Source organism: Medicago truncatula, chromosome 2, assembly GCF_003473485.1.
Source record: "Medicago truncatula cultivar Jemalong A17 chromosome 2, MtrunA17r5.0-ANR, whole genome shotgun sequence".
In the NCBI taxonomy this organism is placed as follows: domain Eukaryota; kingdom Viridiplantae; phylum Streptophyta; class Magnoliopsida; order Fabales; family Fabaceae; genus Medicago; species Medicago truncatula.
In genome coordinates this window covers 49464352-49525299 of record NC_053043.1, presented here as the reverse complement: position 1 = coordinate 49525299, position 60948 = coordinate 49464352, and the positions used below count along the sequence as shown (strand labels likewise).

The 60948-nt window shown below is 32.5% G+C and overlaps 6 protein-coding genes across 8 annotated transcripts; 5 read left to right on the top strand and 1 right to left on the bottom strand.

Annotated features, from left to right (window-relative positions):
• The first annotated feature begins 1980 nt into the window (after window positions 1-1980).
• On the top strand, window positions 1981-3487 carry LOC11441994 (histidine-containing phosphotransfer protein 4). The gene is made up of 5 exons (XM_003597629.2): window positions 1981-2142; window positions 2339-2469; window positions 2565-2633; window positions 2786-2857; window positions 3087-3487. Exons 1-5 carry the CDS (start codon window positions 2083-2085, stop codon window positions 3205-3207), a joined length of 453 nt encoding a protein of 150 aa, XP_003597677.1. The 5' UTR covers window positions 1981-2082; the 3' UTR covers window positions 3208-3487.
• A 10733-nt stretch (window positions 3488-14220) lies between these two features.
• On the top strand, window positions 14221-15617 carry LOC11420968 (histidine-containing phosphotransfer protein 4). The gene is made up of 5 exons (XM_003597627.3): window positions 14221-14370; window positions 14557-14687; window positions 14783-14851; window positions 15004-15075; window positions 15213-15617. The coding sequence occupies exons 1-5, from the start codon at window positions 14311-14313 to the stop codon at window positions 15331-15333; spliced, it is 453 nt and encodes a 150-aa protein (XP_003597675.1). The 5' UTR covers window positions 14221-14310; the 3' UTR covers window positions 15334-15617.
• A 989-nt stretch (window positions 15618-16606) lies between these two features.
• Window positions 16607-28782, bottom strand: LOC11432373 (MMS19 nucleotide excision repair protein homolog). Of its 2 annotated transcripts, XM_003597626.4 has the most exons (20): window positions 28564-28782; window positions 28413-28475; window positions 28230-28284; window positions 27321-27418; window positions 26645-26803; window positions 26256-26315; window positions 25165-25353; window positions 24794-24847; window positions 23504-23590; window positions 22676-23369; window positions 20547-20920; window positions 20249-20322; window positions 19950-20055; window positions 18935-19809; window positions 18576-18651; window positions 18365-18476; window positions 17860-17936; window positions 17395-17475; window positions 17126-17205; window positions 16607-17025 (listed from the first exon to the last, which is right to left on the bottom strand). In XM_003597626.4, the coding sequence occupies exons 1-20, from the start codon at window positions 28633-28635 to the stop codon at window positions 16989-16991; spliced, it is 3423 nt and encodes a 1140-aa protein (XP_003597674.1). In that variant the 5' UTR covers window positions 28636-28782; the 3' UTR covers window positions 16607-16988. The 2 variants fall into 2 exon arrangements, with proteins under 2 accessions (XP_003597674.1, XP_024632615.1); XM_024776847.2 differs by lacking the exons at window positions 28230-28284; window positions 28413-28475; window positions 28564-28782 and having other exon boundaries at window positions 26645-26799.
• A 4701-nt stretch (window positions 28783-33483) lies between these two features.
• On the top strand, window positions 33484-35256 carry LOC11420967 (clavaminate synthase-like protein At3g21360). Its single transcript, XM_003597625.4, has 2 exons — window positions 33484-34186; window positions 34631-35256. Exons 1-2 carry the CDS (start codon window positions 33570-33572, stop codon window positions 34989-34991), a joined length of 978 nt encoding a protein of 325 aa, XP_003597673.1. The 5' UTR covers window positions 33484-33569; the 3' UTR covers window positions 34992-35256.
• Window positions 35257-40545: 5289 nt separating this feature from the next.
• LOC11429906 (SKP1-like protein 20) lies at window positions 40546-41660 on the top strand. The gene has a single exon (XM_003597623.3). The coding sequence runs from the start codon at window positions 40576-40578 to the stop codon at window positions 41521-41523; it is 948 nt and encodes a 315-aa protein (XP_003597671.2). The 5' UTR covers window positions 40546-40575; the 3' UTR covers window positions 41524-41660.
• Window positions 41661-43196: 1536 nt separating this feature from the next.
• Window positions 43197-45927, top strand: LOC25487921 (SKP1-like protein 21). Of its 2 annotated transcripts, none has more exons than XM_013610055.3 (2): window positions 43197-43506; window positions 44710-45927. In XM_013610055.3, exon 2 carries the CDS (start codon window positions 44727-44729, stop codon window positions 45657-45659), a length of 933 nt encoding a protein of 310 aa, XP_013465509.1. In that variant the 5' UTR covers window positions 43197-43506; window positions 44710-44726; the 3' UTR covers window positions 45660-45927. The 2 variants fall into 2 exon arrangements, with proteins under 2 accessions (XP_013465509.1, XP_024632614.1); XM_024776846.2 differs by having other exon boundaries at window positions 43197-43521.
• The last annotated feature ends 15021 nt before the right edge of the window (window positions 45928-60948 follow it).

The window sequence follows — 60948 nt, the reverse complement described above, 5'->3', positions numbered from 1 at the left end:
TCCTTATAAGTTATAAGTATTAAACATTTTTTCCTGCTTAATTGATTGCACACACATGGTTATCTATTTAATTATTTACATATATACAGTACTTTAGTGGAAAGGAACTTTCTGTTTGAATGTGACACTAAATTCCTTTCTACAATAAAATATCTATGTGCATGAGACATATGATAATATTTAGGTTTCTTTAACAATTTGTTGATCCCTAATGCATAAGCATAAAAAATATATTTTTAAGATGTAATCTCCTTAAATGAATCTTAGTTATTTTAAGAGGTAAAAATTATTTTATGTAGTTGAGCACAAAAGTACCTTGATATAACATTAAAAAAAAAGTTCCTTGATCTTTTTTCTTTTTATATGTATCTAAACCATTCAAGTTAGTTTTTATATATATATATATATATATATGTCAAAAAGATTATATTTTAATAAAATTTTAGTGAATAAAACTTTACATACGATTTAACATGAATTTTAACCTTGTTTATATTTTTAAATAAATAAAAAATTTATTTGTAAATTTTGTGAATATATTAGATGACCTATTTGAAAATGTGTATTATTGACCTGATATACTTTGACCATATTTTTCTATTAATATACAAAGATAAATAATATCATAAAAGATATTGTTGGATTCGTCTCGATAAATATTTTTATAATTTTTTAATAGATAATATTAAAGAAAAACAGACAGCTCCTCAAGCACAAGGTGTGCTTATGAAAAGCTGTTAAAAAGAAATTACACCAACGTTAAGCCAGAACCAACAAAACAGGAAAAAATTACAGTAAAGCTTGAATACAACATAAAGGGTTTAGCCTCCAATTGGAATACTCAAAATCAAACAAGGCATAGTGCGATTTCAGCCACCAGAACGTTTGGAGTTTCACCTTTTCTGCTAGATTCTCAATATGTTCTGACTTGTTTTGGAAAATCCTATTATTACGGTCTTTCCAAACAACAAAAATCACCGAAATCCATAAAATAGTAAACACTATCTTTGAATTCTTGGAAAAACCTCCAAGACCACAAAACTGATGAGAATGAGTACAAATGGTACCATTAAAAACCGAATCAATTCCTAACCATTTTGAAACCAAAAGCCAAATGCGTCCGTACACATCACACTGAAAGAACAAATGATCTTTGTCTTCTAAATCACCGCACAGGGCCGCGCATGATAATTGAGCAGCATCAAGAGCACCACGCCTAAACAGATTATCCTTGGTAGGTAATCTGTTCAAAAAGAGTCGCCAAACAAAAAGATTCACCTTCAAAGGAACTGATTTAAGCCACAAGAAACTATCGAAACCTTCATTTAGATTGACATCAGACACCGTCAAAAACGAGTATGCTGATTTCACAGTATAACACTGCGATGTATGGAGTTTCCACACCCACCTATCACTACTAAAAAACAAAAATTAGTGAGGGAAAACGTAAAATCCCTCTCTAATTCCGTCACTAAATTTTGCGACCAAGAAATTTGTGAGGAATTTCATTTTTTCCGTCACTAATTTCCCTCACTAATTTTGCTTTTTCTAGTAGTGTATCGACCGTGCCAACCTGCAATATATAAGAAGACACCCGCTCCACACACTCCAAGACCAGCCCCTCCTCCCACGCAAATAACCTCCTACGCCACTCCACGCTTCACCTTCAACCCCCCACCCTAACTCAAACATCTCTGACACCGTAGCTAGTTTATTGTTCGCAAGAGAGTAAAGACGACAAAAAATTCTTGCTAATATGGAACAGATGGATGTACTAACTCGATGGAGTGTTTGGTTATTCCTTTCTAAATCATGGTCTCACATTTCACTCCCCCTAGTACTAGTAGTGCCGTATGAAGTGACAAATTTTACATGATTGAATCACATTCACTAGATTCTCTTACACATGTATAGCATAAAAAGCATAGGACAGAACATTTTTTGAGTGCTATAAAAACCCTGCCACACCCTCACTTCAAAATCATGTATTTTAATTCCAACTACAACAACTAGTTACACAACATTGTTCATTCCCTTATTTTATTCTTTCTGTGTCCATTCAGCTTCTTCTAATCATCAATCATGGACAGAAACAATTCTCGCAGGCAACTTGCTGCAATGAAACAGTCCCTCTTTGATCAGGTAGGTTCCTTAATTGTCACTTGCTCTCATTTTTCTTTTCTTCTTCTTTTCATTGCCAATCATTAGAAATACCACATCAACTCATAATCACTAATTCAAATATGCACTTTCCTAAGTTACCAAATAATAATATCATACGTGAATGTGTCTTCATTGATGGCTATCTAACTAATCAAATACTTTTGGCCATATGCAGGGACATCTTGATGAACAGTTTATTCAACTTGAAGAATTGCAAGATGATGCTAATCCTAATTTTGTTGAGGAAATTGTCACTCTTTACTACCGTGATTCATCTAGGCTTATCTCTAGCTTGGAACAAACACTGTAAGTTAATAATTATATTAATTTCATTATATTTTGTGTTTTCTATACATTAATATTTAAAAATTAATTTGGTGTCATTTTTGTGCTTATGATAGGGAGAGGAGTCCACTGGATTTCAACAAGCTGGACACAATCATGCACCAGTTTAAAGGAAGCAGCTCAAGGTATATAGTCAGTCAATAGTCAAAAAATAATAATAATAATAATAACAGTAATTAGGATTGAGTAAATTATTATATATTATAATTCATCAGGTGCACACTATATATGTTGCTTTACATATTTTAATATATTTTTGTTTTATTATGGTTTGCAGCATTGGGGCCAAAAAGGTGAAAGCAGAATCAACTCTAATTAGGGAATATTGCAGGACAGGAAATGCAGAAGGGTAATTTAGCTTGCATTAAATCTATGTTCATTAACAAACCATGTGGCATTTATTCAAAGAATAGGAATTATATGATTTTTCTTCTTTTTTTTTTTCTAAAAAAAATCTTTTAAGCTAATTTATCTATGAAAAGGATAAATATGAGAGTTTTGAAAATTTGTGATATTTATTTTTCTATGCATCCTAAATAAATAATGATGGAAGTGGTGTTATTTTGTGTTATATGCAGATGTAGGAAGAGCTTTCAACAAATGAAGAGAGAGTATGCAGCATTGAGAAAGAGACTTGAAACTTATTTTCAGCTGGCTAGGCAAGCTGGTCCATTGGATAGAGCATGTCGCCCTAAGTAAACACCTTATAGAGATATATATGAATTTAATGAAGCCATGCAAAATGTAATTGGTGAATTTTGTAACCTAAAGAAAAGAAAGAAAATGTAAAGTATTCACCACTAGAATTGGAAAGGAAAAATTGCCTGTTTGGTTTGGTAGGCCACATGAGGTCAATTTGTTGGCATAGTCAAATGACTAGTTTTGCAGTTTGTGTATTACAAGCCTCATGATTCCATGAATCAGTGATTGGCTTTTGTCCAAAGAAAATAATATAATTGAATGGCATATGTGTTTGCAATACCCTTTCCCCCCTATTTTTAATTATTATATTTCTTAATATGTGTAAAATCTGTAGACGACATTTAGATAAAATTTTGGCGGCCATAACAAAAGTTGGGATTAGTGGGCAATCATAGCTAGCTGCTTTCAATAAAATCAGTGGATTCTATGTGAAGATGATGATGAGTAGAAGAATTGATGCTGCCAATGCCCGAAAAGAAGAATAACACATAAATGTCACTTGTGAATGAGAAAACAACCTCGACTAACCCCAATTCGGATTAAAAACTCATACTAATATACTTAAATGTGTGGAATAAAAGGAAGGTAGTAACCAATATTAAAGTAGAGTTAAGCAACAACAACAATAACATACCTAAATTTAATCTAATAACCTAGTGTAAAACACAAACCACAAGCAACATATAAAGAGAAAAGAGAAACAAACACATCAAATTTGTTCATCAAGTTTGGCCCAACAATGACTTATGTATGGAGGAGAAAGATCTCTCCATTTTACAATCAACGAGTTTTTATTTACAAAGAGATACACAAGGGTTACAAGATATTAACTTCAAAAAGTTCTTCGATTAGAACAAATCTAAATTTTACCATTTTTTCGAATCTCTATCCGTGATCAAGAGAGACTCAATGATTTCACTCTTACAAAGTGTTTACAATTGTTTCTCAACCCAAGAATCTCACCAAAAGACACTCAACTCATAGTTTCTAAGTTCCTTAAAAGTTTCCTACTTTGGCTACATGAGATTACCCAAAATATGATGAATGAAGACCTTTTATAGTGTTCGGCTTCAGGCAAAATTGGATCACTATTTGCCCAGATCTCATCACGATTTGGAGCTCGTACAACACAGTACTAAAAACCTGATCCAAAATTGTATCATGATTTCAAAATTGTGCCATGATTTTTTTACAAAACCAAACTCCAAATTGCGAACCAAAATCGTGCCACGATTTTCTTCCATAATCACAACAAAATTTTGAGTCAATTTTCTAACTCTTAATATTAGAGTATTTTACTTGATGAGGAAATGCAAAGGAAAGAATAGAGATACTTTTTTTAGCAGCTAGGCACTTTGCATTTCAATCATGTCCCTTTCAATGTTATTAGATCTTCCGCTCACTTTTTAAAATAGTATAAAATTGAACATGAAATCACTTCAACAACATGTAAAGATTCTAATTTTGTGCTATGCTTTTTAGTTACTATGCACGAACGGTGTAAGAATGTTCTGCACATACGCTTAATCTTCTATTAAGTAGATATTATAGGAAGTACTAATATTGAAATGTAACTAGTTTTTATATATATAAATTATAACCATGTTATAGATTCGAAGTATCCACCGTTTGTTAACAATAACTAATCTCGAGAAATTTAATGGATAGTTGGCACACACGATAAGTAGTTCTTCCCTTTTAACTAGTTTTTCTTTATACATAAAAGCGAGTGATTGAACCACCGACCACATCCTCAATGTGTCCGTATCCTTTACCACTTGAATCAACTATTATTGGTATGGAAAAAATTAGAGTAAAAATTGTACATGGATTCGCTAGGTGGAATTCTTATCACATACCACGGTGGAATTCTTATCAACATAGGAGATATTGATACGAGAGGTAGAAAAAAAAAATATCTTAGTCAAGAAAAAGGCAGAGAAACCAGATTCTGACCCTCTTCCAAATTTCTAGGTGTGACCACGTAGATATTAAAGAAATTATAGCATTGGAAGAAGGAGTGAGTATGGTCTATTGTCTTGACACTTCACTGTGGCATAAGCATTAGGAATAAATGACGAGGACCATTCAAAATTTTCCTTCATATTTTCCCCCCTCTTACGGTTACATGATTGATGATTCTCGTTGTTATTGTATGTGCACCATATCTTAATACAGTTTCTACAGTTAAAAATTGTCAAGAATGGAGTACTTCATGTAGGACTTGAGGAAGTGTTGCATGTAGTTGAAGTTCTACTAAATTATGAGGTTAACTTACATGCAATTCCATGCAAATGTTGATAAACTATATAGGATCAAGTTTGGTGTGTGTGGTGTTCGATACCCATTAGAGTCTATCTTTTCAATAGAGCAATGTTAGCGACACTTATTTCTACACACTCTCTTTAACACTCACTTTTTTGTTGGATAAAATCAATGTATGTTCTATCACTTTGATAGTTGATAACTATGAAGTTAGAATGTGCAGTACGTGTGTAATACAATGTGGATATATGAATATTTTGAAATTCAAGATACGATATGACATAAATACATTAAAATGTTTATAAAAAAAATACTAGTAGAATACTTGTAAAGAACGAGACATTATTCATTCTTTGTTTATTTATACATAATTATAATGATAAAATTACAACAAATAAAAACGTATATTTTAACCCCCGCCATAATTAAAATAATGAAAACAAATATTGTCTCTATGCAATAACACACAATTCAAAAGCATTTTAATAATCACTCATAAAGAAACACCGTTTTTAAACTTGATTCATCAAGAGACAACTCTTTTAACTTTAAGATTTTAAGTATCATATTTCTTCAAGTGAACCATGTATATTTACATTGATGTCTCAGTCTTCTAATCTTCTCTCATATTTTTTATACCCGTAATCTTTCTTATAATATGTATTCGCATGTACTTATGAAGTATTTTCATATGTAACCAGAAAAAATATTTAAAAAATAAATAAATTCTAATATTTTTGAAACATATATCCATAAAGTATCGGTATCCGATATAATTTTGATAAGGACACTACCCCAATTTTAAAATATCTAGCCTTCATAGTTGATAACTAAATGGATAAGTAGTAATATCAAAGTAGTATATTTAAGTAGAAAAAGACACTAACATTCATGGTTGCCATCATACAATTCTTGGCTAACAAGTCACTGTTGTTCCATTCCATGTAAATCATTGACAGATCGACACATGTCCAGTAGAAAGCAGCATCAACTAACCCCTCTATGCATCAATTCCTACAGGGCTTCGTGTCGGAGCATATTACTTGATGAGGAAAGGAAAAGGAAAGAATAGAGATACTTTTTTTCTGGTAGGCAAACGTTTTCTGGTACAAAATTAAACATGCAATCACTTCAACATTGTCAAGAATCAAATTTGTGTTATGCTTTATTTAGCGGTGTTATCAAATTCTTGTGTTAACTCATAAATTCGTTGAGTTTACGGTTTTAGGTGTAAGTTTAGTGTTAACTCGTGGTAAACTCGTCTTTTGTAAAATCGAAGCTTGCTTCGAATTTGAGTGATTTAACTTGCATATCAAAATCAATAGTCGTATATTAAGAAGGATTGTCCAATTCCTCCGACATCTCGACTATGGGAACAACGTTGTCAAGATGATAACATGGTTAGCTATAATGAACTAATTTGTTCTTAGGATTATGTATTCTTGAAGATGATGATGGGATAGTTGAAAACCGTTTGAAGGATGAAATTCAAGATTTTAAGAAGGTTGTATATGTTGTCAAAGTTGAAGATGATATCGTTGAGACCGTTCACGATGATGTTAGACCTTGTCAAAGATCAATTCAAATGTATCTGATTAGGAAACTATACACGATAAACTCGTTCGATTTTAAGTGAGTTTGCGTTTTTACTTTTAAAAATGCTTTTTTTTTGCCCAATTTTTTTCAATCTTTTTTTTTTTTTACTACTATACACTAAAAGTGTAAATGTCTATAACCACATAATTGTATGAAGTAATATTAAGATGCAACATTATTGTTTAAAAAAAATTAAGATGTAACAGTAATTTTGGTGCTATGATTTTAAATTTATTGTCTTTGAAATAAATTTATAGTTCAAAGATATTTAAACACCAAATGTCATTTTAGGCTGCCATGTGTTATACTTGTTTCGTAAATTTGTCAATTTTATATTGGGTCTAATTCATTCTTACAAAATCGATTTATAATGTGAGAAGTGTCTACTCTTTATAAACCTCTTATCAAGAGTTTTATATATCCAATAACCTTAATTAAGGTAATAGGTATGTCGCTCACCTCTCTAATAACACTCAAATAGTTCATTCCAGTTGACACAAGACTAACCAGTCGCACTTGAATTCCATTCCAACAGGTAACACTTGGGTGACATAGAATTGGTGACATTGATCAACCACAATGTCACAAGTCGATTTTTTCTCTCTTTTTCACAAGGATTATGACATTGCAATTTATCAATGCCAGCAATATCACCAAATATTATGTCACCCAAGTGTTACCCCTTATCATAGTCCAGGGTGGAATTCTTAGCAACATAAGATAGGAGTTATCGATAAGAGGGGGAGAAAAAAATCTGAGTCTAGAAAAAAAAGACAGAAAAACAAGGTTCTGAGCCTCTTCCACCACCTAAAACATAACATTCCACTTCTTTAATTTGTTACAAAGGAGTAGATGTGAGCACATAGATAGATATTAAAGAAATTAATTATATCATTGGAGGAATGAGAGGGTTTGTTAAATTGTGCTGGAGATTAGAATACTCTCTGGTCTTGTCACTTCCATGTTGTAGCATAAGTATTAGGATAAAAAGGAAAGAATTAATGCATAAAGAATCTTTATGCATTAGAATACTTCTTTCTCCTATGATAGGAGCCAAATACACTTATTTTTGTGATTGCATAGAAAGAAATGACGAGGACCACCAAGATGCAGTGCAAAATTCTTATGTCAATCATTGAAAATTTTCCCTCTTATATTTTTTTTCCCTCTTTTGGTTACATGATTGATTATTCCCCTCTTTGTTATTCTATGTGCACCATATCTTACTATAGTTTATAGAGTTAAAATAATAAAAAATGAGCGCAGTTGAATTACTTCATGTAGCACCGGAGAAAGTGCTACATGTAATTTGAGTTGGCTAAATTATGAGATTTTTTAAATTTTTTCAATTTCAAGAGTTTTAACATTGGTTCGTTCACTCATTTAATTTTTTTACCTCTTAATACAAATAAGTTCTATTATAACTTATAAGATTAACTTATATACAATTGACCATGCAATTAGGAAGCTCAGAACTAGTATTTTTACTCCACTAAAGTTTCTATTAAGTAAAGGCATGTTCGATGATCAACAAATGTGTGTCCTTTTTTAAATATTGTTAACGTCGTCGTGTCAGTGTTAGTATCGTCTATATGGTGACAATGCGTCATAGTTGATTACTAAATGGGCAAGTAATATCAAAGTAATTTATCTAAGAACAAAGTTGAAATGGACACTGATATTCATGGTTGCCATCAACATGGCCATTGTACAACTTGGCTAAGGAGCCATTATATTGTTCCATTGCATGTAAATCATAAAGTGAAACACATGTCCAATGAAAAGTTGAGGGGTTGACTTTGTTATTAAAAAATAGATAAGAGGGAACCGTTCTGTTTAAATTCAAAATCAGTTGTGACCACTCTCTCTTTTTTGTTACTACTTCCCTTGGCCTTCCTCTTTTTAAGCTTCATCCTTATTTCATTCCCACTCAATTTCATTTCATTTCTTCCTACCAATCAATGACATAGGTTCCTTATTTTTAAAAGAAGTGAGTGTCCACAAGATTCAAAAGTGCAGTGGTACCTTAGAAAATTATACATTTTCCTTTGTATTGAATTTCTAGAAATTTGTAGCAATGATTTTTTTTAGATAGATCATTTAGGGGAGGGAGAGAGGGAGAGATTTCCACATGCAATGATGTAGTACACCCAGGGAGGCCAAGGGTAAAGCCACCAACAGGATATGCCTTTATAGACCTCCAAAAATATTATGTCTTATTTAATAAAAAATAAAAATACCTCATATTTTCTTATTTTCAAAATTAAAATTAATAAAATCTTATCTAAAATTAATATTTATCTCAACAAAGATCAAATCAAATCCAATTTATTATGAATTAAAAAAGAAACGAGAAACTAATTACATAAATTTAATAAATCAAACCAAAATTGACTCACTTAGGTTGGTCTAGTGATTTTAACAACAATAGTCTAACACACAAAATGCAAAGAAAAATAGTATTATGGGTTATTTTAATATAATAAAAATTAGAATGCATTTTTTCTCTACTATTGATTCACAATATAATTAATATGTATTTTTAAATCCTATTAAAATATGAAGAAAAAAACACAATAAAATTAAAATATATGAAAAGTTACTAAAGCCGATAAAATATGGTTGTTTAAAAATGGATTTTATATTCTAAATTTTAAATTTATAATCAAAAATTTAAGAGTAATGCTAGCAACACTCTCTTTTCAACACTCTCCTAAACACTCATTTTATTATTGGTTTAAATCAAGGTGGGTTTCACACATTGATAATAGGTTCCACTTAAAGTGGTGGGACATACACTAGTTTCATCCAATAAGAAAGTGAGTGTTAGAGAGAGTGTTGAAAAGAGAGTATCCATAGCATTACTCAAAATTTAAATTTGATTATCATTGACATTTAAGTTACAAATAAATGGATTTTTTAAGATATATTATTAAAATGTTTATGTTTTTTTTTTAGGGAATATAAAAATGTTTATGTTAAAATGAACTAAAGTGTACGTGTATTTAATTATTAAGAGAGGGTGTGTAATTCAAACATCTTATAAGAGAGAAAAATATAATTTATTCAAGATTTTTACTTCTCAATGAAAGAGAGTATATATTTTAATATAAGATGAGAAATGAGTGTAATCAAAACATCTATCAAGACGGAAAAATGCAATTTACTCTAACATAAAAGAGAAGGGTGTATTAATTCAACTATCTTTCAAGAAAGTAATGATTCTCTTGACATTTATTGCATATGAAATGAGGAAAATGTATACTTTGAACTCAGAAGAGAATGATCTATAGTGGAGGAAGTGATTCTCTTAACATCAAACAATCGACTAACATATTTTACGCATGGATTCAAGTTATGATGAATGAAAAATATGATTCTTTGATTTACTTAAAATAAAGAATGATGGATTTAAAATAAAAATAAAAAATGAGAATACATACGTAATAATGATGATATATATTCTAATTATCTAATATGGAATCGATCGTTTGATTTGTAGGTGAATATAATCTTACAATATATCAATGAGAAAAGTCTGAAAACGCAGGAAAAAACAATTATTTTGTGTTTGTTTGTACAGCAACATTCATTCTGGTTCTAGAATTGATGAAAAGAAAAATATATCAACTAAGTATCCCACTTTAATCATGGCAAATGTCTTTTCATGGAATCAACAACATTCTCAACTTTTCATTACTAGTAAGTTCCTCCAGCCATAAACCTTAATTACCTTTTTTTATGAAACATAAACCTTATTCTTGAAAACACATCAAGTATGCAATATGTATCATGATATTTTGTGTTAACCTTTTAGTTTTTAGGGAAGGGTCCTAATAATCTGATGTTCAGTCGGAAAGTAAGTAAAGTTTGATTAAAAACGGCTCTACTTAAAAATTGAATTTGAATTCTCCCGGATAAATTGTCTTTACTGAAATTCATTAACCACTTGAGTCTAATCACTTGATTTGATGTGTATCATGATTGAAGGTATAGATTAACATTCTATACATGATTGCCCGTGTAAAATTTATTTAGATACCCCTTCAGTCCCAAAATCTAAACAAAAATTTGTTAACAAAAGTTAATGTATTTGGTTCAAAATTTGTACCAAATACATCAACTTATATTGACCCATTTTTACTTACATTTTAGAACAGAGGGAGGTATGCATTTAATTAAATGACAATCATAATGTTACTTTCTTAGATTAGTTTTTAAAATATTTTACTATGCGGGGTGTGATTTGATGTACGTGTAAAATGATTTACATTATCATTTCATAAAGATCAAATTCTTCATTTTTTTTATTGAGCTTTTTTTTCCGAGTTTTATTGAGTTTAATTACCATAGATTAACAATTTAAAGTTATTTTACACAAGCATTTAATGATGTATTTCACATTAATCAATGAATTTAATAGCTCATATCCTTTCATATTCATTAAGTGCACGTGTAAAATAACTTTAGACTATCAATTTAAATTCTTTTTTATTTTTAGTTTGTAGAAGAAATGACATGCATCACTAAAAACCATTCCTTTGAAAATGTTTTTTTTTTCTTTATCAAGTAGTCTAGTGGTTAGAGCTCACACAATTTAATTGTTGAGAAGTGGAGTGTCCTGAGTTTAAACTGTGACCCCTATATATAATATACAAAATTCATACCAACTGAGTTAAATTGACGAGAATTTTTTCTTTCTTTCTTTGGATATGACAACATTACGGTGTAAATTATAAAGATCAGGCGCCGGAAACATTATTGTAAAGATTACTTTTAGTTTTGAGTCCCTTTTGAGGATAAATTCATTGTCTCATGAGATGCCCAATAATAATGTTTTTGGAATTTCTTTAAGTTAATTTATCTCTTGAGTTGAGACTAGAGAGCGCAGGGCATATGCTATATTTGGTTATGTTTGTCTCCTTTTATTTATTCATTTTACATATAAAAAAGGGAATGAATTTCTCACTTAACTATTCATACTTTTATTTTTATGCATCCGTATAGCAGCAGAGATGGAATATGTTAATGCATGCATCTTCATCTGCCGTCAATAACCTTTTTTAATCTCATTTATAGACAAGATAGATATAGTTTGCATTTGAGTGGTGTCACGCACTGTGACCTAACATGATATTTGAGTTTACAAAAGAGTGATATGTTAAATGATTATTTAAAGGTGAATTTTTAATTATTAGATTATTTGATAAAAAAAATTGAATCTACGATTTTTATCTAAAAAATAGAATCTATTTTAGAACTAAAAAAATCTAAGGAGACGCGTCATTACATTATTCTATAGATATTATTGGATGTCATACGAGAAGATCATGTGACCTTCCATTAAACATATAATATATGAAACATGACTAGAACAATCTTTAACAAGACTTAACGTACCTCTTAGCCTAACGATAAATTACTTGTACTCCTTTCTCCTATAAATCGGATGGTTAAGACCAAAAACATAGATTTTAGAGGGATAACAATAAAATTGTTTTGGTACAAAAGAAATAACTTTTTTATAGAAACAAAGACTAAATTTCATAAAAAAAATAGCCGGCCCTAGTTTTCTAGTGAGAGAAACTCCAACTTCTCTTTAAACTTTCTTTTTTCTTCGTTCATCGAGAAGGGGTGGTTTTAGGTCATTTTTTGACCTAGAATCACCTCTCTACATCTTTTTCCCTTTTCTTTCAATCTAAATAAGTGGTTTTCACATATATCAAGTTTTTTCTTTTGTGTTTTTTCGTGATTTCGTCGTCTAAGTGTGGCGTTGTGTTGTTCGTCGTCTTGTGTGGCGTTTGATTTCGCGTCTTGTCGCGGTGTTCGTTTATTTCATATTGAAAGATCGGCATTAGCCAACTACGAATTCAACCAATGATTTGGGCGTCAACGTTTGAAGATCCGGAAGCATGTGAATTTCAGTGACTTAGGTTTTATCATATTATTTGTACGCATTTTGCCGTTTTATGCTATTAACTTGGGTGTTGTTAGTTTGTTCCAGATTCACCCTTTACGTTTTTAGCGTATATCGATTTAAATGTATAAATATCGTTTTGTTTTTGTCAAAAAAAAAAAAAAAAAAACTAAGTTTCATCTTTGCAGGTCAAAAGAAAACTAAATTTGACGATTTATAGGTATAAAAAACACTGAAGTAAGGCTGCCTTAGTATTTCTCTTGTATTCCAATATTTTACAGCTAAATTTTTCCAAGTATATTAAGAAATGGTTTAAACGAAGATTTGACATTATCTTAAAGTAAAAACCAATTTTTTTATCAAAAAATAAATTAAAATAAAAACCAATCTGAAAATAATATTTTATCCAATATTCACAAATTATTAATGTAGTGGTCATCTTTTTGGTTAGCAAATGTATTTGTCATTTTAAATGCTAAAAGATGCCAAAAAAATGTTTGATTTGAAAGAAGTCATTCATCTTCTTTACATACAAGAAGCAGGAAGCTCAAAGGATGTCCCCAATGATCCGTACAAGTACTGTGTCCACGGCTAATGGTGTTAATTAAAGTATTAAACCTTTTTCCCCTGTTTAATTGATTGCACATGGTTATATATTTACACATAATACTTAGGTGGAATGAGACTTTTTGTTTGAATGTGACACTAAATTCCTTTCTATAATAAAATATCAATCTTGACACAAGAGACGTATACTTTTCTCTTTAAAAAAAAAAAAATGATGCATACTTTTGGTTGAAGGTTCAATTTTTTATTGATGTTTATTTATCATATATGTTGAATGATGTCAACCTCTTAAAAAAATCTCAATAATCTTGATATATTAATCTCCACGACCATATGTGGGTATACTACAAATCAAATTAGTGTTTTAATAAAAGTTTAGCAGGTGAAACTTCTTTACTTAGGATTTGACATATGTGGAATTTGAATCTTGTTAATATTTTTTAATTAATAAAAAAATCTGTAAATTTTATGAATAAATTAAGGATGTTATTAATTTACAATTCATGGTTTCACTCCCCTACTATTAGTACCATATGAAGTGATCCATTTTACATGATTGAGTCACAATCACTAGATTCTCTGCACATATACAGCATAAATAATAAGCATAGGACAGGACATCTTTTGGGTGCTATAAAAACCCTCCCACCCCAGCTTCAAAAATCATGCATTCCAATTCCAACTACAATTACATTGTTCATTTGTTTCCTATGTTCTTTCTGTGTCCCTTCAGCTTCTTCTTCTAATCATCAATCATGGACAGAAACAATTCTCGCAGACAACTTGCTGCAATGAAACAGTCCCTCTTTGATCAAGTAGGTTCCTTAATTTTCACCTTATAACTTTCTTTTTTCATTGCCAATCATTAGAATACAACATGTTACATCTTGGGATCACATTGTCTTTTCAAACATTATTGTTGGTTATTTATGTATGTTACTCGACATTATATTCTTCATTGATGGCTATCTAACTAATCAAATACTTTTGGCCATATGCAGGGACATCTTGATGAACAGTTTATTCAACTTGAAGAATTGCAAGATGATGCTAATCCTAATTTTGTTGAGGAAATTGTCACTCTTTACTACCGTGATTCATCTAGGCTTATCTCTAGCTTGGAACAAACACTGTAAGTTAATAATTATATTAATTTCATTATATTTTGTGTTTTCTATACATTAATATTTAAAAATTAATTTGGTGTCATTTTTGTGCTTATGATAGGGAGAGGAGTCCACTGGATTTCAACAAGCTGGACACAATCATGCACCAGTTTAAAGGAAGCAGCTCAAGGTATATAGTCAGTCAATAGTCAAAAAATAATAATAATAATAATAACAGTAATTAGGATTGAGTAAATTATTATATATTATAATTCATCAGGTGCACACTATATATGTTGCTTTACATATTTTAATATATTTTTGTTTTATTATGGTTTGCAGCATTGGGGCCAAAAAGGTGAAAGCAGAATCAACTCTAATTAGGGAATATTGCAGGACAGGAAATGCAGAAGGGTAATTTAGCTTGCATTAAATCTATGTTATTAGTACACTGTCATTTCATCAAGGAATATTATTCTTCTTTTAATATATATTTTTCTATGTATCTTGAGGATTAATAGAATTGTTGGTGTTTTTGTGTGAAAATGCAGATGCAGGAAGAGCTTTCAACAAATGAAGAAAGAATATGTAGCATTGAGAAAGAGACTTGAAACTTATTTTCAATTGGCTAGGCAAGCTGGGCCAATGGATAGAGCATGTCGCCCTAAGTAAAGACCTTAGAAAAATATATATATATATGCATTTAATGAAGGCATGCAAAATGTAATTGGTGATTTTTGTAACTACGAAGGAAAAAAGAAAAATGTTAAGTATTCACCACTAGAATTGGAAAGGCAATATGGCCTGTTTGAGAGCATTGTGCTGCCAAATATATATCAGGTCTATCCTATGTTCTTTTTAATCAAAAAGGGCTATAGGAATCCTGCTATGAAGCATTATAGTTTGTACTATCATCACTATAAAGGAAATTATGTTACACCTTGTTACAAATACCATCATTGTGACTCTCTCTTATTGTCCCAGCTATAAAAACTTGGGTAATATATTGTCTGTTGCGGTCTAATGTAGGTGTTGTTTGTTTCCACTATGTTGTGGTGTTGCGATAAGTGTTTTGTTGTGATTTATAATCATAGCACAATTGCGGGTTGATGTCGTTGCAGACACTACTACAGCAATAATATTGCAGCCGCATCATGTGATACAGTCCAGAAATTAAAACTTTTATACCAATTTTCAAACTCTGTGATGGCCACACTTTTTAAGAAAAGAATAAGCTATTTTGTATGTTTGTCATAATGAACCCTAAAAAATATTATCTTTGGAGAAAAACTATAAACAACTTGATAAAGTCTTTTTTCAAAAAAACTTGATAAAGTCTGTTTCAAAAACAAACAAAAAAACTTGATATTTTAAATGGTTTTTAGATTTTTTTTTATATAGGAGAATGTTAACGATAAGTATGTTTTGTAGCTTGTCCTTATAAAGTGAATTCTGTTATTTGATAGCAGTTAATTTCCTCTAACTAGAATTGAATGATATTTTTGTGGGATATTCATTACTGATAAATACTTTTGGTAAGAGACATAGACCGTCATACATTTCAATCATGAAAAGCTATGTTTCATCCTCAAAATCTCAAGAAATTTTCGGCATACATGTTATGATGAAACACAATTAATTGCAACTTATTCCATAGTTAACTACTATTTTATTTATCTAAACTTTCGTCATGTAGCTGTCAATATATGATGAAAATGACTAAAGTCTCGTATTCATCGGTTGGCGAGTATCATTTGGGTGTCTGTAGCAAAAATTTAAAAATGTTTTACTAACCGCAAAATGATTTTGTTTATAAATTATCCCTTGTAACATTATTCTGACCAACTTTGTTTTCAAACTGAACACAACTTTATAGCATAATAACTTCAAATTTAAATGAGCACAATTTTGTTTGTCACGAGAAAAGGTAATTTACATTTAAACGGGCGATGATCAAACATGATTCAATTATAAGTATGTAAAGCAGCACATTTATCTCTATATTTTCACTCATTTCCACGCTTTCATCCACCTCAGTCATACAAATTGTTTCAACAGACAGTTACATTAATCTCAACACTTGATCTTCATAGTTATGAATGGTCAATTGTTTCAATGGACTTTAACTTAACATCTAGAATCATGTATAATCGACTCAACTAATTGCTATAAATACAAACCAATAAGAGTTACAACCTTAGATATTTACAAGCAATATTATCAATAATCGACTCGACCAGTGCAAAATTTTTGAAAAATTTCTTTGGGTGAAAACAACGCTCAGAATCTTTTCCAATAGCTTGGAACCGGGTAGCTGGTGTTAAACTTCAGAAACGAAGACTCCTAGATGAGGCAATCGATGCCCTGTCAGATAGTCGTGCAAATATGAGTAAAAGAAGCAAACATAACAGTTCACTGCAACAGATAGAAAAATAAAGGTTCCTGGAAATTCTGAAGTACTGACCATGCTTGCCGGCATTTGACAGCTTCATTTCGAACAGATCTCTTTGTATCATCAAGACACTTAAATATTGCTTGCAGAACCTAATATAATCAGAGTGAATAGCATTAAGAATAAAAAAATAGGCACTCAAATGTTTCCAAAAATGAAAATACAAAGGTTAACAATATGCAAAATTATGAAACTGTTTATTCATAGCATTGAGCAATCAACACATATTGGAAATCAACGAATCAAGTATTTGAACGAATGCAACTAAAAGCTTGACAAACCTGTGTTCTCAACGGATAGATACGCACATGAGGAAGCTCAGACAATGCAACAAGACATTGAATAGCTGTCTCCCGAACAAGCTGCACAGGGGGAGAAAAAGAAATCCACCATCAATATCATTATTAATTTTGATTGCTTTAAACAATTAAGATTGCAACAAAGTTATGATGGATGTAAAGGTTTTGGCAGGAATTCTTGAGCACAAAATCATCACTGAATAAGTTTGAGAAACCTAAGCTCTTTTGAAGCAGCTTGTTTTTTAACTGAGACAAGATTTTGTACTAAGTTACTGCCAAAAATAACCAGGAGTTCAGCCATGTTTTTCTGGCCCTAATGTAGCTCAGAACAGCAAATATGTCTAGATTATTCAAACTGCCAAAATGTTAGGCAATGAAGTTCCTTTATAATACAACTAAAGTCAGCATGTTTTAGCAGTAAATAAATTACACAAGGAAGTCTGATACCGTCTTATGAGGGTAGTCGACAAGCTTAATTAGACCATTGATGATAATATGTGCATTCTCGATGACTGCTTCTTGTCCTGCATGCATGAACATGGTTTACGTAAGACAACATTTACATGTCATTCTTTCTTGCCAAAAGTTACATGATTGTCATCATCTTCATCCCGACACAATTATGACTAGCATGCTAATACTTTGTTGAAACACAAGTAGAACCTACATAAAGTATCAAGTGTTGCCAGCAAGGAACACACACTAGTATTTGCAAATAACAAAAAATTGCACCATAATAATCTAGCAACAGATGCAATGACAAATGATTGTGAAAATCCGTACTAACATTGAAACTGATCCTTCTAGTGGGGCTCAGTTTCTTCACACAAGGAAATAATAAGAAGAAACTAAGAAGAAAAATAAGTAGAATCGCAGTGCGACAACGTCAAATTCACAGCAAACTACAACCTTAAAAAACAGGTAAGTTAAATACTACAGCCATCGCAATTACCATTTTTCTCTGTCAACATCCCAGATAAAACTAGCAACAGACCATACAAGATATCTTTATCTTGGATATCTTCTGTCAACATAAACAAGCAATCCAGAAGAACTGGTATGAGCTGCAAATTTTACAAGTGAACTTTTAATAGAAAAACAAAATTAATAGTCAGATAATTGAGACAAGTAATTACTGATAGTTCAAAATTTCTCAAACTAACCTTTTTAGCTTCATTCAGTATAACAATCAGTGGAGTGTCAGACATGACATGTGCAAAGGCTCGTAACAATAATGATCTGAAATTGTAGAAATAAAAGTTTAGATATTTGTGAGGCGAAAGGAGACAATATAGCACAACTCCAAGTCAAAATAGCTGCTACAGCTCATTGTCAATTTAGTAATACTGCATTCTTTGAGTGTACAGAGACTTGACAGCGGACACAGACTAGTTATAGTTGAAAAGGTATCAATCAAAGTTATAATATATATATATATATATATATATATACACATAAAGCTACTCACAAATGCCACTACGAGGGAAAATAGTTTTTGTTTGAGAGAGCACATTACATCTACCTGGACAACAAAGAATCAGATCTTGAGATCAATTGCAGAAAGATGGGCATCATGGAAGAGAAAAACCTCTGCTTATATAGAGGCCGTACTGTGGCATGAAATTTTCGGTTCAAACAATCTTCAGCATCACTCATAAGAACATGAAAAGCTTCCGTGGCACATTTCCTTGCCAGAGGATCACATTTCTGCTTTTCAGTATTTTCAAGTGAGCCTTCAACTAAAGGCACGGAAGTCTTTCTTCTGTCTGATATTAAGCACTCTGTAAATATCATTGTGATATCTTTAATCTTTTCATGACCACGCAACAGCAAACCTTTTCCAATCCATGAGAGCCCACAAATGGCATTGCTTTGAAGCAATCTATCATTTGTGATGCCGAGACATAAATCAGTAAGAACAATGTCGCTCCCATTACTTGATCCATTATATATCTGTAACATATTATTAGAAGAAAACCATATTTTTGTGTTGAATATAATATCAAGAGCTTCTTCCAAGGTAAGTTCATCAGACTTCTCTGCTCCATTGGATTTCGAAGTGAGTTTGTTGAGCATAGAGCCCAAAGCCTGTGCAACTGGAACAACACCCTTGAGGAGGGTTATTATAAAAAGATGCAGAAGCCCTCTTATATTTGGAATGTGTGTTTTGGGGCGAAGTGCAATAATTACTGATGCAAATAATAAAAGTATCCCTTCATCCCTAGGGGAAATGTCATATTTTCCAGAAGTTAATGGCAATCTTCCTACATCATTAAGCTGAAACTTGGTATGTGACGACAGTGTACTGTAAGCTTTTTGAATTGTAACATTTTGACTCTCTACAGAGCAACACCCAACAGAAACTTTCATCGCTTTCATCATTGCATCAAGTAGACCCTGCAGAACAAGCAGGAAAAATCACTTACTACCGGGATTATCTACTTAGTTGCATTGCATTTATAATAAGTACAGGATTTTAACAATGTTCTTAAAATAAATAGGGAAGATTAATACTTAAGTGTGACTGTTAGATTTACCTTGTCCTCAAATGGAGAATTAAAATCCATGCAATTTCCTGCTTGGTTCCAAATATCCACAGCAAATTGCACCACGAACTCCTCTGCACCTCCATTTTTAAGGATCCTGCCCATATTCAATTCAAAAATATCAGATACATCAGAAATTGTCAGTTTTTGAATAGCATAATGTTGCGAACAGTTCATTAACTGAAAGCACGATTAGTCTATATGTTACTTCTAATCCAAAACATCAGCTATAAAGTTCATATAGTCACAATAAAGTGAAAATAATATGTAAGCTCTGAAAAGCTGAATACCATGGAAGTAGCTTGCAAGAATAGCACTCCAAAAGCTGAACAGCAGTTTCATGAGATGTTAAATTGCTATGGACCTAGATAAACAAAAACCAGAAAGTTAAAATAATATCCAAATAAGTAAAAACACAACATTATTCACCAACCAAGCCTTATCCCACTAAGTGGGGTCGACTTCACAATGTTATAGTAAAAATAAAAGGCAGGCAGTGACAAAATAAGCCCAACTACTTTCTAAAAGTGAGATGATGCCTTGAACGACAGATAAGATGATGAAGTTGTTATATAAACATACACAGACCTCGGATAAATTGGTAAATATAGCTCCTTCCATCGCTTGAAGAATTGTCAGCATATTTTTCATACCGGTCATGCCAATATCATATAATGCTTCTACTTTGAGTGAAAAAGGCAGAGCAATATCATCCAGAGACAGCATTTCCATAATTTTGTCTACAACAAAACTCCTGTAGCTCATAGCTTTTTCAGACTCGCTGAATTTTTGAACAAATGAGCCAATATGAAATAATGCTTTCAATGTGGCATTCCATAGTACTGTTTGGCCAAAATCCTCTATGATAATTGACATGAATTTCTTCAAAATATTCTCAAATGTTGATTTTGGTATTGGAAAAACATCTAAATGAAACATTGCTAGAATCTGCAAGCCCTTCACTGTATATCAGCACCAAAACCAAAACAGAAATCAGCACTATAATAATAATAATAATAATAATAATAATAATAATAACAACAACAACAATAATAATAATAATAAAAATAATAATAGTAATAATAGTAATAGTAATAGTAATAGTAATAGTAGTAGTAGTAGTAGTAGTAGTAGTAGTAGTAGTAGAAATTTTATTAAAAGGGTTTGTCTAATATGTGCAATATTGCACATCTTAAAGCAACTAAAAGTAGAAATTTTTTATTGAAAATCAACAATTATTTATTAAAAAGATACTCCCTCCGTTTCAAAATGAGTGTCATTTTAGCCAAAAAAATTTGTTTCAAAATGAATGTCGCTTTACATTTTCAATGCAACTTTAATTTTTTTCTTCCAACTTTACCCTCAATAAATACTCAAACTTTTCTCTCACATAATTTTCAATACAACTTTAAGTTTGTATTTTTCTTATAAAGTAAGGTTATTTTAGTAAAATTGTTATGACATTTGACTACTTTATTCAATTTCTTAATCTGTGTGCAATTGGCTAAAGCGACACTCATTTTGAAACGGAGGGAGTACATTTTTTATATTAAATGCACAAGTTCCAATGCAAACATACCTTTTTGAACTTCTTAACATGTGCAAATTTGCACATGATAGAAAAACCCTTATTAAAAAATGAGATGCTAGAAAGGATAAGAACATTCGTTAAATGTTTGATGTTTAAGATCATAGGCAAAATGATCCTATAAATGAGATACGGGACAAATTCTAAATTTTGTCACTCAACAAACCATGGGGAGACTATTTGTCTCAAAATCAACACTACGAGATAAAAATACTAATTTTCTTTTTACTCAACAAGTATGCTCCCCGTCTCTATCTCTTTCCTCCCTCCCCCAGTCCCCCTGTCTCCCTCCCTCAAAAGGCTATTGCAAAAGACCCACATTATTTTTGCTTGTGTGTCGTGTATTGACCACCAAACAATATACATGATATAATTTGTGATGTGACTCATAGTATGTGTCTTGGTGTGCATCAAACACACTTGTAGTATCATTAAAAAATTAGCGACTGCAGAAATGTATAAGATAGTTCTAATTTGGTGGTTCCCTCTGGAACCAGCAATGACTATATACTCTTAAACCAAAGTAACAATTTGGCATCAAAATTACAAAGATTTCTAAAGTATTATCAATACAATCTAATTGTAACTTATTCGTTCTGACTGCAGTATGTCAACAGTATACACCAATTAAACTAGTGACAAGAAATCTCGGTCTCACCACAAGTATTTGAGAGCTTGGATTGAAAAAAAGGAATTATACGAAAACACGCCAAAAGAATCCGAACGCCTGATTGATTTGAGGAAAAAAAAATATTTGCATTACATGTTTTAACTTTTACTTACAAAATTGTCGCCTTGTTTTCATCATTTCAAGAACAAATCATTCAAAACAAGAAATAGAGAGCAAATAAGGTGGCAGTTTTGTAATTAAAGGGGAAAACTTGAAAATAAAATTTTTGCTCAAACCAAATATACCCTAGGATTCTTTTGGTGTGTTTTGCAAAAGTCCCTTTTCCAATACATGACTCAGTATATTAGAGTCTTCTCCTTGACAACCTCAGGAAAATCTAAAACTCTGTCGTGACTCATGAGTTCATGATACAGCTATTGAAGAGGAGAACACCTAACAAAATACAATTAAAATTCTTGTAGATGAAAATGTTAAACTAAATAAAAAAAGAGCAATCACCTCCAATGTATATATCAGGATGAGAGGGGCATCTGTCAGCAGTTACAGCTAAGACTGAACCAAAGGCATTGAATAAGACAGCTGAGGAACTATGAAGTATGGTGCAATATGTCTCACGCTTTTCGTCAGACAAAATAACCAATTCCCTGCATCCTGAGAGTAGTTCTATACAGAGATAAAGGAATCCGAAGTTAACACTTTGTGAGGCCAAAATACCACCATTTTGCAAGCCATCAATGTTGCTAGCAGAAAATCCCAATTTATCCATCATTCTTAAGAAAAGACTTTGAAACACAGCATTGCAGGAAGGAATGGAAGTCTTGGCAGAAATATATAAAATGCGACCAATAGCATGTAGTTTCTTCTTTTCTTGCACAGAAATAGTGTCGTACATCTCATAAGATGCAATGCTGTTGGTAATGAAGTTGACATCCTCATCATCAATTATCAAGCTAACTAACTGACTACTATTTTGCACAATAAGCTGCTGAAGGAGGGAGAGAGCTTCAACTACAACTTCGCTCTTTGGAAAATTGATACCATCTGTGGGTGCTAGAGTAAAAGAGAAATCTGGCTCCCCCAAATAAGTATATAAAGTGTCTTTTAATGAAGACCAAATAGCCCCAGTATATTTTGCGATTCTCTCTGCTCCATACTTGGAGGAGCACACTCTAAGATATTGTAAGGAATCAATCTGAATGCATAGAAAACCAACACACGGGAAACTATAAATGGTTAAGTTTTTTTTTTTAAAAAAAAAAAAAGGTATGATGGTGATTACACAGATATTTAGAAAGAAATATATAATCATATTAAAGAAACACCAACCTTTGCTGAATGTAGTGAAGAAGAAAGTTTCTGAAGAAGGAGAGGAATGACAAATGGCTCAAAAACGGGTGTAGAAGCGAATGCAGACTGCAGAAAATTAAAATATTTAGATTTCATATTAAAAAATAGAACTTGAATAACATATACTCACGATTTTTATATGTAAAATATACAATATCATATCAGATTACAATTGCATTTGAGAAAGATGAAACATGCTCTTCCCTTTACGGAGGATAGTAAGCCTTTACAACATGAAATGAATCCTATACACACAAATATAACACAAACATGTATATTTGTATTTTGCTTCCTTTATTAGGTAAAGGAAGCAGAATATGAGGAGAATGGATCAACCTAAAAAAGACAACAATATGCAACAAAAATTTTCAACCCAAGCAAATCTATCTAATATATATGTCACTCCTAAATCTAGGTGGTGCAGAAGGCCACTAATGAACGCAAAAGCTAATCCAGGGCAATAAAGTTAAAAGCAGTTGACAAGTTTAAGATGATATATGCTCAAAAGCTGACTAATTATTGCGTGTACAGTTGCTTCTAAATCAATGTACCTTTCAATAAAAGAAACACTCATGGCTACTGATATTTGAAATTATCCGGAGTACTCGCTACACCATATGAACAAGTGTGCAGATGCTAACTTACACTATATATAACTTTTACATACAAAAAATCTGGGTAAACATAACATTGAATGCTACTCAGTATTGCATGGTTCTCCCCCTCTATATTCCACCAAAACACAGAAAATGCAATCCAAGACATGAAGTTCCATCAGGGAAAAGCACTTCGAATGTGAAGACAGAACAAAGATCAGGATAATAAAATCTATCCTAAAGAAAGCAACATAACTGTATGTGGATGTTGGTAACCAATAGAAAATCTCTTAAAAATAAATATTCAACTTGAATGCCAGCAATTTCTTTCTATCTTCAGAACTTTGTGAGGTTTTCAGCCAACTACTGTCTATGTTCAAAAAGAAATGAAGAGCAAAGAAACCATAAAACTGTTCTGCTCTAACCTTCTACTTTATATCCTGACTGTTCTGCTCTAATCATTAATGACTGAAGAAAGTACAACGACTGTAACATGGTTCAAAATTAACAGTCGGAATGAAAATTGAATAACATCGTTTAAATTTCAGACAAGGACTTAAGCACCATAATTTCAGACAACGAATTAAGAGGTTCTCATCAATGCCTGAATGACTAATTATAAGAAAGTACAACAACTTAAGCACCACAAAATCTGGACAAAAGTTCCACGTACCATCAGAGTCCTTGATAGGTCATCTCGTTGCACGTGAGTATCCCCACTGGTTTGCTGGTAAAGAAACAAAGATTGCAAATAAATAACGAGTGAAAATGGATATTTTCAGGTAAAGAAACAAAGATTGCAAACAAATAACAGTGAGAATATTTTCAGAGAAAATCTCCATATTTCACAGTCTTCCAGCATCAGTACTCAATATAAAATGGCATAGCCACATAGGTGGAAAACAGGGAGATAATATGCATTCATACAAATCAGATTGTTAGTGTGTGGATCATATATGGTCATTGGCTAACTGATGTATAGCAATCAGAATTTGTAAACGGAAGATGTTCAATGGAGAAATATATGTGAAACATTGAGCTTACATGTGTAAAGTGAATGGGAAAGTAAGGTTCTAAAAGATCAAAAACATCTCTAGCAAAGCTTGCAAGTAGACCAGATGGATCAGGATATAATCGTGCCAAAGACTCGACAATATGAAAAGCAAGCATTAAACATTCTGGATCTTTCTCTGCATCTATGGCTTCACAAATTCCAAAAATAAGGTCCTCCTCCTACAAGAGAGTCAAGAACAAACGTGTTATAAGATTTCCAAAAAAAATAAATGAGCCTACCGGTGTCTCGGAGAGCCATAAGCAGTAAACTTGAAACAAATAAGTATGATTACAAACCGGCTTCATAAAACACGCCTTTGAGATTGCAGATTGTAAGTCATACATTTACCATTATATTTTTGTTCTATTTAGTTGGATAACTTTCCCCTCTGCTCGTTTTTTTTTTTTTTTTTGAGAGGCACTTTCCCTCTGCTCTCATACTTCATTACTATGTGATATTCAAATATTTATTTGCATATTTTAAAAAAAATAAATAAAAAGATTGAGTAAATCCTGATATCTCTATGCAAAAGTAGAAAGATAAGTTCTTATTTTCAAATATTACATAAAAGTCTCTTAATATTTATAGGATTTGGATTTTAAAACATATCAGTTGCTTTTGGGAATAAGTAGATCTGTGCAGCTACACAGAAGCCAATTGATAATAATCTAGTTTGTTTTAAAGTTAAACAACCAAGAAAAGAAAAGGAACGTATTATTGAAGAAGAGGATAAGATATTTTACTCAACATAGACAACGTACATGGTAATATAATAGTTAAATATTCATGCAACAAACTATGAGATGCCACGGCACTAATCAACGGGCTATACTATACCCAGTCCAGCCTATAGTTGCTTCATAATCATAACTATGTTGCCTTCAGTAAAAAGCCATACTAAGAAACTGATTGGTAATAAATTGTATAAACAGGGAAGTGGAAGCCTGAGGGAAAAGGGAATGGTGTTTATATGTTAAACAAAACATTCATATCATCGGCCATAATAATAGTATATTCAGGAAATTTATTTTCGTTTTACTTTATTCATTGGTGTATAGAAGTTTAGGGAAGTAAGGATTACCAATGAGGCGATTGAATCGACATGATGTTCTAGCAGGTAATCAAGCAGTTCAAAGCATAGCTGCAGTATTAAAACAGAGAAATTAAAGGTAAGATGTTTAGTGAATATAGCTTACATGAAGTTAGAGGTGGGGAGAGAACAACTACATAATAACTGCATCATGTGTTCAACTCCCCCCACTAAGAAAAATAACAGATAACAACTAACATTTGTTATTTCAACTATCAGACTGATTAACTAAGAAAATTAAGCCAATATATAATAATTTCAAGAGTTCATTTTTACTTTGAATGAAAGTCTTTTCCATAATGCCTTTTCAAAATGAGACAATTCTACCTTACAGCAAAAGCATAAAATTTTATTGCCTTTTGGCAACAAAAATAATTTACCTTCCTGTCATACAGTCCTAAAGATTGAACCTGCAAGTGTTGTAGAAAAGATTGAGTAATGGATTTGGCATCACTGCCCGTTACCATACCCACAACACTTTTCCTCCTTATCAGTGCCAAGCAACCAACGAGCGCACCTCGTACTGCTTTCCAATCTGCCTGATTATAAATAATATTAGAAAATATCATCGGAAAATTATGCATCATCAAAGTGGTTACAAATCATCAATCACAAAACTTGGTGAACTCAAAATGAACAACAATCCACAATCCAGTTTAATCAGCAATGCTAAAGGTTCAAGCACAAGAATTTCATAAAATATCAAAACTTTGGACAATTAAGAAAACTTTCAGACTTCATGTAATGCAACAGAGATTGAGTTTTTTTCGTTCAAAATGATAAATAGGATAGATTTAGGATTGAGTATCACAGCGCACAGACTTGGTATATCATGTGTATGGAAGGGTTGTACTTTGTTTGTAGTAAATATAAAGCTTATAGTTACATGAATGAAATCTCTGTAACATGGATTTTAGAAAAGGAATTGTGAGAATAAAGAGAAGGAATCAGAAATCCATCATAAAAAACAAACTAGAATAAAAAAATTAAAACTCTCCAAAAAAAATAACTTAAAAAAGTAAGCATGTAGCAAAATAAATAAATATAAATACTGACCATTCTTTCCTTGAAGAACCCAACCAAGCTATGTATAGTTTTACTGTCTAGAGATATTGAGTTAATACGAGTAAGCACCTCTGCCAGAAGAAGAATTCCTGAAGAAGTTTATCCAGTAGACATTCACTAATAAGAACATGATCTAAAACAAAATACATACTATAAAAATTTACAATCATACACAAATAGGCATGTGAATGATATCTGTATGCAATTGCTATTGGTAGTTTTTTTTTTATGAGCTGGATTTGCTATACCCGGTATGCCCATATAGATAGTAACCTTTCACATGCACACAAGTACATATAACTCTTAAATGTTAATTTGTGCAAAATTTTAGCATACAAATCAAGCTTCAATCAAATGCCAGAAAAAGAATTCCTGAAGAAGTTTACCCAGTAGACATTAACTAGTATGATAATATATACATCCATGCATACACAAATAGGCATGCGAATAGTATCCGTGTGCTATCTGTATGCATAAATAGACAGTACGACCACCCGCGCACATGCAAACAAGTACATATAAATTGTTGATTTGTACATAATCTTAGCATACAAATCAGGCTAAAGAGAATACAATTAAATGCGTATCATTTTTGTAATGTGGTTCTAATAAAATGCCCTCCTACATATGTGATTCACCACAGTTTTAGTTTTGCTACCTTATGTCCTTATTCATGATCTGACAGCTCTGTAGCACCAACAATCCTAATTGAAGGCATGTATAACATGTGCCAGTGTCCGACACGGACACAATACCGACACACATGATTACATTCAATTTATAATTTTCTTAAATTATTGCTCGAGTCGATGTCTCAGTGTCGTGTCTGTGTTAATGCTTCATAGTCTGACAGAGATTTTTATGTACAATAAAAAGTTTGCAAAGTAAACAAAAACATACCTCTTGATCGAATAAGGGTATCTGTTGAAGTCAAATACATATCCAACTCTCTAACCTAAATTTCAAAACAGGAAAAACAACTCAAGTCAATAAAAAAAAAAAAAAAAAAACACAAATTAAGCAAGCATGAATTAAAGTATATGGAAAAAAAATGTTTTTTGCTTAAAAATTTAAAACACGTACAAGTGCTTCTAGAGTTAAAGCATTGGTCTTTATCAATAACACGATTGCATCCAAGCTTGCAACCTGCAATACATAAGCATTATTAACATAGAAACAGTAAATAGAAGAAAAAAATTAAAATTGGGAACTTGAATTGGGGGTGGGAGTTAACCTGGTGAGATGGAGTTGAAGAGGAGTCAACGTAGGACTCAATGTGACGAGTCAATTGAGTGGTTTCCGCCATTGATTGATGATGATTGAAGAGAATTTAGGGTTTTAGAAATTGTAGTTACGGGGAACAGAGAGTGCAGTGTTTTAGGGTTTAAGCATATTCGGTATTGTAGTGCAGAGAATGTGTGTTTGGATGCGAAAGAAAAATAAGTGGAAAGAAAGTAGAAATGAGCAAACTGTCTTTAGTCCCGGACTCTCCACTCGAGCTGTCGCAAAAGTTAACCACTTCTATTATCACTTTAGTCTTGACGTTAAATAATAAAGTGATGATGTGGCACATGTTTTATGATGACGTGGCATATGAGGTGTCACAAGGACTAAAGTAAAAATAGAAAATAGTCATTTTGGTCCCTGAACACAAAATCAATATCCCTAAATTGAATCTCAAATCCCTAAATGACATCTAATCTCTCTTTTGTTCAACTTATTATCTCAAATCCTTAAATCTCTTATTGTTAAGTTCGTGACTATGCATACTTATTATCAGTTATGTCCAACAGTGAACACATACTCTCATTAAGGTCTCTGACAAGTTGTCAGGGGACCTAACAGTAAGTTGGTGTTTAATGGAATATTGATTTTGAACAAAATAGAGAATTGTACGACATTTAGGAATTTGAAATTCAATTTGGGGATATTGATTTTTGGTTCAGGGACCAAAGTGACCATTTTCTACTTTCACTTTAGTTCATGTGACACCTCATATGTCGCGTCATCGTAAAACACATGTCACATCATCACTTAACACGATTAACTAAAGTGATAACATAAACGCACAGTCAGAGACTTCTATGTATTTAATCATGAGTCAGAGACCTTTGTGACAACGTGGTCAGAGTCGGTGACCATTTGCTCAAGTAGAAATAGAGGGATAGTTGAAAAATTGATATTTTCTTTAGTTGTTTGGTAAAGAGTTTTTTATTTTAAAGATGGTAAAAAGAAATTAAATGGTGAGGTTTTGGAGGATTGAATTTATATTTTTAATATAGATTTGTTTTTTTTAGGGAAACATATATACTGTTAAAACTCTATAAATTAATAATGTCAGGATCGGAGAAATTTATTAATTTAAAGAGTTATTAATTTATCGATAAATTAATAATTATTAATTTAAAGAGTTTAGAAGATATTGTGGGTACTATCATTGAGAACAATGCAGAGGATTACGACGAAGATGATACGGTGTCTTTGGAGCCTGTTACACGAAAGGAAACACTTATGGCGTCGAACACTCTTCACAACTTTATGATACAATACAAAAATACAACACCTGAGCTATTGGATGCAATAAGAAAAGTTAGAGATGAGCTCCAAACAGACTTGAACTTTAAAGGAAAACAGACAACTATTGAATCATATTTCAGTAGTGTAATATAATTTTTTTTAGTTTCTATGAATTATTAATTTATGATTTTCTTGGGACCGAAAATTATAAAAGGATCTCCCGAAAAATTATTATCTTATTATTTTATCAAGTTTTTCAATTTCTTAAATTGGCCCAAGTCGGGATCGGACAAATTTATTATTTTAGAGAGTTTATTAATTTACCGAGTATTAATTTAAAGAGTTTCTCCTGTATTTGCTATTTTCTTAAAATTAAAATATATTTTAAAATATAAACTCAACTTTCTAGAGGTTTTCCTCCAAAACATAACTTGCATATACACTACAAAAGTAAGAGCAATATTGTATCTTGCGAGACTAATGAGTCACAAAAATAATGGAAATGTGAGTCATGTTGAAGAATAATTATGATTTAATAGAGTTAGTTAAATTATTTGTAACTAATTAGTGTTGGTTACTTATTATGAGTTGTTAGAGAAGTTAGTTAAGTGTTAACTAACTAGGGTAGTTATAAATATATAAAAAAAAAAGTGTAAGTAGCAAGTAGCACACACAAGTCATTGAATATGAATAGTTTACAAAATTGAATTTTACAACTTCATGGCTATTCTCACTAACCTACATTATATCAGCGAGTGTGTACATTCTGCAAAAGGATTGTGATTCATTATTGATCGAGCAACGAGGCTGGTGGTAATGGCTTTCGCAAAGGAAATTAGCACTTGGTTATTGATACATGTGGTATAAATAATGGCTTTTGAAAAAGAGTTTTCTCAAGTCAAGAATTGAGAGAAATGGATAGTGAGGAAGAAAAAAATCTTTGGTCTGCAAAGAGTGTTAAAAAAAGATCAAAAGATGCATCCGAAGAGAGGAATATACGGCTTCTTACGAGAAATCGAAGCAAAATTGTGAATCTTGAAAGGCTTCTTCTACCGTAATCATAGATTCTTATACCTAAAGTGCAAAAAAAAAAGACGTGAAAAGTTGTAAACAAAGCTCACGGGGGAGCTGTTTTGAACAAGTTCTCAAATAGGAGCTGAAGAAGAAAGATGTGGTCGGGAAAACAACATAAAGACGAGGGGAAGCTGAAAGATAATGATAAAAAAAAAAAAAAAAAAAAAAAACTTACCATAAAGAACAAGGTTCCAGAGTTAATTTTTGTTCGTATTAAATTTGCATTGTTGTTCGGTTTCGTGAAGTATCGTCACGGGGAGGCATTTTTAAACGACCAATTCATGATTCAAATGTTTGTTGTTGTTCACTTGAGAATTCGTTCTTGGTTGTGATGTTTGTGCGGAAGAGGTTAAACACTCCAAGAAATATGGGTTATATCCCTACCACGAAAGTGAGATTGAATTGTGTGTCGAGTATTGATGAAAACAAAGTTGTTGTTACAAATGAGGGAATGGACGATGATGTCCAAATGTAGTTGTTGTCGGTGATGTAACATGGCAATGCAGCGGAAAAGACTCTTGAAGTGATTTTCCGATATTAAAGATATGCATATAGAGTTGGTTATTTGATACGACTTTATTCTTTGAAAATTGTGAGGAAAAAAAAAAATGGTAGATGGAATTGTGATGTTTGTTGATGATATTAATATGCATAAATAGAGTTGTTCGATGAAATTTAGAGTATAAAATGGATTCGTGCTGCTTCAGTTGAAATTTTCCGATGTAGAATAATTATAGGGTCGTAATTTTGTAGAGCCACATACAAGTTTTTTGTTTTGTTTTTTTGAACAAGCCAAAATGAAATTAATTATAACAAAATGAGTGGTTCATCTCACACAAGACGTGCAAAGGAGAACCACTCAAAGTTTGTACAAGTCGTCACGGCTGCCACAGAAAACAAAAAGCAAACAGGCCAAAATAAAAATAAAACTCCCATGCAAAGCCACATACAAGTTCAAGAAGAACTAGGATGGGAATTCACCTAAGAAGAAATTGGGGAACGAAATTTAGCCCAACTGCATGTGAGTTCAAGATTGAAGGACGAGAGTTTTCCTCAACCTGAATTGAATTCGAGGTTAGTGAACAAGATTTTCCAACGACAAGATAATTCAATACTGGAAGTTGGGAAATGAAGTGTGCCTAGATAAAATTAGTTGATCAAACTTATTGTTTCAAAATGAGTGATTGTGTCTATGTTGAGATACAAGCCAATTAACGGGTCTACGAATAATTTCTGTTGTTCAAATTAAGATGTAAAAGAATATGAATTAAGGGGAGGTTTTGAAGTATAATTCAGAATTAATTAATAGAGTTAGTTAATTTGTTTTTATTCGTAAAAGAAATTAATTTGTTTAATCTGATTAGTTGACTAGCTATTGTAGTTAATCCGAATAATTCTTGGATGGACACAAGAATTTGGACCCTCTATTTAGTCACACATAAAAAAGTGGATATGTTATAATCATTTAAAAATTAATGATTATTTAATTGTTATTTTTTCTACTTTTTTATTTTTATGTGTGTGTGACCAAATAGAGGGTCCAAATCTTTGTGTCCACTCAAGAGTTTCTAAGTTAGTCATGTAGATAGATGGAAAATGTAAGTAAAAAATAACACAACTAACAAGTCACACACACGTCGTTGAATATACTGCATTCGTCCCTCAATACTTGACTTATTTGAAGAAAAAAAAAATTATCCCACAATACTTGACCTTCTCAGAATTTGACAAATTTATCTCTTATAAATACTTTTTGTAGTCTCCAAGTAAAAGTTTGTAGTGGAACAAAGAAAGTAATCATTACTTAAAAGTGAAGGTTTCAAAATAATAACAAGTACAATTCAGTAAAAGTATCATTTTCTTTCTTTCATCTTTACACTTTTCTTAATTTGTTTGAAATGGTTATGTAGGTCAAGTATTGAAGGACGGAGGGAGTATCAAATTTACAATTTCAAACGGTTTATTCCTTATTTTGTGAATGTGTACAGTTTAACCTCTGCATGTTAGACATTAAGAACATATTAGGAAATTTTAACCAAGTTTTCAATTGAATATTGACGGAAAACACAAGTCATTCGGCATCTGTCATATGACATTTATTAAAGGAATAAAAATAAAAATATCGCGTGGAAAAGTGGTGAACTCAACTTATCAATATTATCAAATGAATAAATTATTTAATAACCGTAAAAAGTGGTTTTTTTCTTCTTTCAAAAAACAATGACTGGAGGGAGTATTTGTAATTTTCAATGCAAAATTATCACCAAACATTTACTAGGAAGACCTTTTATTTTATTTTTTATACAAAATTTTTAATTTTAAATAAAAATAGTTTATCATAAAAAATCTAGTAAAGTTAACGAGAAAAGGTCTCCATGAGCTTAAATCATGTGGTAAGGGATAATGCAAATGCATGGTCGGAAATCGAATCCTGAACACCTCATTTATCTCTAGCCGTTAGACTACTTCATAAAAAAAAAAAAAATTAACGAGAAAAGAAGTGACGGGTGTCTGTGTGGTGGGCCATAGCATTGCCTATCCGTTATTGCTGATGAACTTGGTCTGAATTTCCATCCAGGTGGAAGAAACACTCATCAGATCAAACTCTGATCAGAACCACTTTCAACTTCCCAATTTATCTTCCCAAACATGTCCACACAACTAGAAAACGCGTTGGTAGAAATCCAAATCCCCGAACAAAAGCTTCTCCCAAACGGAACCCCATTCCCAGCAATCGTAACTCCACGTACACTCCCTCTAAACGCAACACACACAATCAAAACCCACAAACCGTATTTCGAATCCCTCCTCCACCACTCCGGCGCGATCCTCCTCCGTAACTTCTCTCTCCAAACCGCCTCCCATTTCAACTCCCTCGTGGAAGCCTTTGATTACGCCGAACTCCCCTACATCGGCGGCGCTGCACCACGCACCAACGTCGTCGGCCGTGTCTTCACTGCCAATGAATCTCCACCTGATCAGAAAATCCCTTTCCATCATGAAATGGCTCAGGTTCCGGAATTTCCGTCGAAATTGTTCTTTTTCTGTGAAATTGAGCCGAAGAATGGTGGTGAAACGCCTATTGTTCTTAGTCATGTTGTTTACGATAGGATGAAGGATCGTTATCCGGAATTTGTGGAGAAGCTTGAGAAGTTTGGGTTGTTGTATGTTAGAGTTTTGGGTGAAGATGATAATCCTAACTCTCCCATTGGTAGAGGCTGGAAATCAACCTTTTTAACCCAAGACAAGAACATTGCTCAACAAAGGTTATATTCATATTCATATTCAGTTTAATTTAATTTATGTTCATTTGTTTATTTAGTATGTTAGTTGTGGTAAAAAAAAAATTGCATATTTAAATGATTTAGCTAAATTGGTTATTGAGCTTTGGTGACGAGTAACCAAGCTTGAACAACTATTAGCTAAACTTAAGATTATCAGACCCTTATTAGATGAATCTTCATCTCTTTGATGTGTGATATGTAACCAAAAAAGTGCATGCTATGTTGATATTTTGAACAAGGTTTTGAATTATGTCAACCTTGTGGTACTTGGTTCGGGACTTAAATTATGTTAGGTTACAATTGTAATCATGGTCAAATACGGCTTATGCTGTGGTCAGATATAGACATAAAAAAGCTATAATGTTGCAGCTCAGATAATAGTTGTGGACTTTTTTTTTTTAAACTTTGATTGTGAAATATTTGCAGGGCTGGTGAACTTGGTATGAAGTTGGAATGGTTGGAAGATGGAGTGAAAACAATCATGGGACCAATTCCTGCAGTGAAGTATGATGAGGTAAGAAAGCGCAAGATTTGGTTTAATAGCATGGTTGCTGCTTACACTGGTTGGAAAGATGAGAGAAACGATCCTGTTAAGGCAGTGACATTTGGGGATGGCAGCCCTTTACCTGCTGATGTAGTGTACGATTGTCTTAACATACTTGAGGAGGAATCTGTTGCTATTCCTTGGCGTAAAGGCGATGTTATGTTGCTCGATAATTGGGCTGTTCTTCATTCTCGAAGACCCTTTGATCCCCCTCGCAGGGTGCTGGCTTCTCTTGTCAAGTAGATTACCAATTCCTACATTGCACAGTAATAAAGACTTGAGGGTTCTACCTAAAATTCTGAGTTGTATTGGTAGTTTTGCAGCAATAACATGATGTATAGGACACTTGTCGTGTAGAAAACCATAAAATGCCACTCAGTTGATCCGATCCGACCTAAAAGAAAGATTTAGCTTCTTAGTGACTAAATATGAATTGTTACTTTTGGATAGTATATACTGTAGAATTTTATACTGAATAATATAGTCTTAATTGAAATCTTGTTCTGTACACATGATCATCTCAAGACAATGTAGCAACGCATTTGGCAGCATGAAGTGCCTGAAAGACCAAGTGCGGTTTATGGTATGGAACTGGAACAAAGCAACATTTCTACATGTAAAATGTGGTGGTAATCAAAGAATTCAAACACTTGTGGGATTATGATGGAAAAATAAAACGTGTTGATTATTGTCAAACTGGGAAGTTACATGATATCAATGAGAATCGTGGCTGCAATTGAACAATAGTGAATATGCCAAGAAACATTGCCAAAAATTGATATCAAATCCCATCATTTGCAACCCATTTGGGGTTGGCTTGGGATCTTGGAGTTTGCTCCTTCAGAGGTCTCAGGTTCGATTCCCTCTGGTGCCAATTTCGGTGGGCTAAGTTTATACAAAGCTTGCTCTGGCTTTAAGCCCCCGCAAGTGAGCGGTGGGATTGGTCCCTTCGGATTAGTCGATTCTTGGATCGGATACCGAGTTTTCAAAAAAAAAAAAAATCCCATCAGTTCCATATTTGGTTCAAAATCTAATTAAAGGAAAGTGGGTTTATGAAGAACGGCACACGGGGTAAAAAAAATGTTAGAAACCTTGACTCTTCCCAGCTAGAGTTGCTTCCTGTTCAACAAAAGACTACACTCCGTTAACTATTATAAACAAAAAACAATTTTTATAGATTTATTGAATAAATTATGTATGTGCTTTATAATATATATCATATATATCATTTATTCAATGCACCTAAAAAGTAGACTTTTGTATATAATTGTCATAGTCTTCGGAGGGTGTACGTAAAACGGAAACTTTGTCCACGCATTGCCTTGCCAGCATGGCAATCTCTCCGTACAACATAAAAAAGAGTCATTGCAGTTGTTATCAATTGAACAAGAAAATAGTTGTTGGAAATAAACATGACAGGAGAAATAACTGCTTTAATTCATGCATTTGGTCTTAAACAAATACTGAAATGCTTTAATTCATGTAATTGGTCTTATACAAATATTGAACGTTTACAACCTATTTACATAGTTTCATGATGCTAAAGCTTCCTATAACTACCACAATACAATAATTAATTAAAAACTTTACAACATTTACTAAAATAAAAATAACTAACACCAATAAAAATGACAACAATCCTAAACAAAAATTTAATACTCTTCAAGGAGTTGCAAACACCAAGTTTTAATCTCATGCCTTCAAACTTAGTAGATGGTAAGGATTTAGTAAAAATATCAGCTATTTGTTCTTATGTTTTGTAATAAACAAGAGTTACATCACCATCCTTTTACACTTTCCTCAAGACAAACAATTTGATGTTGAAATGCTAGGTTTTTCCGTGAAAAATTGGATTGCGAGAAATAGCCTCTGCGGTTTGATTATCAACAAATATCTTAGTGTCTTCTTTGTGCTCAAGATGAAGATCATCTAATATCTTTCTCAGCCACATAGCTTGACTTACAGCAACAGTTGCAACAACAAACTCTACTTCGGCAGTAGATTGAGCCACCATGGCTTGTTTTTTTAACTCCAAGAGTAAATGCCATAACCAAGTGTAAAACAATAGTCCAAAGCGCTTTTCATATCATCAATGAAACCTCCTCAATCGCTATCTAAAAAACCAATTAGCTTGAATTCTCTGCTCTTAGTAAATTTAATGCCAAAATCACGTTACCATAGACATTTCTAAGCAACTTTTTTGCATCCTTGAGATGCACTCCACTGGCACAATGCATAAATCAAGACAAATTACTTATAACATTCAAAATGTCAAGTCAGGTAATTGTGAGGTACATCAAACAACCAATTAGACTTCTAAAATACGCTTGATCAATCTTTTTTCAGTTTCATCTTCTTTGCGAAGTTTCTCTTTTGAATTCATTGGAGTGGTCATTTCATTGCATTCTTCGAGTTTAAACTTCTTAATGATTTCTTTTGCATATTTTTTCTGACAACTTAAAACTTCATCTTGCTTTTTTTGATTTGTCATCTCAAATTCTTTCATTATTTCCAACTTAAATTCATCAATCAAGGCTGCATTATTTCCAATGACCAACATAAAGAGAGACATCAAGAATATCAACCTCATTGTGCTTGATATAGAGAGAGAGAGAGAGTAAACTTAGATAGACTTTTTGCAAACCCCAAAATCATCAAATGATTATCAATTCTCTATACCAAGTTCTTGGACCTTGCTTCATACCATAGAGAGCCTTCTTGGGGAGATAAACCTTGTCTTCCTTACCTTTATTCACAAAGCTTTCGCTCAACATAGTTTTCTTCTTGCAAGAAACCATTTAAAAATGTTGATTTAACATCCAACTAGTATACTTTCAAAACCTTTTGGGCTGCAACCAAAATTAGCAACTTGAGGGTGTCTAGTTTGGCCACTGGCGCAAATGTATCTAAGTGGTCCACTAAAAAAAAATCTTATCATAACCTTTAACCGCTAGTCTTGCCTTGAACTTGGTTTTGAAAACCCACTTGATGCCAATGACATTCATATCTTGAGGTTTGTCAACAAGTTGTCATGTATTGATTTTCTCAATCACGTGCAGTTACTCCTTCGTTGCAATTACCATCCAGTTTTATCATGTTTTGCTTCTCTAAAACCAGTAGGCTAACAAACAACAGTGTTGCATCTTTGATAAACATCAGAAAGTAGTATTGTGTCCCTAACATGAACGTCATATAACATTTCATTTTTTTTCGATCTTTAACGCTCTCACCAATTTTGTCCAAGATAGGAAACTGGAGTTTTGACTTTTGGAAATTTGTCCCCATCTCTTTTGTGCCATCCCGCTTCCCCTCTTCACATTCCTTAAAATGCATGTCTCTACTTACAATAATTCTACCACTTTGTAGCCAAAAATTATATAAGCTTTTGCAACTGAGTTGTAGCCATTATAATTCTCGAAAGAGCTCTTTTATCTATTTATCTCTCTTGATTTGTGGAACATGAATACAACACAAAAATTCAAATATTTTAAGGAAATCAAGGGAGGGTTTGTAACCATATCAAACCTCAAATGACGTCTTATCCTTTACTGTTCTTGTAGGAAGTCTATTTTACAATTAAACATTGGTGGAAGACTAGGAGTAGGCATGGCAACAAAACTCATGTCCATGGATATCCGCCCAAACCAACCCTAATTTGACTGAGTTTGGGTATTGGTTTGAGTTTTCCCCGATTTTAAAATACGGGTACGGGACGGGTAACGGGGATATATGTACCCACCCCAAACTCATACCCAAACCCTACCCGAATGTAGAAATGTCATATTTTTGTTTTTGTTGAGGGGGTTGAAAATGATATCCCATATTTGGTTTGATAATTGTCATGATATAAGAACTTTCATTGATAGTTAAAGGAGAAACCGAATTATTCGGTAAGAAAATGTTAAAATGAGCGCAAATTGTTGGATAATGCATTACAACATTACCATTGAAGCTTAAAAAAAAACTTTTTTTATTGAAAAAATTGATTCATTGCAGGGACAGCGATGAGATTCAATTTCTCATGCCTGTTGGATATGAGTAGGGTAACGGATAAGTATATGGGAGTAAGGGATGGGGATGGGGAAGGCAAAACCCGTCCCCACCCCGCTCCATTGCCATGCCTAACTGGGAGTTAACCCTGTCCTTTTTTTAAAAAAAAAAAAAAAAAACACCTTTTCCTTTGCTCATAAGAAAAAAAATATAACCTTGTCCTTTAATTTAAAAAAAAATTGTGCCAGTAAGTTGATACGGACGTTGTAATATCTAAGGGCCAGGATTTGATCGAACTTTAAATCTCTCATTTATTCACGTTAAAGGTGACTTGACCAAACAAAATTTAATACTCCCTCCGTCCCTTAATAAGTGACCTATTTGACCATTTCACACAGATTAAGAAAAGTGTAAAAATAAAAGAAAGAGAGTGATACTTTTACTGAGTTGCCCTTGTCATTATTTTGAAACTTTTTCACTTTTAAGTAATGATTACTTTCTTTGTTCCACTACAAACTTTAACATGGGGACCACAAAAAGTATTTATAAGGGGTAAATCTGTCAAATTTTGCTTAGAAATCTAAGAAGGTCAAGTATTGTGGGACAAATATTTTTTACAAATAGGTCACTTATTCAGGGACGGAGGGAGTAATAATAACAACAATTCCCTAAAATAATAATAATAATAATAATAACAACAATAGTAATGATAATCCTCAATAAATACATATATAATAATAATAAAAAAAACAAGGACAACAACATGAGGTTGTGTCACCTTTGTCCATGACCTGATTTGTTATCACTTAAAACCACGCCCTTTGATTTTGGAAAAAAGTATTAAGAGGCCGGGAGGGGGCAAATTCTTTGGGTTGAATGTTTTAATTTTTTAAATTAATGATACAATTTTTTTGGGAAAGTAATTATATATTTGATTTGAATGTTGCAATTAAGATATTTTAAGTAAAATATTGAAATTCTTTAAAAAAAAAAAGTAAAATATTGAAATATTTTTTATTTTTAAAAAGTTTTAGTCAAGGTTTAAAAAATAGTAAAAAATATTTAATTAAAGATATATTTGATTCGAATGTTTTAATTTGTAATTAATATATTTTAAGTAAAATATTGAAATTCTTTCAAAAAAAAAGTAAAATATTGAAATATTTTTTATTTTTAAAAAGTTTTAGTCAAGGTTTAAAAAATAGTAAAAAATATTTAATTAAAGATATATTTGATTTGAATGTTTTAATTAAGATATTTTTAGTAAAATATTAAAATATTTGTTACTTTTAAGTGATTTTAGTCAATGTTTAAAAGTTGTAAAATATTTTTTTATTAATGATATATTTTATTTGAATGTTTTTTTAGAGAATTTGATTTGAACGGTGTAATTTAGATAATTTAAGTAAAATAATAAAATTCTGTTTTTTTTTTTTTCAAAAAGTTTTAGTCCTGGTTTAAAAAGAAGTAAAAGAAAATTTAATTAAAGATATATTTGATTTGAATGTTTTAATTAAAATATCTTTAGTAAAATATTAAAGTATTTGTTATTTTTAAAAGATTTTAGTCAAGGTTTAAAAAGTTGCAAAATATTTTTTATTTACCCCATTTAGTGATAATATGTTGGTGATTTTTCGAAAACGCGAGCTTTAAAATTATATCAAATCTTGTTTATTATACCTTAAAAGACAAGTTTTTTTTAAAAAAATAATAATCTAATTTCTTAAAAAAAATCGAATATAAGTTTACGGCATTGGCGAGCAACGGAGAAAAATAGAGAAAATAGTTTGCAAAATTGTATCTAATTTATTTGTTACTGTGTTTCTATTGTTCTCAGATGTCGGAAACTAAGATGATGAAGTCTTATGTGTGGCTTCAAACTTCTGATGGTTCAATTCAACAAGTGGAACAAGATATTGCAATGTTTTGCCCATTTATACGTAAAGAAATATTGCAAAAAGGCACAGGATCTTCCAAGAATTGTGCAACATGTCTTCCTCAACAGGTTAGTTCTTCAATGTGGAGCTTAATTCTTAATTATTGTCGATTTCGTCTAGCACCAGGCCGCTCAGACAAGGAACAAAAGGCGTATGATGATAATTTCGTCAAGATAGACACAAAAATGCTATGTGGGTTGGCATGTGCTGCAAATAGCCTTCGATTACAACCAGTGATTGATCTCACATGTCAAGCACTCGCTCGAATAATTGGAAAAAGATCGCCGGAGGAAATTCGTGACATGTTTCATGTGTCTGATGATCTTACAGAGGAAGAGAAATTAGAGCCCATTATAAATGTCACTAACGATCCAAGTATCAGGCTTTTGAACCGATTGTATGCCAAGAAGAAAAAACAATTACTTGAAGGGCCTCAAAGGATAAAGAAGAATGTTGATGTTGAAGAAGATCAACGTTCACTTGATGACCTTTTGTCTTTTATTAATGGAGATTCGAAGGGGATTGAAACTATTGGTAAGAATAAAAAGAAGAAGAAAAAAGGCCAGCATAAAAAGAATGTGAAGGTTAACGTCGGTCATAACAACATCAAACACCAAAGTTCGGAAGTAGATAAACTGTGTGAGACCTCAAATTTACACGATGATTCTATGGTTCAGTTTATTGATGATGATGATGATGATGATTTTGATGAAGATGATGGGATTGATCTGGCTTTAAAAGCAAAAATGAATAGGGAAGTAGAAGAATTTGCCCGAAGATTAAATTCTTCCCGGGAAGAGAGGATAAAAGACTTTTCTTCATCATCGCAAGAAAGGAAATTGGCTTGAACATTTTGACAAAGAAGTTGTTGCATGTCACTTGTTTTTCTTTCTTTTTTTATCCGATGGAAATTTTAACAAGGAACCTTGCTTGTTAACGGTTCAAAATAAAGCTTGTATCTCGTCAATTTTTTCGTTTTTGTATTTGGATGTTGTGAAATTTTTATTATCTTTAACAAGTGTGTCGACATCTTTTGTTTTGTTGAGTTTTTTTTAGGTTCCTTTTTATGCACTTCTATCATGTAGAAATAAAAACAATTTATGAATTTTTTGCTTTCATTTTTAGTTTGATACATGCTAATTATATATTATTGATAAGATGAGATTCAACGTTTTGGAGACACATTCTTGCATTCATTCCAAAATCGTTGAATATATAACTTGAACGAAAACAAAATAAACTAACAATGAAGGTTTTGTCTGTCATTAGTGTAATCACTTGAACTTTGTCTGAGAAATATATATGTGTTAAATGGAGTAATATAATTTATTATACCGAGCAAGATAATCTAATTTGAAATCAGGTTCTGTACACAAACAAGATAAACTAACTTAAATACATACATATATATATATATATATATATATATATATATATATATATATATATATATATATATATCAATCATAATAGGATGAGGCTCAACAACATCCTTGACATGCTCATGGAATCAGGTACAATCCTTAGAAGTAAGAAACTGCTAACACCTGCAAGTTGACAGATGTTAATGCAATAACGCAGAAAACATGATATCTATAAATAGAACAAGCAGATACACGTAGAAGTAGATAGAAATCTTACAATTATCATTGAAAAGCACATGTGTTTGTTACTGCCACGTTTTTAGTATAATATATCAGAAGTCAAAGCAAATCTTTTTTTTTTAAAACTAGAAAACCCTTCAAAAAAATGCCTTAGAAAAATTTATGCTAAATATAGAATAGATCCTCCGGTCCCACTTTGTCATCATACGTCAACCCATTCTGCAATATTATTTTTTACTATTTTTTGCTTATTAGCATCTATCTATGATGTGTGCGTCAGTGAATGTTAGCTGAACCTAGACATCTTACTTACAATCCTTGACAGTTTTGTACAAACTAAGTCAAAAAATAATGCCATTTTGATACAAAAATTGTTTTTTATTTTATATTTTCATGACACATTGACATTGCACAATCATGTCTTTGTAAGTTATAAGAACAATTTACAGTGATCGTCTTTTAGGACCTTGTACTTGAATAATACACATGGTTGCATAACACTATAACATTAATTTTGTTTTCCATTACATATTTTACAGTGCTCAAAAACTACTGCATCCAATTACTACTCATTTCCAAATCCCATCCCATGTTAAAAAATGGTTTTAGCCAAGGTTTAAAAGAAATAGTAAAATCTTTTTGGTTTTACCATGAATAGTAGAGCTGGGTATATGGGTCGACTCGAGGCCCACATCAACCCGTTTAACTCGCAGTCCATGGGCTTAAAACCAATATTTTCGACAATTTCTTTACGCATCCCTCATATTTAGTTTGAATTATGAAATCTGAAAAAACAGAGTGTTAGAGACTGTGTTGAAAGTAAATTATATATCTGAAATTATTGTATATAATTAAAATGATGTAGGGTGGTATAAGAAATTATAATTTACATTTTTAATTTTTAATTTTTTTTTTTGTCCATTTATAGTTTGGCCCATAACTGAATTTCATACTTATCTCTAACCCTTGTTTTGTTCTGTTTCTCTCATTTCTTCACGAACGAATCACATCTTCTCTGCCTCACCGCCGCTCAATTACCGGCGGCAGCTTACCAGCCGCCACCGCCGTCCACCGTCCACCGTCCTATCTCTTCTCTCTCTTGTTCCTCTCCATCAACTCCACTCTCTTGTGATTTCGGCGCGATTTCGAATTCACCTGCGTTTGATTCCTGTCTGCATAGTCTCCTACGCCGCCACAACCCTTCATCTCGAAGAATCGAACAGTGTGGTAAGCATTAGCGAGGTAATTGGATCTTGATTTTAGGGTTCTGTTAATTTATGGTTTTCTCTAATTCTGAATTCGGATTTTAGGGTTTTCTCAATTCTTAATTGTAATTCTTATTTTGATTTGAACTTGGTCAATTTTGAATTTCTATCATTTGTTTAATTTTGCTAAAGTTGAGAATTTTATGAATTTGCATAATTTGTTTAATTTTGCTATAGTTGTGAATTTTATGAATTTGCATAATTTGTTTCATTTTGCTATAGCTGAGAATTTTTTGAATTTGCATAATTTGTTTCATTTTGCTAAAGTTGAGAAATTTATGAAATGTAACATAACATGATGAAGAATTTTTGACCTGTTAGATTTGTGAGTAATTTTTGGAATTGTTGATTGTATGGTCAAAGAATATGAAATAACAAAAATGAGTATTTGATCCAAGATGGTGTGTCGTGTCTATTAGATTTAAAAAAATTCAGTGTTCAATGTCTTGTTATGCTGTGCTATTTCTGTTTTCTGTGAGCTTGTTACAAAGTTGAAGCTCTATATTTAACGGGTATAAATTTGTTTTTACAATTTGCTACTGAAATAATATAAAATGAGTACTGGCTGTGTTAATTTCTTACAATTTAATACTTATTTCACGGGTACACCAAATTATAGAGCGTATATGTAGTTCTTTTTGATAGATTGTAAATCAAATGCAATGTAATTTTTTGAGTATGTTATTTATGTCTACGATTATTACTAAAGTTTAATATTTTGCACCACCTAGACCAGGGTTATGGATTCGCCACCGATTGGCGTGCTTAATCATCAAGATTGTATAGGTCCATCTGTTGGTTTTTCTAGTATTATTATTGCTGTGGGTTTTAGTTTAATTCATGGCTGGGAGTACTGCTAGTTACTATCAGCAAGCTGCTTGATGACTAGTGCTTTTTTTCTGTATTGTTGTTTTTGCTGATTTGTAAGTAATTGCTGATAATGTTGGTGATTTTTAGCAAGTCAGGTTTTAAAAAAATTACAAATCTTTTCTATTATAATACCCCATGGAAGACATGTTTTTTTAAAAAACAACAAATCTTATTTCTTACAAAAATGAAATATAGTTTATCACTATAAATAAAAGTTTAAGGCATTGGTAAGAGTAAGGAGAAAATGAGAGAAGACATTTTGCAAAAATGGTTTCTAATATTTTTGTTCATTTAGGTGTTTCTCCTGTTCTCATGTCAGAAATGGAGATGACAAAGCCTTATGTGTGGCTTCAAACTTCTGATGGTTCAACCCAACAAGTGGAGCAAGATATTGCAATGTTTTGCCCATTTATATGTGAAGAATTGCAAAAAGGCATGGGATCTTCCAAGAATTGTGCAGTATGTCTTCCTCAACAGGTCAGTTCTCCAATGTGGAGCTTGATTCTTAATTATTGTCGATTTCATCAAGCACCAGGCCGCTCAAACAAGGAACGAAAGTCCTATGATGATAGTTTCGTTAAGATAGACACAAATATGCTCTGTGAGTTGGCGTGTGCTGCACACAGTCTACAATTCCGGCCATTGATTGATCTCACAAGTCGTGCACTAGCTCGAATAATTGAAAAAAGGTCGCCAGAGGAAATACGCAGCATATTTCGTGTGCCTGATGATCTTACCGAGGAAGAGAAATTGGAGCCCTTGTTAAACATCACTGATGACCCAAGCATCAGGCTTTTGAACCGCTTGTATGCCAAGAAGAGAAGAGAACTACTTAAAGAGCGTGAAAGCATAAAGAAGAATGTTGATGTTGAAGAAGATGAACGTTCAGTTGACGACCTTCTGTCTTTTATTAATGGTGATCCGAAGGAGATCAAAACTACTTCTAAGAATAAAAAAAAGAGGAAAAAAGGCCAACATAAGAAGAATGTAAAGGTAAATGGCCATGACGACATCGGAAACCAAAGTGCGGAAACAGATAAACCGTTTGAGACCTCTGGTTTACATGGTGATTTTATGGTTGAGTTTGATGATGATAATAGTGATGATATTGATGATGAGATTGATCCGGCCTTACAAGCAAGAATTGATAGGGAAGTGGAAGAATTTGCCCGCAGATTAAATTGTTCCTTGCAAGAGAGAATACAAGACTTTTCTTCGTCAGCGCAGGAAAGGATTTTGGCTTGAAAATTTTGACAAGGAAATTGTTGCAGGTCACTTGCTTTTCTTTCTTAGGAAAATTTTAAGGAGTAACCTAGCTTGTTAAGAGTTCAAAATAAAGCTTGTAGCTCGTCAAGTTTTTGTTTTCGTATTTGGATTTCCTCAAAACAAAAAAAAAAGTATTTTGTTTTTGTATTTGGATGTTGTGAAATTTTTATATTTTTCTTATTCCTTACAACTGTACTTGACATATTTTGTTTTGTTTTATATGTTGCGGTTCATTTTTATGTGCTTCTATCTTGTAGAAAGAATAACAATAATATCAGCCGTATTTATGAGTTTTTAGTTTTGGTTTCAAAGTGTTCATCAACAAAATTCATGTGCACACGCTAAATATGGATACAATGAGATGAGATGCGTCGTTTTGGATACTTTACTTGCATTCATTCAATATATTAGTTGGGGTTGATCTTGACAAAAAAAATAATGCAATTCTTTTTACAAAATTTGAAAAAATGTGGGCGTTCTTGTTTACATATCTCAAGACACATCTAAATAGAAACTATGAGCATATTGCATAGGTGATAGAGAGATCTAAGAGAAAGCAAGAGAATTCTGTTATTTTTCTGTAATGTGAAAACTGATTACAAGAGAACTAGCATTGGGTACTGCCTCTCAGTTAGCTACAAGCTTCGGGCCTTGTTTGGCTACTTATATCTCATAGGCTAAAATACAGTACATGCAATCACAAGTAAATCCAACAAGAAATTTGATTGCATGAAGCATTGAGAATGGTAATTTGGTGATTGCTGGATTCACCATCAGTTTGATTCTTGCTAACATGCTTGCTGCATATATGAATCCACAATTTATGAGAGATCTCGCTCTCAGCATCTTTTGCATATGATACTCAGAGACATGCACAGAATCATGTTTAACATTATCAGAGCAAGACCAACCCCTAAACCCCTTACCATCCTTACATAAGGTACATAAATGTCATTTTGAACTTCAATAGCTATGAAAAAAATAAAAAGGTTTATATTCAGTTATTGCACACAACAACTGTTGCATATAAACGCTGTTTTGAATAACGCTGTTGACACAAAAGAAGTAGCATTGAAGATGTTTAGTAAACACATCAGCCAATTGTGAAGAAGACTGAACTGGCAAGCAATGAATAACGCTGTTTTGAATTTTCTAACGAACCACGTACATGGCAGTCAATCTCAGTAGGTCTTGTGCGCGTCATGGAAGGTAGGATTTCGAGCTAAGTAGATAGCTGGAGCTGGAATATTATCATAGTAGACAGCAGAATGGGTGATAATTTGGCAAATGCAAATCAGCAAAGAGATAATGAATCCATTGTATTTCACAAGATAAAGTAACCAAAGCACGATATTCGACCTCAACAGAAGACCTTAAAACAGTGCATTCTTTTATAGGTGCATATTTGGATCTCTTCTAACCTGCTAATGGAAGAATTAATGACATACATTGCATTGACTCGTTTTTAGAAGATTGATGAATTAGCTCATTTTGAAGAAATGCATGGATAGTTCTGATAAAGAATATATTTTGATTGATCTATAATCTTGTTACATTGTTGTGTTTAATTATGTTCTTGTATTACATTGCTATATTATGCTGTTCTTGTTGAAGTATAAAGTGATTTAATGACATTTGTTTTTGTTTGTGCTCTCTGTTCTGAATGATTTCGAATTCTATATTCTGAAAAAATGAAAAACATATTTAGGATTATAGAATTCAAACAAGGTAAATTTAGATTTTGAAGGGCGCACGATAGCAATGGAGAGGGAAAATAATTTCTTAGACCCACAAAGAAGGGCTTGCAAAAACTACAATGAGACAGGTATGAGAAAGAAAGAAAGAAAAAACAGTACATGAAATTTAAGCAGAAATATAGGATGTTACTTTCTCCGCCTCCCATAGTACTTCAAATGTAAGCATCTGGAAAAAAAATAACTAAACTCTTGCCGTTTGAATGTATGTTTTTAGATGATTTGTAAATTGTAATTGCAATGCATCTTTTGGCAAAAGCAACTTTTGTCGTTTTATGGGCATGGCAGGAAAGAAAAAACGTTTTAAAAAGGGTCTTGTTCTAAAACACTCTTTAATGATTTTAAATTAAAAAAATTTAAATACTTCAATTGGATATATAATCTTTTATTAAAAATTTTAAAAAGTGTCCAGAGAGTCCAAGACTCATTATCATTTCTTTTCTATAAACGAAGAAAGTCTTACATAGATACAAACACAAATCAAATTATTTGAGCGCACACACAACAAAGAAAAAAATTAAATGATAAATAAATTAGTCACATCATTTGACCAATTTATCTTTTTAAACAAAGACATTTGTATGAGTGTGCCCAAATCTTTCATATTTGGGTTTGTCCTTAAGTAAATATTTCTCATATAAACAATGTGCTATATACATACGAGTCATGCTAATTAGTATCATTCAAAAAGTATTTATTACACAAAGAATTTGACTACCTTCTTTATTATTGCAACATGTATCGAAGTGGATAAACTTGAACATCAAGTCTCTGTTAAGTTTCAACCTTTCTTTTTGCCTTATTGACCAACAATGATTTTCAACATTTATCATTGACATGATTTTTTGCATCTTTGCCCTTTTTAGTTTTGCTTACCTATCCCGATTTGCTCTGAAATTAGAATAACTTTAGCATTTTATTATGCTCCATACATACATATTAATATTATAGTGGTGCATAATACCTCTTCACAATCATTCCGAGCATAAGTACCTCTCCTCAAAGGCATAAAAAAAAAAAAAAAAAAAAAAAAAAAAAAAAAAAAAAGGATTTGATGCTTTCATATTACAAAACACAAAACATTAAAACTTTTCATTCGCTTTAGATATTTTCTTTTTCGTAAAATTATTACACATACATTATACATATGGTCCCGTTAGGATATATAATCTCCTCTCATCTCATTTTTATAATTGCAATGTCTTTTGCTAAAAAAATGTCAGTATTCACTAAAATGAACCGCAGACAAAAAATTATTAAACAAATAAAACAATTGAGTTTTTTTTTTTTTGGAAACACAATGAGTTTTTATTGTAACAAAAAATTTAGATGAAAATCGATGAATCAATGAACACTTGCATTGAATGAATATTCTACAACAATTCAGCAACGCCAACAACACCGGTAATGATCGGACGATATCCACAACACCTGTAAGACAAGGCGATTCGGATACAACTCGAAATCTTTCTCCAACAACAACGAGTGATATGGTTTCGGTTAGGTGACAACATTCACAGCGAGGCCGTCTGAAATGTAATTTTGATGCTTCGTTTTCAGATAATGAATAGTACAGGCATTGGCATATGTATCTGTGATGACAAAGGTACATTTGTACCAATTAAAACCGTACCTCTCTCTCCTATGTGTTTTGTTGCCGTGGGAGAAGTTGTTTTCCATCATCGCGCGGTCTGATATTACAAAATTTAGACAAATGATTTCAGCATGTTAGAGTCTCTTCAACACATTTCTTAAACTCTAAGATCGAGTTCAACATGCGACAAGCAAATAAGGCAACTCACACCTTTGCTAGGGTTGCCGCATTATCCGGTAGTCCCAATATTTATTATCATGTATCTCGTTGTACAAACTCTCTTATTATTAATAAAATGATATAAACATACTCTTTTCTTTTAAAAAAAAGTGAGTGTTGCTAACGATCCACTTGTCTATATAATCAAACCATCAGTCCAGAACAGAAATATTAGGTGCAGTGTGCGTGTTGATAATATGATGGATGACTGTATGAAGTTTTATTTTAAATTTTGACAAAAAGGATGACTCCATGAATAAACTTTGTGATACTAGTATATTAGCTTTTAAATTGAGTTCATTCTTATAAAATTTTGCTTATAAAAAAATCTATTCATCTTATAAAATCAGTTAATAAAATGACAAAGAACCTTTTCATAAATTATTATATTTTAGTAATTTTTTAAAAATTTGTGAGTTGTGTTTTTCTCAATCTAGGAACTAGTCATTAATTTGGAAGGAACTTTAACCTGGCTCACGCAACATGTTCACAAATTAATTACACTGTCTACAAATATTCTTGCACTCCATCATAATGTATTGGACTAATTCATTCATCTCCTCTACCCAAAGCATGAACTCAGTGCATTGCTTTCTTAGGCCTCTCAGCTCCAACTTCCAACTTATAATATAGTACAGTCGGTGCCTTTATTATTACTTACTATTAACATCAATTCAAGAATTAATTGAGAGAACCTTTTTTATTGCACTTGAACAGTTCCAAGCCAAAACCCTATTTTTCTTCCAAGGAACAAATTAAAGACACTATTCTCCTATATTGTGCAAAAGTGGAATCCATTATTTATGATATTTACAAAATAGATACATTTTTAGTAGGAGAAGGAGAGTACTATAGCGGCGCATGAGTCAATCAATCATTCTCATTTCACATAAAAGCAAACAAAAAAGGTCACTACACAAAGAACTATCAAAAAGACAAGTTGATGGGGGCAATGAATGAAATGAAGAATAAAACTATGATAGAGAGAAAATAAAAAGGGGGGGATATGGGAATGAATCGGAGTAGGAAAAAACTAGCTACCGCAATAGTGGAGTCATCATCTTATCAATGATGGTTAACATAATGTACAATAAATATAAATAAACAAAAACAATGGAAATGGTTGGCAGATTTCTTGTGTCTTTTTCTCAAGAAATCAGAGAATTAGGGAAAAAAATAGTTAGTCAATCCAATCCCTTAATTGAAAGTATATAGTCATAACCTTGATCTTTAATTGGCATATATGGAAGAATGATTATCAAAAGATTAAGGTCTTTTTTAATGTATGTAAATACCAAATGCTAATGGGAGCTTCTACGGTACACCTCACAAATTTAGGTGTACCGATATTTTGCTTTATAAATTTATAAATTAATGATCATTTTATGAAATAAGTTGTTATTTGTCATTATTTATATTTTAGAAAACACCATCTCATGAGAAAAAAACATCATTTTATTGTTTATGTGAATTATATTAAATTTTTAACATTTTCTAATAAAAAATAATCAATATTCTTCATTATGAGCAATAAAAATTCAAAAAAAGTAAATTTTATTTCATCGACGCTTATGGTAAATAAGATTTAATTATTATAATTGTCAATGATAGAAAATAATTATTTTTCGTTCAAAAAACAATCAATTTAATTATTATTTTAATGTTTGATGTACCGGTACACTCAAAATATTGGATGTACCATAGAATTTGCCAATGCTAATTCCTATAAAGGTTTTAGTTAACAAGAAACACATGAATTACATGTGGTAACATCTAATACACCACTCGTTTTCTCTAATATCGGTTCAACATTTATTGGCGTTTGAGGCAAACTCTTTTGAATGTCATTGACAAAAAAAGTTTTAAAAATAATATCTTATTGTAATTTTCTTTTAATGTTTACCTACCTTGTTTTTGAGATGCAAAATATTTTAATTAAATATATTAAGTGGTGTATTTACTTATACATCCGAGACATTTTACTTGTTATACTTAAATGTTATTCTTTTGAGGTTATTCTAAATATGTGAAAAAAAAACTGTTTTTTTTTAGGCTTAGTATGTGTGCGTTTAAATACTGCCACATGAACAATGGTTCGAGTTGAACTCACGACCTCTTGATACAAAACACCTTTACTTTCCACCACGACACATGTGAAACACCTAATAGAGTATGTCTGATATAGTATTAACACCATATATGAGGAAATCATGACTACCACGGGCTCTCAAAAAGATCCGCCACCGCTCATAGATGACCAATTAGAACAAGATTGGTTAAATATAACTTTTTTTTGTTCTATTCTCTCTCTCTTTATAAATGTTTGGTAACATATAGTAGTATTTATATAAATATTAGATTAATCTCCAGCTTTTGCTAAAAAAACAAAATGGATTATTAATGAATTGTTATAAGTTTTGATAAAAAAAAATGGAGTTAGAATTCTCTTCAATTATAACTTTTTGATATGTTTTATTTGGAGAGATAAAGACGTACAAAAAGTAAAAAATAATTAATGATTAGGTGGAATGGAATGGAGCGGAGTCATGCCACAATGGAAGTTAATTAAGGATATGTATCAAAAATAAAATTATAGTATGGAATTGAAGTTGTTGGAGCCATGTTTTGTGGTAGAGTGTATGAGAAGATGTTGATGTTAGAAAACGTGGTTTCTCAATTCTCACACAGTCCATATACACGGAATGATAAAAACAGCAGCCACTATATGTTATGTGTACACACTACTACACACGCAAAGTCTGAACAGTAAATACCCACTCGTGCTTGGCGACTTACCAAATTAAACGTGCTAAAGACAATGAAACCAAATTTGAAAAAAAAAAATAACTGTGTATGGACAAGTACAAGACATATGAGATGAGATATTCCAAATATTGTTTTCATGTGGAAGTTGTGTCATTCTCATTCATTCCTTTTCCTACCCTTTTTCTAAAATCAAACCCTCTTGTCACAATTTTATCCTGCTTTTTCTTAGTAGTAATTGTTCATGAGGAGACTTTTGGCTGTCACATATATTAAAGTATGTCTCGTTTTAAACCTCCCGCTCATCTCAATTATTATACTAACTTAAATGTCGATGTCTCTGTGTGTGCAGCTTCACTCTTGTACACCATCATCTTCACCATAATTTTCGTCCAAAACTTCCGTTCGTAGAGCATTTCTTTCATTGATCCACCATCATTGTGGGATAAATTCCGGCCAATTTAAAATCACTTAAGAGAACATAAAAATAATACTTATGTTTATTATTAAGAAACCAATAAGCAGTTGTTAAAAAAGTCCAAGCACTTCAAATTATAGGTGATCTTAGGGTTTTAACTTTTAAGACGAGCTAATTATTCCATTGAAATTTTTTGTTTTTTCTTCTTGTCTTTTTTGTGGGCACACCATGAACAATTTATTAGACGGGTATATACCCTATCTAATGGACACATTTGATCGACTTGGTAACGCGGATTGGGAGGAATTTACAACATGTGGCATGTGATATAAATGAAGCACTTATTTTTGTGTTAAAAAGTTAAGTTTGTTGATGTCTAATCTCAGTGATCACTCTTGAGTGGGACACTGCCATCAATTTATTCTAATCAATTCAGGAGAACACATATGCTTGCATGAATCTGGTTCTTTGAAATAAAAGTACTTTTAAGAGCATGAAAAAATAAAGGCAAAAAAGAAAGAATGAAAGAAATAGATAAGGGATAAGAAGAACCCGACCCTCGTTATCAGCCTAAGGATTTTTTGATCAAATTTTATCGCATATTTATGTAGTGTAGTGCATGATGACTTAATTTGAACAACCATGTATTTTAAGCCCTTTGGTATGATTGCCTCTATTTTTCTTATTGGCGGCATTGTTTTGGAATTATGCTTTGATTTAATGTGTTTTTATTTTTCTTTCTATTTTCCAACTTGTTTGGGCCAAATCCCTTTGTATTAGGTTAATGTACTCTCCCAAGTCCTCGTCGGTTTTTTTTTTAATTGATAAAGTATTATTAACCAATAAGTCCGTGCAAGATGCACTAATAAGTTCGGGTGAAAAAAAAGCTAAAATACAAGGGAAAAGTGGTTGCCCGTGCAAGATGCACTAATAAGTCCTAGTGAGTTTATCTTAGTTGTTAGGGACAATGCATAATATATAGAAGGTTCATGGTCCAAACCCCGACCACCACCAAAGAAAATGTATTGTCCCCGTGCTTAACTTAGTTGACAAGAACAATGCATAATATATGCAAGGTCCGAGGTTCGAACCCTAAACACAAAAAAAAAGATTAAATGTACCGCTATAAAAAAAGAGCAGTGATATTTATACATATTTTCTAAACAACTTTCATGACAACTTTGTTTTTTTCTATTTTGATTGGTCAAAATTAATAGAGAGAGAGAGAGAGAGAGAGAGAGAGAGAGAGAGAGAGAAGGTACAGAGAGAATAAAAATGTAATGTGAGTATGAGAGATAAAGTTGTCAAAAAGTTGTTAGAAATTGGTTGTACAAATATCAATTCTCATAAAAAATATAGCTCTCTTGTGGTGACAACTAGGCTAACCATGAAAGAATCATGGGTAATTTACTCAAACCAATACAAATTAGCCACATAAGCACATATTCATGAACTATCTTGACCCCACAAATAAATTGCTCATTTTCATTGGTTGGTGGGTTTACCCACCATTCTTCAAAGGTAATTTAGAAAAAACCCTCTCTTGTACTCTATTTTTTAAATCAACAATCATATCTGGACAATGATTTTCCTACACTCAACCTCAATTTATAACATTATCTCATTTAAGTTTTAACTATCTTTCTTAAGATATCCACGGAGTATCAGAATTAATTATTTTAATTTAAAATATATATTTTATTGGATACTTATAAGATACTTGAGAGATACACACATATGCTTATAAGATACTTCATAGAGACGTATCCTGAAAAAAAAATGAAGTGTAAAAAAAAAATGAGACTGTGTTGTGAAAATTCAATGGAGATGTATATGATTCAAGTTAAGATATGAATCACTATAATTGTTTTTCTATAACGAATTAAAAATTATGTTTTTGGTGGATGAAAGTAATGAGAGAGAGGAGATAACCTACCATATGAATAAAAATAGAATATGATTTTGTTGGAACAAAATGTGTTTCACAATGAACCTTATTAAGTTTTGATGATAACAAGGTATTAAAAATTGTCAATTGGTTATTACTAATAATTTTTCAAGTGTACAGGACCAAAGGCTACTCAAGTTATTTCAATAGGTCTTGGAAGAACAATGGAAAGAAAAAGAAATTCTGAGCATCTGAAGAAAACTGCTCCTGAAGCTAAACTGCTCCTGAAGAGATGACGTCATCAGAAGCAGAAAGTCATCAGAAGCAAAAGTTTTCATCAGAAGCAATATCTTCACCAGAAGCTACATTTGATCCTTTAATCAAACTGAAGATTCAAAGTAGCTGATTCTCAATTCAGTCTTATCAAAGAAGAACGAAGAATTGAAAGGGAGGTATCAACGGATATATGGATAGCACTGAGCTCTTGTCTCTCGTTAATAGAGTTGACAAAGTACAAGTGTACAACCACTACCTCCACTACTCTGTTTTCTGTCTACGCTACAAGACAAAACAACAGCCATGCCTGCAGAATTGTACACTCAAGATGGGAATGAATTTGAAGTTTATTCTTCAAAGGACTACACCCAAATCAGGCAAAGGATCACTGGTGGATAATCAAAGGATTTCAAACGACTCTTTAGACGTGCTGATTATCTCAACGTCTCTTTCACGCCTCTATATAAAGGAGTGAAGACTTGAAGATAAAAGATAGAGATACATAAGTTTAAAAGCGCCAAAACTCTGTCAATTTGATTCTACAAAGCACACTGAATTTCTGCACTGATTTGATACATCTTAGAAATTCAAAGTCTAGAGTCTTTTCTGTATTGTATTGTGAACACCACTGATTGTATATCAAGTGTTCAATTCAAACTCAATTCTCTGTATTTTTGTTTGATTAGAAGTCTCTTGCCTGCGTGCTTGAGCATTAGAAGTCTCTTGCTTAGTGCTTGAGCATTGGAAGACTCTTGCGTGTGTGCTTGAGCATAGTTTTGTGTAGTCTCATACTTAGAAAGTATTGAGCAGTTGTAATCTTGTGATTATAGTGAAATCTCCTTGGAAGTGCAAGGGGGACTGGACTACTTCCGTGTTGTGGAAGGAACCAGGATAACTGCCTGTGTCTTTGTCTTTCTTTTCTCTGCTCTGTTCTTTTCCGCTGCAATCTGACTCTGATCATTTCATCAGAAGCAATCAAACTGCTTCTGAAGTTTTATCAGAAGAAGTATTTTTTTTTAAGAGAAAAAGAAAACACAATTCAACCCCCCCCCCCCCCTTCTTGTGTTTTTCACCTTCAATTGGTATCAGAGCTTGCTCTGTTATCACAGCACTTAACCGTGTTACAGTTCAAGATCTATTAGAAAAACATGTCTGGAGATGAGGAATCAGTTACTACAAAATACACAAGTGTCAAGCATGACTATGATACTGCTGACAAGAAAACAGACTCTGGAAAAGCTCCAAAGTTTAATGGAGATCCAGAAGAGTTTTCATGGTGGAAAACTAATATGTACAGCTTTATTATGGGATTGGATGAAGAGCTATGGGATATACTGGAAGATGGAGTTGATGATCTGGATTTGGATGAAGAAGGAGCTGCTATAGACAGAAGAATACATACTCCTGCTCAGAAGAAGCTTTATAAGAAACACCACAAGATAAGAGGAATCATTGTGGCTTCTATACCTCGCACCGAATACATGAAAATGAGTGACAAATCTACTGCGAAAGCTATGTTTGCTTCTCTTTGTGCAAACTTTGAAGGCAGCAAGAAAGTAAAAGAGGCTAAAGCTTTGATGCTAGTTCATCAGTATGAACTTTTCAGAATGAAGGATGATGAGAGTATAGAAGAAATGTACTCAAGATTTCAAACTTTAGTTTCTGGATTGCAAATACTGAAGAAAAGCTATGTTTCTTCTGATCATGTTAGTAAGATTTTGAGAAGCTTACCTTCAAGATGGAGACCCAAAGTAACTGCTATTGAGGAAGCTAAGGATCTAAATACTCTAAGTGTTGAAGATCTTGTTAGCTCACTCAAAGTGCATGAAATGAGTCTAAATGAGCATGAAACCTCTAAGAAGAGTAAATCCGTTGCTTTACCATCTAAAGGAAAGACCTCAAAGTCTTCCAAAGCCTACAAAGCCAGTGAATCTGAAGAAGAATCACCTGATGGAGATTCTGATGAAGATCAATCTGTAAAGATGGCTATGCTGTCCAACAAGCTTGAGTATCTGGCAAGGAAGCAGAAGAAATTTTTGAGCAAGAGAGGTAGCTACAAGAACTTCAAGAAAGAAGATCAGAAGGGATGCTTCAATTGTAAGAAGCCTGGTCATTTCATTGCTGATTGCCCTGATCTTCAGAAGGAGAAGTTTAAAGGCAAATCCAAGAAATCAAGCTTCAACTCCAGTAAATTCAGAAAGCAAATCAAAAAGAGCTTGATGGCGACCTGGGAAGATTTGGATAGTGAATCTGGTTCTGATAAAGAAGAAGCTGATGATGATGCTAAGGCAGCCGTTGGGTTAGTGGCAACAGACTGGAGAGAAAGCTTTGTTCCTTACCCTTACAATGAAAGATGGAGGAGAAGTGAAGTTTGGTGGCAACCAAACTGGAAAGATCATTTGTACAGGTACTATTGGTAATTCCTCCATCTCAATTAATAATGTGTGGCTAGTAGATGGTCTGAAGCATAACCTATTGAGCATTAGTCAATTTTGTGACAATGAGTATGATGTAACGTTCAGTAAGACCAACTGCACATTAGTCAACAAGGATGACAAATCCATTACATTCAAGGGAAAGAGAGTTGAGAATGTCTATAAAATAAATTTCTCTGATCTGGCTGATCAGAAGGTAGTTTGCCTTCTGTCAATGAATGATAAAAAATGGGTATGGCATAAAAGGTTGGGACATGCTAATTGGAGATTAATTTCTAAAATTAGCAAGTTACAATTGGTCAAATGATTGCCTAACATTGATTATCATTCAGATGCACTTTGTGGTGCATGTCAGAAAGGGAAAATTGTGAAAAGTTCTTTCAAATTTAAAGACATTGTATCAACCTCCAGACCCTTAGAATTACTCCATATTGATCTTTTTGGTCCAGTTAACACTGCATCCTTATATGGAAGTAAATATGGATTAGTCATTGTTGATGATTACAGCAGATGGACTTGGGTAAAATTCATTAAAAGTAAAGACTATGCATGTGAAGTGTTTAGCAGCTTCTGCACTCAAATACAATCTGAAAAAGAATTGAAAATTTTGAAAGTCAGAAGTGATCATGGTGGAGAATTTGAAAATGAGCCATTTGAACTTTTTTGTGAAAAACATGGGATTCTCCATGAGTTTTCTTCTCCTAGAACTCCACAACAAAATGGGGTTGTAGAAAGAAAGAACAGAACCTTACAAGAAATGGCCAGAACCATGATCCATGAAAACAACTTAGCTAAACATTTTTGGGCAGAAGCAGTCAATACTTCATGTTATATTCAAAATAGGATCTATATCAGATCTATGTTGGAGAAAACAGCATATGAACTCTTTAAAGGAAGAAGACCCAATATCTCTTACTTTCATCAGTTTGGATGTACTTGTTACATCTTAAACACTATCTGAAGAAATTTGATGCCAAGGCTCAAAGAGGAATCTTTTTAGGTTACTCTGAAAGGTCAAAGGCATACAGAGTGTATAATTCAGAAACACAATGTGTTGAAGAATCTATGCATGTAAAATTTGATGATAGAGAGCCTGGAAGTAAAACTTCAGAGCAAAGTGAAAGTAATGCAGGTACAACTGATTCTGAAGATGCATCAGAATCTGATCAACCTTCTGATTCTGAAAAGTATACAGAAGTTGAATCTAGTCCAGAAACTGAAATCACTCCAGAAGCTGAGTCTAATTCAGAAGCAGAACCTAGCTCAAAAGTACAGAATGAAATTGCTTCTGAGGACTTTCAAGATAACACTCAGCAGGTTATTCAACCTAAATTCAAGCACAAATCTTCACATCCTGAGGAACTAATCATTGGAAGCAAAGATAGTCCTAGAAGAACAAGATCACATTTTAGACAAGAAGAGTCATTAATAGGACTGCTTTCAGTAATTGAGCCTAAAACTGTTGAAGAAGCTCTCACAGATGATGGATGGATATTAGCTATGCAAGAAGAGCTAAATCAATTCCAAAGGAATGATGTGTGGGATCTGGTACCCAAACCTTTTCAGAAGAACATTATTGGAACAAAATGGGTATTCAGAAACAAGCTGAATGAACAAGGAGAAGTAACCAGAAACAAAGCCAGACTTGTTGCTCAAGGCTACAGTCAACAAGAAGGCATTGACTACACTGAAACATTTGCTCCAGTTGCAAGATTGGAAGCAATCAGGTTACTTCTATCCTACGCAATTAATCATGGCATAATATTATATCAAATGGATGTCAAAAGTGCCTTTCTTAATGGTGTCATTGAAGAAGAAGTGTATGTTAAACAACCTCCTGGGTTTGAGGATCTTAAGCATCCTGACCATGTTTATAAACTTAAGAAATCACTATATGGCTTGAAACAAGCTCCCAGAGCTTGGTATGATAGACTAAGTAATTTCTTAATTAAAAATGATTTTGAAAGAGGACAAGTTGACACAACACTCTTCAGAAGGACTCTTAAGAAAGATATTTTGATTGTGCAAATATATGTTGATGATATAATATTTGGTTCTACTAATGCATCTCTCTGCAAAGAATTTTCTAAGTTAATGCAGGATGAATTTGAAATGAGTATGATGGGAGAATTGAAATTCTTTCTGGGAATTCAAATCAACCAAAGTAAAGAAGGAGTATATGTTCATCAAACAAAATATACAAAGGAGCTTCTGAAGAAGTTCAAGCTATAAGAGTGTAAAGTGATGAACACTCCAATGCATCCAACCTGCACCTTAAGCAAAGAAGATACTGGAACAGTAGTAGACCAGAAGCTATACAGAGGTATGATTGGTTCTCTGTTATACCTCACTGCTTCTAGACCTGATATTTTATTCAGTGTATGCTTGTGTGCAAGATTTCAATCAGATCCTAGAGAATCTCATTTAACTGCAGTTAAGAGAATCTTCAGGTATCTGAAAGGAACAACTAATCTTGGACTCCTGTATAGGAAATCCCTAGATTATAAGTTGATTGGATTCTGTGATGCTGATTATGCTGGTGATATGATTGAAAGAAAATCAACCAGTGGAAATTGTCAATTCCTAGGAGAGAATCTGATATCCTGGGCAAGCAAAAGACAAGCAACTATTGCTATGTCTACAGCAGAAGCAGAGTACATTTCAGCTGCAAGTTGTTGCACACAACTACTTTGGATGAAACATCAGTTGGAAGACTATCAGATCAATGCTAACAGTATTCCCATTTATTGTGATAATACTGCTGCTATTTGTTTGTCAAAGAATCCAATTCTACATTCAAGAGCCAAGCATATTGAAATCAAACACCATTTTATCAGAGACTATGTTCAAAAAGGAATTTTAGATATACAATTCATTGATACTGAACATCAATGGGCTGATATATTTACAAAACCTTTGTCTGTTGAAAGATTTGATTTTATTAAGAAAAATTTGAACATGCATTTTGTGTCTGATTGAAAAATTGCTTGCCTCTGAATAAGAAGTTTGGTTCTGAAGTTTATTCAGGAGCATTTTGGTTCATCAAAAGCTCTTAACTGAGGTTCTGAGAAAAATGTGCTTCTGAAGATGACGTCAGCACTAAAACTTCAGAAGAGTTATTCTTTGCTTCTGAATAGCTTGGTTAGTGGGAACGTTGGTAGTTACTTTATGTAACAGCTGTCCCATTACCCAAAAAGTAGTTCTCTGAAGAGTCTCTGACGTGGTCTATTTGTATTGGAGTATAACAAAAAGGGCAATGATGTTTTTATTCGCTTTTTAATGTACTTTCACGCGCCCCCAATTTGTCATTAATGCTGTGTTTGTTTGTCCCTTCTGAATTACAAACGTTTTAATAAAAACACTAAGTCATTTCACACACTTCTCACTTCACAACAAACACTTTCTAATTTCTTCTCAACCCTCTGTGTAAGTAAGCACATTCTCTCAACCTCTCAAAACACCTTAGAACCCTAATTCTACTTCAAATCAATGGCATCTTCAAGTTCTGCCGGTGGTTCTTCATCGAATATGGATATAGATACTCCTGCTTATGAAATCAAAGGAAGAACTATGTCTATTGAGGAATGGGAGCTAATCATTCAAGCGGAAAATCCTGTGGATTTCACTTCTCTAACTCACCATGGGTGCGACTTGGTAAGATTCTACAAGAAGCAGAAGCTAATGAGTTACTTCAGTCTTCTCAACGGTCCTACTTATGAAGTGCTTGTCAGACAATTCTGGGTAAGAGCTTCAGTGTTTGACAAAGTTGCTGCTAAACAGGAAGAAGCTCAGATGATTCTGGTTGATCCTACTTTGGAGGGAAAAACCAGAGAAGAAATGGGTCTACTCGCCTTCACTGGGACTGAGATTAGATCAAACGTCATGGGGATTCCTGTAACAATCAATGAGCAAGTGATTGCT

Excerpts from the sequence above, each read along its gene's own strand:
- LOC11441994 (XM_003597629.2), top strand. The coding sequence starts at position 2,083 with ATGGACAGAAACAATTCTCGCAGGCAACTTGCTGCAATGAAACAGTCC. Across the intron at positions 2,634-2,785 it reads TTTAAAGGAAGCAGCTCAAG|CATTGGGGCCAAAAAGGTGA; the intron begins GTATATAGTCAG and ends TATGGTTTGCAG. Across the intron at positions 2,858-3,086 it reads AGGACAGGAAATGCAGAAGG|ATGTAGGAAGAGCTTTCAAC; the intron begins GTAATTTAGCTT and ends TGTTATATGCAG.
- LOC11420968 (XM_003597627.3), top strand. The coding sequence starts at position 14,311 with ATGGACAGAAACAATTCTCGCAGACAACTTGCTGCAATGAAACAGTCC. Across the intron at positions 14,688-14,782 it reads TCTAGCTTGGAACAAACACT|GGAGAGGAGTCCACTGGATT; the intron begins GTAAGTTAATAA and ends TGCTTATGATAG. Across the intron at positions 14,852-15,003 it reads TTTAAAGGAAGCAGCTCAAG|CATTGGGGCCAAAAAGGTGA; the intron begins GTATATAGTCAG and ends TATGGTTTGCAG.
- LOC11432373 (XM_003597626.4), bottom strand. The coding sequence starts at position 28,635 with ATGGCGGAAACCACTCAATTGACTCGTCACATTGAGTCCTACGTTGAC. Across the intron at positions 26,316-26,644 it reads TAGGACTGTATGACAGGAAG|CTATGCTTTGAACTGCTTGA; the intron begins GTAAATTATTTT and ends TTAATACTGCAG. Across the intron at positions 23,370-23,503 it reads CTTCACTACATTCAGCAAAG|ATTGATTCCTTACAATATCT; the intron begins GTTGGTGTTTCT and ends CTATGCATTCAG.
- LOC11420967 (XM_003597625.4), top strand. The coding sequence starts at position 33,570 with ATGTCCACACAACTAGAAAACGCGTTGGTAGAAATCCAAATCCCCGAA. Across the intron at positions 34,187-34,630 it reads AAGAACATTGCTCAACAAAG|GGCTGGTGAACTTGGTATGA; the intron begins GTTATATTCATA and ends AAATATTTGCAG.
- LOC11429906 (XM_003597623.3), top strand. The coding sequence starts at position 40,576 with ATGTCGGAAACTAAGATGATGAAGTCTTATGTGTGGCTTCAAACTTCT.
- LOC25487921 (XM_013610055.3), top strand. The coding sequence starts at position 44,727 with ATGTCAGAAATGGAGATGACAAAGCCTTATGTGTGGCTTCAAACTTCT.